At 55.5% G+C, this 69,347-nt stretch overlaps 2 protein-coding genes across 6 annotated transcripts; one reads left to right on the top strand and one right to left on the bottom strand.

Annotated features, from left to right (window-relative positions):
• The first annotated feature begins 14,555 nt into the window (after positions 1-14,555).
• ZBTB7A (zinc finger and BTB domain containing 7A) lies at positions 14,556-35,564 on the top strand. 3 transcript variants are annotated; one of them, XM_025293216.3, is made up of 3 exons: positions 14,556-15,362; positions 24,972-26,245; positions 30,482-35,564. In XM_025293216.3, exons 2-3 carry the CDS (start codon positions 24,987-24,989, stop codon positions 31,008-31,010), a joined length of 1,788 nt encoding a protein of 595 aa, XP_025149001.2. In that variant the 5' UTR covers positions 14,556-15,362; positions 24,972-24,986; the 3' UTR covers positions 31,011-35,564. The 3 variants fall into 3 exon arrangements, with proteins under 3 accessions (XP_025149001.2, XP_025148999.2, XP_025149002.2); XM_025293214.3 differs by lacking the exon at positions 14,556-15,362 and adding an exon at positions 16,323-16,611; XM_025293217.3 differs by lacking the exon at positions 14,556-15,362 and adding an exon at positions 16,662-16,929.
• Positions 35,565-37,645: 2,081 nt separating this feature from the next.
• Positions 37,646-62,670, bottom strand: PIAS4 (protein inhibitor of activated STAT 4). Of its 3 annotated transcripts, none has more exons than XM_025293218.3 (11): positions 62,371-62,670; positions 56,960-57,386; positions 46,287-46,371; positions 45,638-45,679; positions 45,142-45,232; positions 44,907-45,035; positions 44,700-44,805; positions 42,662-42,735; positions 42,413-42,573; positions 39,725-39,855; positions 37,646-39,423 (listed from the first exon to the last, which is right to left on the bottom strand). In XM_025293218.3, the coding sequence occupies exons 1-11, from the start codon at positions 62,653-62,655 to the stop codon at positions 39,155-39,157; spliced, it is 1,800 nt and encodes a 599-aa protein (XP_025149003.1). In that variant the 5' UTR covers positions 62,656-62,670; the 3' UTR covers positions 37,646-39,154. The 3 variants fall into 3 exon arrangements, with proteins under 3 accessions (XP_025149003.1, XP_025149006.1, XP_025149005.2); XM_025293221.3 differs by lacking the exon at positions 62,371-62,670 and adding an exon at positions 62,118-62,275; XM_025293220.3 differs by lacking the exon at positions 62,371-62,670 and adding an exon at positions 57,679-57,801.
• Between the last annotated feature and the right edge of the window lie 6,677 nt (positions 62,671-69,347).

Below are 69,347 nucleotides of genomic sequence, written 5' to 3'. Positions count from 1 at the left end.
TGGGGCTGTCCTGGCCACTGGGGGGCTGCTGAGTGGCACCCCTGGCCTCCACCAGCTCCATGCCAGAAGCTCCCCTAATATGACAAGCACAGTTGTCCCCAAGGGGTGGGGGAAATCACACACACCCTGTCCCCCACCAATGTGACCCTCTTGCCCTAAGCAGACACCCTCGTGGGAACCTGCTACAGAAAGAGGGACAGAGACAGGGCTCTGGGGTGGACCCCAGAGGCAGCCAGGCAGGTTAGCCCCCAGCTTTGGAGCACTCCTTTGAGGTCCTGAGAGGCCCTGGGGAGCTGTCACCCAGCCTGGAGTGAGGGGACGTCTGGGAGACCAGCACTATTATGCTGGGTGGAGACTGGGAGCTTCGGGCTGGAAGGACCCATTGCACAGACGGGAATCCTGAGGGGTGAGTGGATGGAGGGAGGGACGGAGGGACAGCAGTGCTAGATCAGACCACCACTTCCATCTCTTAAGTGAGGCTCCCTAGCCCCCCAGGAAAGCATGGACCACCGTCACCCCACCCTCTGCTTCTTAGAAACATTTCTCAGTGATGCTGGGGGCCATGCATGCAGCTGCTGAAGCATTTTGATACTTGCACACCTGGTTTGACCACCCCAGGGTGTGCTGGTTAAATGTTAGCTCATCTGGGAGGGGCCCTGGGGACCTGGGAGGAGCCTGGGTGGGAGGAGACAACCGTCCACCCACCAGGGAACCAGGGGCTTCCGGCTGCTCACCTGGCCTGCCCTGCAACTGGGGTACCAGTTCCGGGTCTATGGGGCACCGGGCACAGGCAAAGTCCCTGCCCACAAACCCAGCGATGTGCCTGTGAGTGGTCCTGGCAGGGCCGGAAGTCTCCAGAAGCCGAGCTGGGAGCCATTTGTCTCTGCACTTGCGGCTGGTGGCTCCTGGGTTCTTTTCTTTCCAGTGTCATCACTTGCCAAAATAAAACGGCTGGACTCTCTTTAGTTGGGCCCCAAAATAGTTTCTTTTGGTTTAATTTTTTTAGTCCTTTTTTTTTTCTAAACAGACCTGGATTTTTTCACTGTATTAAATTATACACAAAAGTTACTATCTTAACCATTTTTAAGTGCACAACTCAGTGGCATTCAGTATGTTCACATTGTTGGGCAAATATCTCCAGAACTTTCTCATCTTCCCAAACTGAATCTCAGTCCCGATTAAACACTGACTCTCCATCCCCCTCCCCCAGACCCTGTCTCCTCCCCATCTTACCTTCTGTCTCTAGGGATTTGATTTCTCTAGGGACCTTCTGTGAGTGGAATCAGATACTATTTACCCTTCTGTGTCTGGCTTCTCTCACTGAGCATCATGACCTTGGGGGTCCTTCCACATGGTAGCAGGTATCAGAACCTCATTCCTTTTTATGGCTGAGTAATAATCCACTGCATGGATGTACCACAATTTTTTTGTTCATCATATGTCTACTTGACTGCTCTGGACTGCTGTGATGAACACAGGGGTGCAAACACCTGCACAGTTTCAGAAATTGAACTTTGCTCTGGATTCTCTGATTTAGGCCTCGGCAGCTCTGTCAGCACTTTGACCCAATGAGTCTGGTGGAAAGACCCCCACAAGGCTCCCAGAAGATTCTCTTGATATTGTGCTGATCCAGCCCCCAGGAGTAAAGTGAGCCACCCATTGCCTGAGTCCAGTGCTGTATGCCAGGCAGTGAGATGAATTCAGATAGGACTGGGACCATGTCTGACATTCATCCTTCCATCCCTCCCTTGGGAAGACCCCAGAATCAACTTCACCTTCCACCCATAAGCCATACAGAGGACTTCTGTGAACCAGACCTGGTTGTTGTCTATCTGCCTTTTCCTTGTGGGACATGACTCTCTATCTCTTTTCAGCATCCCGGTCTCATCCCTGGAATGTTTTGGTAAGACCCATCATCTCCCTTGAACTGAATGCTAGACCTCTATTAATGTGGCCTGAAATCACATCAGCTTTTTCAGAATCTCAGCTGCATTTTTTTTTTTTTTTTTTACCCCATGCCATACAACATGTGGGATCTTAGTTCCCTGACCAGGGATCGAACCTGTGACCCTTGCATTGGAAGCTTGGCGTTTTAACTCCTGGACCACCAGGAAAGTCTCCCTAGCTGCACTATTTATTGCCTGGCTTGTCCCTACAAGCTGTGGAGGGCAAGATAATGGTCTCCCAGGAACGTCTGAATCCTAATGCCTGGAACTTATGAAGATGCTCCCTTACATACATGGTAAAGGAAATCCGCAGGTGGTATCAAGTTAAGGCTTCTAACAAGAGAGATGATCCTGGATTCCTCGGGGGCCCAGTGTCATCACAGGGTCCTTGTAAGAGGGAGGGGGAGGGTCAGAGGCAGAGAGATGGGAGATACTGCTCTGCTGGCTGTGAGAAGGGAGGGAGGGGCTGTGAGCCAGGGATGCGGCACCTCTAGAAGCTGGAAAAGGCAGGAGCCAGTGCTCCCCTGGAGCCTCTGGAGGGACCAGCCTAAGACACCCATTTTGGACTTCTGACCTCTGGAAATGGAAGAAGATTAATTTGCATTTTTTTCAGTCACTACATTTATGGTAATTTTTGCTATAGTCGCCCTGGGAAACCCATACAAAACCCTCATAGGATATTCTGTCTGGTGCAATTACCCACCCCCCCTTTTTTTTTAAAGAAAAGAAATATATACTAATTGAAAAAAAGTCAAATAATCACAGAAGCAAGAAAAAAAGAAATCACCCTTATCCCACCATGTAGAGAGAAGCACTGTTGATACCTCAGTGTGTATACAAAGATTATACATGTATATATATTTAAGAATAATGTGACCTTAAGTTTTGTGTGTTTTTTTGTTTTTTTTTTTGCCACACCATGCAGCACGTGAGCCCGGGCCGCTTGCATCCCTGCCTTGGAAGCACAGTCTCAACCCCTGGACCACCAGAGAAGTCCTAGGACCTTTTAAATGTACTAGTTTGTAACCCATTTTTCTAGTTACTATACCTTGACCATTTCAAAATATTTTCTTTGGATAAATCTCCAAATATGGAATCTCTGGGCCAAAGGGTATGCATGTTTTTAGGCACTTTTGGTCAAGCAACTTTTTTTTCAGGTGTTTTCATTTCTGTGTGTTTTTCTAAAATTAATATATAGGCTATAGACAATAAACCATAGAGATATTATGTATAGAGTTGGACGAATTTCACAAATGTACACACCCATACAAACTCAATTTTTGCTTTTTTTTGTGGTTAAATAAATGTTTTATTTTGGATATAGTTTAGATTTACAGAAAAATTAAAAAGATTCCAAAATTAGAAAGACTTCCTATCTACCCTTAACCCAGCTTCCCCTAATGCTATCATACATCACCATGGTGTATCTGTCACAAGGAACCAACACCTGTAAACCCTAAACTGTCTTCACATTTCTCCAGTTTTTTCCACAAATGCTCTTTTTCCATCCAAGACCACATCCTGCAGTGAATCAACTGACTTTCCCCCCTGAAAAAAAATTGTAGGGACTTTCCTGGCAGTCCAGTGGTTGGTTAAGACTCTGAGCTTCTGATGCAGGGTGCATGGGTTCGAACCTTGGTCAGGGAACTAAGTTCCTGTGGGGAACTAAGCCCCATGCTGTGGCCAAATAAATAAATAAAAATAATTATAATAAAATATACATACCAGGGCTTCCCTGGTGGCTAAGACAGTAAAGAACCTGCCTGCAATGCAGGAGATTCAGGTTCAATCCTGGGTCGAAAAAGCCCCTGCAGAAGGGAATGGCTACCCACTCTAGTATTCTTCCCTGGAGAATCCCATGGAGAGAGGAACCTGGGCAGCTACAGTCCACGGGGTCACAAAGAATTGGACACAACTGAATGACTAACACTTTCACTTTCATACATACCATAACATTTACCACTTTAACCCTTTCTAAGTGTGCAGTTCACTGGCACTAAGTACATTCACATTGTCGTGCAACCATACCCACCATCCATCTCCAGGTCTTTCTCATCTTCCCAAACTGCAACTCTGTCTGCGTTCATTCAGTTGGCTTTTGAGAGTGTGCACAGAACTTTACAGCCCTCCCAGGAAGGCAAGTGTGTATTTGTGTGTTTGTTGTGATACACTATGAATCCAAATTTATCTCCATTCTCTCAGAACTGATAAGTTAGCCTTCAGCATCTTGGCATCTTTATTCAAAGTCACTGGTGAAAAAGATTAGAATGATAAGGACTTCCCTGATGGTCCAATGGTTGGGATTTCCCCTTCCCGTGCAGGGGATGTGGGTTCAATCTCTGACTGCTAGGATCTCACATGCTTCCTTGCCAGGGGACCAAAACATGGAACAGAGGCAATATTGTAACAAATTCAATAAAGACTTTCTAAATGGCCCACATCAAAAAAAAAAAAAATCTTTAAAAGTTAGATAGATACTGCTTAGATAAGTGTAAAAACATAGACACACACACATATATATGACATATTGAAGTCCTAACTTCCAGTACCTTAGAGGGAGAGTTTATTTGCAGATAAGGTAGTTGAAGATGTAATTAGTTAACACAAGATCATGCTGGAGCAGAGTGGACCCCTAATCCAATGTGACCACTGACCTTACAAGAAGGGGACATTTGGACAGATACAGATGACCACAGAGGGGAGATGACCTTAAGGGACCTGGGGGAAGCCAGCAACTTGCAAGCCAGGGGAAGCCTGAGGCTACTGGAAGGAAACCAGGAGAAAGGTCTGCAACAGATCCTTCCCGCAGAGCCTTCAGAGGGAGAATGGCCCTGCCCACAACTCCCCTCTGGGCTCCTGGCCTCCAGAACAGAAAGGGAATATATTTCTGCTGTTCCCAGCCACCCAGTTTGTAGTCCTTTGTTACAGAAGGTCTGTTGTTGTTCAGTTGCCCAGTCGTGTCTGACTCTCTGAGACCCCATGGACTGCAGCACACCAGGCTTCCCGGTCCTTCACTATCTCCCGGAGTTTGCTAAAACTCATGTCCATTGAGTCAATGATGCCATCCAACCATCTCATTCTCTGTCATCCTGTTCTCCTCCTGCCTTCGATCTTTCCCAGCATCAGGGTCTTTTCCAATGAGTTGGTTGTTTGCATCAGGTGGCCAAAGTATTGGAGCTTTAGCTTCAGCATCAGTCCTTCCGGTGAATATTCAGGGTTGATTTCCTTTAGGATTGACTGGATTGATCAGCAAAAAGATGTAACACAGAAGCTGTAGAAAACGAATTTATATACATATTTCATAGGGTCCTTATAAGAGGGAGTTACAAAGGTCAGAGTCAGAGAGAAATGAGAGGATGTCAAGCTGCTGGTTTTGAAGATGAAAAAAGAGATCATGAGCCTTTAAAAAATAAACATAGGGGGACTTTCCTGGTGGTCCAGTGGCTAAGACTCCAAGCTCCCAATGCAGGGGGCCTGAGTTCAGTCCCTGGTCAGGGAACTAGGTCTCTCATGCTGCAACTAAGATCCGGCGCAGCCAAATGAGTAAATAAATAAATGTTGTAAAACATAAGTGTGGGGACTTCCCTGGTGGTCCAGTGGTTAGGACTCCAAGCTTCCACTGCAGGGGGCACGAGTTCCATCCCTAGTTGGGAAACTAAGACCCCACATACCTCATCACATGGTTGAGAAAAAAAAAAAAAAAAAAGACCTTGTCCACCTTCCCCTACTGTGGTCTCCATCTATATAGGCCGGGATGCCCATACGAGCATCTCAACTGGCCTAGCCCTGCCCAGGGCTCTTACACAGTCATCAGTGTGATTAACAAAACATAAAGCAGGGCACAGTTCTGCTCAAACCCAAGCTGATGTCTTTCCATAAATATTTTTGGGGTAGGAGGAACATTTTATTTTTTTATTTTTTGCTGTGCCATGAGGAATGTGGGATCTTAGTTCACTGACCTGGGATCAAAACCGTGCTCCTTGCATTGGGAAGGGAAGTCCCTCGACTTCTTTAATTTTAATTTTTTGAAAAGAAAAACATTTGGGAATTCCCTAGTGTCCAGTGGTTAGGACTCTTCATTGTCACTGCTGAGGGCCTGGGTTCAATCCCTGATTGGGGAACTAAGATCCCACAAGCCATGTGTCGTGGCTAAAACAAAGAGAAAGAAAGGAAAAACATTTAGTTTTACTCATAAATGATCACAGGTCATAAAAATGGGATGTGAGAAATCACTAGGGACCACAGGAGTATCCAGACTTCGGAATGAGATTGAGCCCAGCCACTCCCATCTCTTGTTCCAGGCCTACTTTTCTTTACAACCTAAAGAAAAAAACTTGGGGCAACATAAATTTTACCAATGTAACCATTTTTAAGTGTTTATTTAGTGACACTTAAGTATATTCACTGTTGTGCAACCATCCCCACCATCATCTCCAGAACTTTCTCATCTTTCCAAACTGAAACTCTGTCCCAGTGAAACACTGACTCCCTATCCCCTCCCCCATCCCCTGGCCCCACCATTTTCTTCCTGTCTCTGTGGATCTGACTCCTCTAGGGACCTCCAGTGAGCGGAATCAGACAGTGTGTGTCCTTCTGGTTTATTTCACTGAGCATCACGTCCTCAAGGTCCATCCAGGTTGTAGCAGGTGTCAGAATCTCCTTCCTTTTGAAGGCTGAGTAATATTCCACTGCGTGGATGGACCACATTTTGCTTATTCATTCATCCATCAATAGACATTTGGGTTGTTGACACATTTTAGCTATTGTGGATACAGCTGCTGTTAAACATGGGTGTTGCTTTGCTTTTTAAAACTGATATGTCATTCAAATACCAGAATATTCACTCTTTAATATGTACAATTCAGTGGTTTTCACAGAATCGTGCAATCATCACTGCTATATAATTTTCAAACACTTCTATCACCCCAAAGAACAACCCCATCCCCTTTAGCAGTCACTCCCCTCCACCAGGTCTTGGCACCCACAAATCCATGCCCTGTGTCTGTAAATCTGCCTGTTCTGGACGTTTCCCATCAGTGGAATCACAACTGTGTCCTCCTTCTGTGTCTGTTCCTCTCACTGAGCATCGTGTCTCCAGGGTCCATCCATGTAGTAGTCAGTGTCAGGGCTTCACTCCTTCTTATGCCTGAATCCATGACCTGCAGGTGCCCGGGTCACTGCCCTAGAATCTATTGCTCCAGCCTCACTGGTTTCCTGCCTGATCCTCCATCATGAATCCAAGCTCCACACTTTACCCTTTACCCTCACACCTGGGAACCTGCCCATCCTTATTCAGATCTTGGTTCTCTACCACCTCCTTGGAATAATTCTCCCTGATGATCATTTCAATAAAAGAACTGACCCCTTAGACAAACCTAGTCTTGGTCTGATTCTATGGGGTTTCTTGGGGTCTCATGCCTTTTGCCATTTAGGGGCTATTTTACAACTATGGAGAAGGCAATGGCACCCCACTCCAGTACTCTTGCTTGGAAAATCCCATGGACGGAGGAGCCTGGTAGGCTGCAGTCCATGGGGTCGCTAAAAGTCAGACATGACTGAGCGACTTCACTTTCGCCTTTCACTTTCATGCATTGGAGAAGGAAATGGCAACCCACTCCAGTGTTCTTGCCTGGAGAATCCCAGGGATGGCGGAGCCTGGCGGGCTGCCGTCTATGGAGTTGCACAGAGTCGGACACGACTGAAGCGACTTAGCAGCAGCAGCAGCATGTTGTAGAAAATGGATGCTTATGGCAATGATTCTTTTTGTTTTTGTTATTTGTTTATTAATACTTTTGGCCACATTACACAGCTTTTGGGATCTCAGTTCCCTGACCAGGGATTGAACCCGGGACCATGGCAGTGAAAGTGCAGAGTCCTAACCACTATACTACCAGGAAATTCCTTGGCAATCATTCATTTAAAAAAAAATTTGTTGTTATTCAGTCACTAAGTCATGTCCGACTCTTTGCAACCACATAGGCTACAGTACACCAGGCTTCCCTGTCCTTCACCATCTCCTGGAGTTTGCTCAAACTCATGTTCATTGAGCCAGTGATTCTATCCAATCATCTCATCCTCTGCTGCCCACTTCTCCTCCTGTCCTCAATGTTTCCCAGAATCAGGGTCTTTTCCAATGAGTTGGCTCTTTGTATCACGTGGCTAAAGTATTGGAACTTTAGCTTCAACATCAGTCCTTCCAATGAATATTCAGGGTTGATTTCCTTTAGGATTGACTGGTTTGATCTCCTTGCTGTCCAGGGGACTCTCAATAGTCTTCTCCAGCACCACAGTTCGAAAGTATAAATTCTTTGTCTCTCAGCCTTCTTTAAGGTCCAACTTTCACATCTATCCATGACTACTGGAAAAATCATAATTTGACTATATGGACCTTTGTCGGCATATTTTAAAATTTTTCTTCCCCAATTCATTTATTTTCTTATTTTCATTAATTTACTCTTTGGCCACACAGCATGTGGGATCTTAGTTCCCAGACCAGGGATCAAACCCGTACCCCTTACAGTGGAAGCACAGAGTCTTAATCACGGCACTGCCAGGGAAGTCCCTGGGAATGATTCTTGTTAAGAGAGATACAAATTAATTGTGCTCAATCATGTCTTGCTTCTGTCTGTAATTCATCCAAGCGTTGCTCACCTGTCTCTATGTGAGTGCTCTTTGGATTTTCCTTTGAACCCGTTGTAACACCTTGCTGGTTCCCTCATTAATGAATGAATGAAATAAAATCTTTTGACCTGTGTTCATTAAAAAAAAAAAAAAAGGCCCCAGGCCCCCATCACTGTCTATTCAGTTTCTCTGGTAACTGTCTTCAGTGAATCACTGATAATTTTCTGAAATTCTTTATGTATGTGTCTCTTTGCTTATTATCAGTATTCTCCACTTGAATGTGAGCTGGAGATTGGGAACTTGGCCCATGGGAGGCGCCAAGGGCTAGCTAAGTGGGTTTCCAGGCAGACCAACCACTGAGCAGAACATTCTAAAATTGTCAGGGTGTCCACATTAGGCTCAGTGACACCCCTGGGTTTTAGGACCTGCCTACAGCCCCGCCATTTTCAAAAGAGAAATGCTTACCCTAGCTTTCTTTCCCAGAACTTCTTCTAGAAATATCAGCTAGGATTCCCAAGGCTTGTGTGCAAACTTCTTCAACATCTCAATCTGTGAGCTTCCTGGGCCCAGTGACAGACCCCAGTGACATCCCCAACAGCCAGGGAATGCCCCCCATCCACTCCCTCTTGGATCTTGGTTGAGAGAACAGTCAATGCCTAAAAACATAATCTAACTGGGAAAAGAATTTGACAAAGAATATCTACATGTATATGTATGGGCTTCCCCAGTGGCTCAGTGGTAAAGAATCCACCTGCAATGAAGGAGACACAGGAGACGTAAGTTTGATCACTGGGTCAGGAAGATCCCCTGGAGGAGGGCATAACAACCCACTCCAATATTCTTGCCTGGAGAATCCCACAGACAGGGGAGCCTAGTGAACCAAATCCACAGGGTCACAAAGAATTGGACACAAGTGAAGCAACTGAGCATGCATACTTGTGTGTAACTGAGTTACTTTATTGTACACTTGAAACTAACACAATATTGTTAAGCAATTGTGCTCCAACATTAAAAAAAAAAACAAACAAAAAAACAACTAAAGACATTTGATCCAAGTTGCCAAGTGCCTTCCTTGTTTGCTGGCTGCTTTGTAAGCCTGTGAAAGAGATATGGTGCTTGCCACCATTGGTATATTGAGGCCCAGGGAATGGAAGAAGATATTCATGTAAATGGAAATTAAAAGAAAGCTAGAGCAGCAATACTCATATCAGACAAAAATAGACTTTAAAATAAGGACCATTGTAAAAGACAAAGAAGGATAGTATATAGTGATCAAGGAATCAATCAAGAAGAAAATATAACAATTGTAAATATATATGCATCCAACATAGGAGCACTTCGTATATATTGGCCATATATATGGCAAATATCAACAACCATAAAGGGAGAAATGACAGTAACATAATAGTAGTTAGTAGTGGGGGACTTTAACATCCCACTTTCATCAATGGACAGGTCATCCAGACAGAAAATCAATAAGGAAACACAGGCCTTAAACAACACACTAGACCAGATGGACTTAATTAATATTAATAGAGTGTTCCATCCAAAAGTAGCAGAAAACACATTCTTCTCAAGTGCACATGAAACATTCTCCAGGATTGACCACATGCTGGGTCACAAAGTAAGCCTTGGTAAATTTAAGAAAATCGATATATCAAGCATCTTTTCTGATCACAACACTATGAAATTAGAAATAAGTTACAAGGAAAAAAAATATCAAAAAAACACAAACATGTGGAGATTAACAATATGCTACTAAACTGAGGCCCAGAGTGGGAGGGTTCAACCTGGGCTGCAGAATCAGAACAAAAGGATTGGTCTTAAGAAATGCCAGCTTTGGGACTTCCCTGGTGGTCCAGTGGTTAAGAATCTGCCTTGTAATGCAGAGGACACTGGTTTGATCCTTGGTCTGGGAAGATCCCATATGCCTCAGGGTAACGAAACCCATGCACCACAGCTACTGAGCCAGCTCTCTAGAGCCCATGAACTGCAACTACTGAGCCCATGTGCTGCAACTACTGAAGCCTGAGCACCTAGAACCTATGCATCCCAACAAGTGGAGCCACTACAATGAGAAGCCCACACACTGCAATAAAGAGTAGCCCCTGCTTGCCACAACTAGAGGAAGCCCAGGTGCAGAAGTGCAAACCCACCATGCCCTCCCCCCAAATAAGAATGATAAATAAATAAATCTTTTTTTAAAAGAATTCTGTCAGCTGCAAAATACTCCTCTATCAAAAAATAAAGCCATTGTAAACCAACTCTACTTCCATAAAAAAGTAATTATATATACATATATATATAATATTTACTGAGATATAATTCACATGCTAAACAATTCACCCTTTTAAAGTACGTAATTCAGTGGTTTCCAGCATAGTCACAGAGTTGTAAAATCATGGCCACTCTCTACTTCCAGAACATTTTCATCACCCCCAAAAGAAACTTCATTTCTATTGGTATTCGTTCCCCACCCAATTCTCCCCAACACCTCCCAGCTCCAGGCATCCACTAACCCATATTCTGTCTCTGTATTTGCCTGTTCTGGACATTTTGTATAAATGGAATTATACACCGTGTGGCCTTTTGTGTCTGGTTTGTTTCACGGGGCGTTCTATTTTCAAGGTTCATTCACACTGTAGCCTATGTCAGTGCTTCACTCCTTTTTAAGGCTGAATAATATTCTATTGTATGGATGGACCACATTTGATTTATCCATTCATCAGTTGATGGACATCTGGACTGTTTCTACCTTTGGCTATGAGGAATAATGCTGTTATAGGTATTCGTGTTCTCATTTTTCTTGGGTAGAGACACCTAGGAGTGGAATTGTTGGATGGTATGGTGGCTGTCTCTTTCACCACTTGAGAAACTGCCAAACTCTTTTCCACAGCAGCTGTAATATTTTATGTCCCCACCAGCTACAAATGAGGGTTCCAGTTTCTCCCCCATCCTCATCAATGCTTGTTCTGGTCTGTCTTTTTGATTCAAGCCACCCTAGCAGGGGCGAAGTGGTGTCTCCCTGTGGTTTTGATTTGCATTTCCCTGATGACTAGTGATGTTGGGTAACTTTTCATGAGCTTGATTGGTTATTTATATATATATATATATATATTTTTTTTTTTTAGAAATGTCTATTTAAATCCTTTACCTATTAAAAAAATGGTAGTGTTTTTATTGTTGAGTTTAAGAGTTCTTTATATATCATATAAATAGTAGACCCTTATCAGATCTATGATTTGCAAATGTTTTCTCCCATTCTGTGGGTTTTTCTTTCACTTTCTCGATGGTGTTCTTTCAAACACATAGGTTCAAAATACTTTAGACATAATTTTTGTTTTATTATAAGTCATAAGTGCAGGATACAAAATTCAAAAGATCAAAGAGAGTAAACAGGAGCTGTCTCAGTCTGCTCCCCATCCCAAAGGCAAATGGTGTTGATGGTCAAAAGAATTATCTGTTCAAATATTATATAACTTTGCAGCCTAGCCATTGTAACTGTAATTCAAGCCCCTCTGCTCAAATGCTGTGTGTATTTGGTAAGTTTGCCAAGTTTACCCTCTCTGGGTCTTCAATGTCTTCATCGTGTACATCAGGGATGATAATTCCAGGTTCCACAGATGGACTAAAATTGCACACAAAAGTGGAATTCAGAAAAGGAGAGCTGGTATTACAACTCACCCTAGACCAAATCTATTTTGAGGCAAGTTTCAAGTATTTAACAATTTTTATATTGCTTTATTGATATGATGGAGTTGGTCCTGATACATTCCAAGAATCCTTTAGCCAAGCATCTTAAGTAGGGGTCTGCCAATGAGATTAAAAAAAAAAAAAATGCCTTGAGTGTGTGTGAAGTTTTCACCTTGGGAGATGTGGGTCTCACCTCTATCCTGGCCAGGAACAGGGCATGGGGGGTCAGGGTATGGCCCAAATAAAAGTAATAATGACAACAATAACAACATAACCCCATCTGTCCTGTGTTGAAGACCTCCCACCAGCAGGTACCATGCTGTTTAAGTATGTTACATGTACATCTTGATTCTCCTTTGTTACAACCCCAGGAAGTCTCGACCATTACTTTTTTAATTTTTAAAATAAAATTTCTTTTTAAGTTTTATTATTATTTTTGGCCATGTTGTGGCATTTGAGGGAATCTTAGTTCCCTGACCAGGAATCAAACTTGTGCCCCACTGTAGTGGAAGCTTGAAGTCTTAACTACTGGACCACCAGGGAAGTCTCTCTATGATTATTCTTTACAGATGACTCTGAGGATCAGAGAGGTTAAGTAGTCTGCCCAAGGTCACACAGCAACTCAATCTTTTATACTTTATTAGGTTTTTCAACTAGTATCTGCTTGGGTATCTTTTTGGTGGGCAGGGGAGGGGTGGGACTGAGGAGTGGGGGTTAGGACAAAGCTTTACCCACCTTCCTCTCTTTTCATTGCAGGGGTAGGAATGGGCACAGGGTACGCCATCCTGGCATCTCCTCAAGGACTTGCCTGCAGACCCTCTGGCAGGGTCCAGAGCCAGATGAAGCTGGATCCAACATCCTTGGGCTCTCTCCCTCTCTGGGTCTCAATTTCCTCAAATGTAAAATGGAAATCACATAATCCCTGCTCTTTCCCAGGGCCTGATAAGGATTAGACTCAATGCCAATCTTACATGTAAGTTCTCTTGCCCCTTCTGAGTCAGGTTATCAACTGCTGAGAAGAGTACCAGATATCTGAGGCTGGGTGGTACAGAAGGGACACTGAGTCACCCTTCTCTGGCTGAGTGGGTGGAGCTTGCGGGATGGCAAATAAGACCATTTAGGACGAAGGTCTGAGCTTCGAGTATCTACAGAGCCCAGGTACTACCCTGAGACCTGCAAATTGTGTTTCTGCTTGGCCCTTTCCCTCCCAGGGTGGATGAGAGGGTGGTTTAAAGAAGGAAGAGGGCTTATTTCCCAGGCAGGGTCGTTAGAGCAAAGTCCCTGGGTTCCGCCCTCACTCTGGATGGTTGTGGCCCCTCCCTCAGTCCCTTTCCACCTACCCAGGGGCTGGTTTCAGGCTGCAAGTCCTGGGACTGTCACTTCCCTTCTGGGGACCTCCAGGGTTTCCCCTTAAAGACAAAGTATTATTACAAAAGCCCATTCACCCCGTTTGGGAGTGGAGAAGCAGTGAGGTGCAGAAGGTTGGGGTGGAGAGGTGGAAAGCTTTGAAGTCAGAGGACAGATGTGCGTTTCACTAACGGCAGTGGAAGTTTCCTGCCTGTAAGGTAATGGTGGTAAAAAATGATAATAACAAGAATAATGACCATGGTCATGGCATTAGATGTTGGAATGGAAGTAAACAGGACCCCGGACAGAGCCAGCCACCTGAGAAGCGCTCAGTAAACGACCGCTGTGGAGCAGGTGCCAGCCCTCTCCGACCGAGGCAATGAGGAAGGGGGAAACTGAGGCGCAGAGCCCCCGCCAGGCGGCTGATCGCACCAGCCAGCCCTCCTCGGGTGCCTACTGTGTGCAGCGGGCAGCCGGCCTGGCCGGGTCAGTCTGTTCTCACCGCTCGTCCCCCTCCTCCCCCTCCCCCGTCCCCTCGCCGGACCTCTCCCACGACCGGGGAGGAAGTGGGAGAAATGGACAGGGGAAAAAAAAAAAGTTGGGCTGAGCCAATGCCTCCCCACTCTCCACCTCCGCCCCTCCGGAGCCACGCAGACCCTTGCGGGAGCGGACCGCAGAACCCAGGCGTCCGGGGCCGGGGCCGCGTCCCGCCCAGTGGCCCGCAGTTGGGTGGGGGAACTTGGAAAGCCGGGAAAACAACAGCCCAGCCCGCCCCTCGCCAACCCCTTCCCCCGCTACGCCCCTTGGCGCAGCGGGCGGAGGCGACTCCTTTATATAATCGCGGGCGAGCAGGTTGGCTGTTTCATTTAGGGACCCGGGAGCCCAGCGGACCCGAGCCATCAGCCGAAAACCCGCCCCCGGGTCCCCTTCCGCAGCTGGGCAAACTGAGGCCCCCGGAGAGAGCGGGCGCCAGGCCCGCCGTCCCCACCCCTTCGCCCCCTACCCACCCCCAGCAGCCAGGGCAGGCGCGACCCACGCCCGCGTCGGTCCTCGCAGTGCGCACAGCCCTCCCCGCCCCCGCTGCCATCCTGCCACGCCCCAGGCGTCGGGGGCAAAGCCCGCGCCCCCCCGCACCCGCCTCCGCGCAGAGGCTGGGGGCCTGTTTATCTGGAGGCCCCCACCCCCCCTCCACCCCGGGGGGCCCGCTCCCCCCGCGCCCCGGGGAGCTCTGGGGCCAGATAAGCTGGCAGGCTGGCACGGCGCCGCGCAGCGGGGCGGAGAGGTCAGAGGAGGGGGGGGCGCGCCGGGGGCGGGCTGGACCCCCCCCCAACTTGACAAAACCTAATAACAGCCCGGTCTCCCCGGCGCAGCAGGCGAAGCCCCACGGGAGGGCAGAGACGTGGCAAGAGGGGACCTGCCGAGCCTGTTCTGGCCTCTGAGGCCGGGGTGGGGGGGGCGGGCTGGGCGTGGGGGGGGCCGGCGGCTGCGGCACCTTTAAGACAAGGGAGGACCCCTCTTGCCCTCGGAGAAACCAGGAAGGGAGTCGCGAGCATCATACGGGGCTTTGGCTGTACTGTACAGTTACTGTAGGGGCAGTGACGCCGCCGCCGGAGCGAGGGAGCGACGAGGGGAGAGCCAGCGAGGGGAGAGCGAGACGCGGACCCCAGAGGCCAGCGGCCAAGGAACCTAGTCCCAACTCCGGGCCCCGGCCCCGCGCGCCCCGGCCCCGGCCCGGCCCCGGCCCGGCCCCGCGAGGTAAGTCAGCGCCCGACGCGGCCCCCAGCGCGGGGTGCAGGGCGGGGACGGGCCGGGGGCACTGCGCCCACCGCTGCCTTCTCGGGAAGGGGCGATCCCCGGAGCCGGGGACGTTCCGCAAGTTTCAGAGGAGGGGGTGGTTGGCAGCTGCCCGGAGGCGGGAGGCGCCCTGGATCCCGAGCTCGGGGAGGGGGCGCCGCCCGGGAGGGGGTTTTGGGGGCGAAGTGCACGGGTTTGTGCGGCAGCCCCCCCGCCTCTGTGCATGATTTTTGGGGGCTCCCAGGCGCGCGGGGAGAGGGGGAGGGGAAGCGGGGCTGCATTGAGGGTGGGGGGAGCCGGCGTGGGGAGATAGGGGGCGCGTCGCGTGCTAAGTTTGCAGCTGGGTACTGGGGGCGCTCTTGCCCCCCGGGGGCCTATTCGGTGTTGCGTGCATACGTTGGAGTTGGCCAGGATTGAGCTCCATGGGGGATGGGGGGGAGGGGGCTGAAAAAACAGGGAGGGGGGCTTTGCAAAGGGGGGGAAGGGGTGGGGTGTCCGGGTGGGCGGGCGCGGCCGCTGGGGCCTCTGGGCTTCGTAGTTCCCCCGCGCTTGTGGCTGGCAGGTGGCAGGCGGCTACGACTACTAGTTCCAGGGTGCCCTGCGCCGGCAGCCCGCCGCGGTCCGCGGGTAGGGGCGGTGCGGAGGAGGGGCGGTGAGCGGCGGGCTGGCGAGCCAATGATCGCGGGCCGATAGCGCGGCGCGGCTCGAGGGCGGGCCCTGTCGGTCCAGGGGCGGGGCCTGCAGCCGGGCTCCCCTTGCCTGGGGCCGGTGGCGGTCCCCGGCTTCCGGCTGCGCGGCCCGCGGGCCGGCCCCCTCCCCGCCCCGGGGCCCCTCCCCGCCTGGTTGTGTAACCGTCCCCAGCCCCCCTCCCCTCAGCCCCCCGCCCCCGGGGGGGAGGGGGTCACCCACCCGGCGCTCCCCGGGGAGGGCGGCGGCCCGGGCGGCCGCGAGGCGCAGGCGAGCCCGGGGATGCGCGGCCTAGTGCAGGCTGGGCCCGGGCGTGGGGGAGGCGGGCGGGCGGACCCAGATCCGGGGTAATTTGCATCGCCCTCCCCCCAGCCCGGGTGGGGATTGGCCGCCGGCGGCGGGGGGTGGCGCGGGGCCAGGCTCACTGCCGCCTCCCGGCCCCTCGGAGGGAGCCAGCCCAGCCGCAGCCGCCGCCACCGCCGCCGCCGGGGCCGGGCCCCCTCGCCGCTGCCCCGGGAAGGAGGTAGGAGCACCCCGCGCTGGCGGCGCGGTGGGGGCCCGCGAGCCGGGGCGGGGGCTGCGCGCTGCGGCCGGGGCGGGGGAGGGGGCCGCTTCCTGCCCCCGCCCGGGCCTGACTCAGCCTTGGGCGGGGGGACCGGCCTGGCCCCTTGCCCTGCCCGCGCGGCCGTCCGGCCCTGGCCCCGGGTGAGGGGACAGAGAGCACCCCTCTCCCCCGCCCGCGCCCCCAAAGCGCGTGACCCCGTCTCCTCTGGCCCGGACACCCCTCCTTCCCCTTGACGCCACCACCACGTGCGAACCCTGAGCTCGAGCAGAGGAGGGGGTAAGCTGGTGGGATCCGGCCCCCTTCCTCGCCCTCCCTACCTCCCTCCGTGGCCTAGGAATTGGCCCCCTCCCCCAGCCCCGTGCCTGGGAATCAGGCAGGGGCCAGAGCTGAGCGCTGGGGCTGGTGCACCCCCCTGGGCCCAGGCCTTTGCGGGTCCTGGGAGGCACTGTCCGCGCCGGCTGGCCGGTGGTGGGGGAGTCCAGTGGTCCGCAGCAAGATACTGCTGTCCAACCGGGCCTGGGCACCCAGTGGGCGCCTGCTGAATGTTTGGGGAAGGTAGCCAGCACTTGGCGGGGTGGCAAGGGGAGGCAGGCAACTCCTCTCTTCCCCTAGCCAGGCGGCGGAAGTGAGAGAGGTGTTGGTGCCCCTCCACCGGGTGTGCCCACCTGGCTCACCCATGGGTGGCGGGCTTGGTTTGCACCCCACCCCCCCACTGCCTCCCAGAGCAGGGCTGGAGCAGGCCCGGCCGGAGAGGGCGTCCAGGATTCCGTGTCAGCGCCCCCCCCCCCCACCTCCCAACAGGGCCAGGGCGTAACCCCGAGTGCGCCGCTCCCACACTGGGGGGGCCCTCCCCAGGGTCAGTGGATCATTTCCTACTGGGGAGTCCAGGCTGGGCTCTGCTGCTGCCCAGAACCCCAAGGCTCCAGGCTGGGGGCATTCTCCCCCGTGGGCCACCCGCAGTGGGGCCCTTAGATCACCCGGGCCTGGCACTTATCGGCTGGGCTCGGGGCTCTGTTTACCGCCAGCCATCGCTGTGGAGACGGGAGCCTGGGGGAGAAGGGGGGGGTGGGAGCTGGTGGCTGGGAGAGCGAAGCCCTGGGATCCGCATGCCTAATGAAGGAAAGAGGAGCCATCGGGGACACTGAAATTTTAATTCGTGGGTCACTTTGGGGGGGTATTTATTATTCAGTCCTGATTGGCTGCGTTGTGGCCAGTCAGCACCCTGGCCCCGGGCGGGGAGCCACACAACCCTTAGCACAGGCCCTCAGCAACGGGTGAGCAGCTGCAGGGAGCCCCTGCACCCTTTTCTTTGTGTGGCAGACTGAGGCCTCGCCGCGCTCAAGCCCCATCCACTGGGGAGAGTTCTCCAGGCAAGAGCTAGTCCTTCTGTGGGCTTTTTTCCTTCCTTCCTTTTCCCTGGACCCTTGTGATTGACCCAGAGTCGGTTGGTCTGGAGGTGGTCCCTGATGCCATGTGAGAGAAACTGAGGCCAGGAAGGAAGGCACAATACAAGTGTGGGGCCACAGGGGCTTAGACAAGCCTCAGAATGGTGCCGAATGGGGCAGGAGTGACTGAGGCCCGGGGGAAGCAGAGAGCAGGCCAAGGTCACCCAACCAGGGCTGGGTCTCACTCTTGTGGTCCTGCCTCCCAGCTCAGGTGGTGTCTAGAGTTTTTTGCATGTCACAGCCAAGGGGCACCTGCTCACCTGTTTTACAGAGGGCCTGGAGGTTGACTTTAGGCACCTGTCAGCCAAATGGAGCCTCTGCCCCAAGAGGACAGTGAGGCTCAGAGAGGGGAGGCAAGGTGTCCAAGGTCACACAGCAGTAGCCTCAGTGTCCCAGCGTCCCAGGACCTTCCCACCCTGTCTGAGCTGCAGCCCCACCCCTTGGCACCTTCGTCCCTGGAGACTGTGCGTGTTTTACAACCCATTATTCCTGAGGAGACCCAGGTTGCCTCACAGAGCCAAGACTTGGGGCCAGGCCCTCTGAAGCAGAGCTAGCCCGAGAAGGGGGTCCACTGGGGTTTCAGATTCCAGCCCACTTGCTTTGTGACCTTGGACAGGTCCCATGGTCTTTCGGAGCCTGAGCATCCTTCTCTGTGAAATGAGGTTACTGTGAATTCCCCCACTTACTGCCTGCAGGCCCACCTGTGTTCGCTTTCCTTCCCTCCCTCGTGGAGGATGCACCTGGGTCAGCTTGGGGTACAGCAGAGATCCTGTTGGGGGGTATGTGTGACTATGACACCCCCCCACCTGTCACCTTGTGCTCCAGGCACCTGATAGACCATAAACTGAGCTGCCCCAGCCCTGGGCAGTGGAGACCAGAGGAACAGCCTCAGGTGGGGGCCAGTGTGGTCCAGTCTCAGCCCGGCCCTCCCTTACCTCCATCTGAGGTCCACTTAGGAAGGTTGCCTCCCCTCTGCCAGCCTCAGTGTGGCCATCACTACAATGGGGAGATTACCTTTAGCCCCAAAGCATTGTCCTGAGGATGTACTCCGTGATTCTCCAGGGATGTTTGTCTAGTGACTGCTGGGTGGTGGCAGGGCCCAGGAGAGCCCCTCCTGCGTCTCTGTTCTGAAGCTCCCCCCCCCCCCCCCCCCCCACCCCCGATTTCACAGGTGTCAGCTGGACTCCAGCCCGGCCCCAGGCTCCCTGAGTGACCTTAGGCAGACCTCTCCTTTTTTTCCCTGGGCTGTCATAAGGCAATTCTGAGGGGGTGTGAGAATAAGCTATCCTCAGCCCCCAAGGCCCCCAGGGTGGGGGGATTTAGTCCCCTGCTGGCACCTGGGGCAGTGTGTGTGGGGGCAGGTGGGTGGAGCCCTGGAAGGACTAGTTCGGCGAGATGGAGCCAGACAGACGACCTGTGTTCGAATCCTGCTCTGCCGTGCGACCTGGGCAGGTTGCCTCAGTGACCTGGCCCATGAAGTGGGGTGGTGATCACAGGTGCCACTTCCCAGAGCTGTGAGGGTCGATGCTGAGGTGACTGAGACCTGTTGGGGGAACAGCCCCGGCCCTGGGGGGCCTGAGGCCCAAGTTTCTGAAGCAACAGAGTGCGGAAGGCGCCCTCTGGAGAATCTGGCCAGAGAAGCAGGCCCTCCATCTGTCCCCCAGCAGGCCGGGAACGGCCATGGGGTGGAAGCGTCCCCACCCACGCCTTTCTGGTTCAACTGGAAAACAGGGCCCTGTCCCTCCTCCTGTCAGGATGTGTTTGGTAGCCGGGAAGGGCTGGATCTGTAAGCACAGGAGCCTGGGGCCCGCATGGGCCATGTGCCCCTCTGTGCGTTTCCAGGCTGAGCCCTCCACCTGCTCAGGCTGCAGGTGGGGGCGGGGTGGTGCCTCCAGGTGACAAGTTGGCCTCTGGGGAGGGCATGAGGGAGCGATCTGGATGAAGAGAGGGGCAAGGCTCCTAGAAGTCACCCAGGCCTTTCCTGGGCATCTTGGATAAGCACGTGCAACCTGAGCTAAGGGCAGGGTAGACACTGGTGGGCTTCCATGAAGCCCAGCTTTGGTTACCCCCAGTGACAGGAAGCTTACTCCTTCCACCTCCACTGAGAACAGATCTGTCTTCTCAGGGCTTCCTCTTGAAACCTGGGCTTGGTGTCAGGGCTGCACTTCCTGGCCCACTACGGCGCTCAGAGCGTGGGAACAGGGTGGGCCTTGGCCCCACCCATGAGCTGGGGGTCAGATAGGAGCCCCATGACCTCCTAATCCCCACCCCCTCCGGTCTACACACACACACTTCCCAGTGGGCCCACAGCCTTCCTGCCTCTGGCCCTTTAAGGCCCGGGCAGGAAGCCCCTCCCCATTTAGGGCAATAAATGGACACATAAAATGGCCGAGGGCCTGTTTGCTGGTGTCTGGCCCAGAGGGAGGCCTGCGAGGACAGGCGGGCAGGGGGCCGGCCGACAGCTGGCAGCCACAGTCACCCTGAGCCGTTGGTGCCCCCCACCCCCAGACCAGGACGCTGCATTCCTGTCCCATTAAACCCCAGGCCGGGGACCGGGCCAGGCAGGGATTGGCACCAGGTCAGGGCGGGGTAACCCGTCAGGACCAACCTTGCAACACAGGCTGCCAGGCTGGGAGGGGGTGGGGGCGGCCAGGCGCTGGCCTGGCAGCCGCACCTGGGTGCCTGACTTGCTGTGTGACCTTGGGCCAGCTGCCTACCCTCTCTGGGCCCGTGTTTTTCCCTCTAGATGATGGCTCAGCTTCCTCCTGGGGCCTACCTGGCACTTCCTCGGCACATAGGAGATGGAGAGTGAGACGGATTCCCTCTGGTATAATGTTCAGGAGTGAAGTTGAAAGCCCCACCCCCATCCACAAGAGAGGGGGCAAACCACCTCATCAGGCCTTTGGGGACTGTCACTGGCACACAGTAGGTCCTAGGCCTAGGCTTGCTGAGTGGACTAGAGTGGAACCCTTTGCTACCGTCACAACTCCCAAGGAAACCGAGGTGCTTTTCTTGGTCCAAGGTCACCCAGCTTGGAGGTGGACAGACCAGGATGTGCTCCCGGGCTGCCGTGGCACATAGTAGGTGTCAGAGGTCCCTGAAGGAGTTTTCTTTTGTTCTCTCCCTGGGTGGGTGTGGGAGCCTGTAAACCCCATTAAGCTGCCCCCCTCCCTGACTCTCCTCCAGAAAGGCATCAGCTGACGGTTAACTACCTACCTGCTGCTGGCCACCCCCTTCCTGGGGGGTGTGGGTAGGAGGGGGAGGCCCGGCCCCAGTCCTCACCTTGCAACTGACCTTGGGGACTCCTCGGCCTCCTCCCCCTGACCCTGTCCTGGGGCGCTACCCTGGGCTTTGCCCCCTGCTGTTCTGGGGACCAGGTTTGGATGCTCCCAGCCTCACCGTGCATCCCCAGTGGATGAGTGCTGGCAGCTCAGGTCAGAGCATCTGAGTCCCAGCCTGGCCACTGCTCTTCTGTGTGACCTTGCCCTGGGTTTAGCACCTCTCTGAGCTCCTCATCTCTACAGCCTAGGCTCCAGTTAGGTCTTGAAAGTTAGGGCACCGAGGAGGGCCCAAAGCTGGCCCAGGTCCTAGCTTCCTGCTGCAGCAAGTGACCCTAGGTTGGATTGGAGGTGGGACTGGCACCGGCCCCTGGTACTGGGTGTGCCTGCCAGCCAGGTGGGCAGGGCTGGGCGTAGGCTCACTCCAGTGCATAGCTCTTTGGTCTTTGGTTCCTCCTGCTGTTTGCTGCACCCCTACTGTGTGCTGCCCAGGGGAGGGCTGGGTGTAGGGGCCTGGGAGCAGCCCAAGAGGGAGGAGGGCGCCCCACCTCCAGCCCAGGAGGAGCCTGCCGAGGCCTGCCCCTCGGCCGGCCGCCGAGTCAGCACCAAACGGCCCCGGAAATCCCATGGAGGCAAGTGTGGGGGTGGAGCTGTGATGAAAGACCGTGCCTTGGGTGGGTGTGGGCCTGAGCTCAGGGACCCTGGCCGTTGAGGGTGTGGACACGGCCAGCGTGGGGGGGTGGGGCTTCCTGGAGGAGAGCGGTTTCGTTGGCTCATCATTACCGAGGAAACTGCCAGTGCGGGAGCACCTACTAAGTGTCAGGTGCCGCCAGTAGGGCCTCTTAGAGCAAGGAAGGGCTCTCCCAGTGAGACCCTGCCATGGTGCACAGTGGGTGCTTAGTCATCAGTGCTTTCTGCCACCAGGACCCCACCTGACCTCCCTCTGCCATCTCACAGGGACTTCCTCCCCTTTCTTAGAGGGAGGGCCCCGAGAGGCCCCGTGGGGACAGTGGCCTGGGGCGTGGCAGGCAGGTGGCATGAGTTCTTGGAGAGAGGGTTAAGCCAGGTGGCCAGTTTAGTTTCCAGGCCGAGAAAAGAGGCTGCGGCTTGCTGGGAAGTGTGTAGGGGAGGGTTGGGGGACCACCAGCCTCTCGCCCCTGTGGGTTCCTGGGTCAGCCTCGCTGGGTGCTCTCGGCCTGGCTTCTTTCTAGCTGTCTCTGGGCCTCAGTGTTCTCATCTGTGAATAGGGCTCATGCTGCTTTCTTGGGGGCTTCCCTTGGCCTGCATCACCCCAGGCCTTGCCCTTGGGAGGAAAGTCTCACGTGATTTGTTGTTGTTCAGTTGCCAAGTTGTGTCTGACTCTTTGCGACCCCAGAGACTGCAGCACACCAGGCTCCTCTGTCCTCCACTATTTCCCAGAGTTTGCCCAAATTCATATCAGATGATTAGCTGGGGAAATAAGAGGCCCCAGCTGGGAAAGGGCAGGGACTCGGACCCCCAGACCCAACCCAGACCCAAGGACTGCCCCACACAGCAGGCTGTGTGCGTTTGGCCCGGGTCTTCCAGCTGGTGGAGACCCAGGCCCAGGGCTTGATCCATCGCCCGAGGATGGGTTCAAGGACGGAGCCTGCTCCTTTCCAACTGGGTGACTTTGCACTTGAAGTAGGTCTGCACCAGCGCCTGGCCTGGTGGGGAGGTGGGGGTGGAGTGGCCATGGCAGGGGTGAGTCACTTGGACCAATTCAGGTCCCGACCTAGAGGCCCCAGGAGGCACCTGAAGGGACACTGGCAGGCAGGGCAAGGGTGGCCATCTTGGCGTGTTGGTGGCCTGAATCAGAGGAGGGGCTGAGGCTGGTCTGATCCGGAGGCCCATCTGCCCACTTGCTCCCAGGGGCCCGGGGCCAGACGGCAGATGGTGGCAGGGGGTGGGAGCCGCCACAGGGGGCTCTGCTGAGGCCTCCTGTGGCCGAGCCTTGGATGGGGTCGCGCCCCCCCACCCCCCATCCTCCTGCTCCCAACAGCCACATCTGAGCCTCCCCCCGCACCCACCGCGGACTGGCGGAACAGAGGGGGGAGCTGAGCAGCTGGTGCGGTCGGCAGGAAAGAGGGCGGGCCGTGGAGAGAGGCGTCCCGGGAAGTGTACTGGCTGCCTGCGCGCCACACAAAGGCCTCTGTGTCGGCCTCAAGGCCCGGACCCTGCTCCCAGGCCGGCCCTGGGTCCTTGGGACTGGCTGGGCCAGCCGCCTGCATCCCGCAAGAGGCCTACCTAGCAGGAGGGATCGGGTTAGACCTGAGCTGGGTCACTCAGCTGGGGGTCCCGGGGAGGCTGAGGACGGCTGGATTCAGGCTCTCTCCTCAGGGACAAGCGGGGGCTCAGTCCTGAAAGCAGGCCAGCTGGGCCCAAGGAATGTGGGTTTTGTTGGGTGGCTCTGGGCAGCCAGGGGTTCCCCGGAGAGGGTGGAGGATGGGGACAGGAGCCAGGGGGTTGCACAAGCGCCCGAGTGGGTGGATGAGTCACAGCCCAGGGGAAGGCGGAAAAAAGGAGGGGGGGAGAGGGGCGAGACTGAGTCCCCCTCTGGCCGTGCTCTGCCAAAGGCTTCTGCCCATTTGACAGATGGGGAGACTGAGGCCTTAGAAGCGGCAGAGTCTTGTCCTAGGCTAACAGTACAGACAGGGTGGCCAAAAGGAGAGGAACTGGCTGGGCAGGAGGTGGGCAGGAGGCCCCTGGCCCCCCATTACTCCTTGACAGGGTCAGCTCAAAGTAGGCAGGGAGGAGCATCTGACAGTGGCCTCGTTCCCCCCAGTTATTCACTGCAAGGGCTGAGCCATGTCCTGGGGGTCCACATGGCAGGAAGGGGTTCCTCCTGCAGAGTCGTGGCCCTACCCCACCAGGGCACACCCATGGCCCCCATGGTTCTGGCCAGGTCCCCAGGTCTTGGCCTCACCCCTTCCTGCTGACTCAGAGCCCCCCAAGAGAACTGGGCCTGACCAAGCAGCAGGAGGGAAGGTTAGGGATGCCAAGGGGTCGGGCAGGGTTGGACAGCCACACCGTTTGGGTAATGGCTCTTGGGTCAGGCACCCTGGGTTTGAATTGAGGATCAGCCACGGGGCCCTGGGACTCCCTGAGCCTCACTTTCTCACCTCTGCAGTAGAGACCACGCTGCCTATGGGACTGCTGGGTGCTCAGCCAGGACAGCACACAGTGGGTGCCTTATGTCACCACCCCCGCCTCCTAGAGAGCGGGTGGGCAGAAGCCTGTGCTCAGATTCACTAGGATGCAACTCATGCTGGGCATTTATTGAGCACCTTCTGTGTGCTCCCACACCACTTCAAACTGCCCCTCAGCTGGGCTCTCCCATCCATTAAAGAGGGGAGGGGCCTTGTGTTCATCTCTGAAGCACCCGGCTGGGTTTCGCCAGTGTCATCTCATAGTGATGACCACGGACCACAGACCATCCTAATGCAGAGCCAGGGAAACTGAGGCTGGGGTGGGGGGACTACTCTCCGAGGGTCCTGCTGCCTGGCCAGTTGGCCCCATCCGTACCTCCCCACTCTCCACCCCCGACCCTCATGACCGCTCCTTCCTGGTGCTGCAGGTCTCGGCGCGGAAGATGGCCGGCGGCGTGGACGGCCCCATTGGGATCCCGTTCCCCGACCACAGCAGTGAAATCCTGAGTGGACTCAACGAGCAGCGGACACAGGGCCTGCTGTGTGACGTGGTGATCCTGGTAGAGGGCCGCGAGTTCCCCACGCACCGCTCGGTGCTAGCCGCCTGCAGCCAGTACTTCAAGAAGTTGTTCACATCAGGCGCCGTGGTGGACCAGCAGAACGTGTACGAGATCGACTTCGTCAGCGCTGAGGCGCTCACGGCCCTCATGGACTTCGCCTACACGGCCACGCTCACTGTCAGCACGGCCAACGTGGGCGACATCCTCAGCGCTGCCCGCCTGCTTGAGATCCCCGCTGTGAGCCACGTGTGCGCTGACCTCCTCGACCGGCAGATCCTGGCAGCCGACGCAGGCGCCGATGCCGGGCAGCTGGACCTCGTAGATCAAATTGATCAGCGAAACCTCCTTCGCGCCAAGGAGTACCTTGAGTTCTTCCAGACCAATCCCATGAACAGCCTGCCCACCACCGCGGCCGCCTCCTTCCCATGGTCTACCTTTGGCGCATCCGACGATGACCTGGATGCCACCAAGGAGGCCGTGGCTGCCGCCGTGGCCGCCGTGGCTGCTGGCGACTGCAATGGCTTGGATTTCTACGGGCCTGGCCCCCCGGCTGAGCGGCCCCCGGCCGGGGATGGGGATGAGGGCGACAGCAACCCAGGTCTGTGGCCAGAGCGGGATGAGGATGCCCCGGCAGGGGGCCTCTTCCCAACCCCCGTGGTCCCGCCATCCACCGCCACACAGAACGGCCACTACGGCCGGGGCGGGGAGGAGGAGGCGGCTTCACTGTCGGAGGCAGCCCCGGAGCCAGGCGACTCTCCAGGTTTCCTGTCAGGCGCAGCTGAGGGCGAGGACGCAGACGGGACTGATGCGGACGGGCTGGCGGCCAGCACACTGCTGCAGCAGATGATGTCGTCGGTGGGCCGGGCGGGGGCGACCACAGCGGGGGACAGCGATGAGGAGTCACGGGCGGACGACAAGGGCGTTGTGGACTACTATCTGAAGTACTTCAGCGGCGCCCACGACGGGGACGTCTACCCGGCCTGGTCACAGAAGGTGGAGAAGAAGATCCGGGCCAAGGCCTTCCAGAAGTGCCCCATCTGCGAGAAGGTCATCCAGGGTGCCGGCAAGCTGCCGCGCCACATCCGGACCCACACGGGCGAGAAGCCCTACGAGTGTAACATCTGCAAAGTCCGATTCACCAGGTGAGTTGGCGCCTCCGTGGTGGGGAGTTGGGGTGCTTCCCGGGGGCCCCTGGTCCAGTGGCCGCACACGGCCCCCACGCCATCATGTGTGCACACACACGTTCACATCCTGCCTCCATGTGCAAAAACACCCTACAAGGGTGCCTACTCCATTGGTGCACCCTCCACCCCCGTGTGCCTGTCAAAAGAGCCTATGACGGGAGTGGGCACACAGCGCCTAAACAGGCTGACCACTTAAACCTGAAGTGTGCCAGGTGGTGCCGAAATGTGTGAGGCTGGAAGGAAGAGCCCAAGCAGCAGCTCTTTTTCTTTTCTAAAATATTTTTATTTATTGCATCGGGTATTAATTGCATCGTTCAAATCTTTCTTTTTGGCGCACGGATTCTCTAGCTGTGGTGCTCATGGCCTCAGGAGCTCCGAGGCACGTGGGATCCTAGATCCCCAACCAGGGACCAAACCCACGTCCCAGGCATTGCAAGGCAGATTCTCAACCACTGGAACACCAAGGACATCCCTGGCATAGCTCTTCTTCTTTTTCCCTGTGGTGGTTCTTCTCCAGACTGGAGAATCTGGGCCTTGGGAGAACACCACAGCCCCACTGGGAGCAGGGCACTCTGGTTGTTGTGTTTAACTTACAAGCCTTCCATGAGCCCAGGGAACCTGCTTCATTCAGCCAACATGTATGAGTGCCTGCTGGGTGCCAGGTCCTGTTCTCAAAGTAGAGACATACCAAAATCCCCATGGGGGCGATGGGCATATGCAAGATATGACCACAGAATTGATAACATGAGTTGGTGGAAAATGCTAGGGAGGAAAAGAGCAGAGAACCGGGCAAGAGGGCAGCTGTGGGTGCTGCCTACCACAGGGAGGCTTCCCCGAGGACTGAGACCTAAAGGAGGAAAGGGCAGGAGCCACAGGGAGAGGGGAAGGGAAAGGCAGAGAGGGAAGCGCCAGTGCAAAGGCCCTGAGGCTGGTTCAGCTTACAAAATGGGCTACAGCCAGTGGAGGAAGAAGGGCACAGGGGTCACTGGGCTTGGTCCCTGGAGAGGAGGTGTCTGAGGCCAGGTTTTAGGAGTCCAGAGGTGACAGGCTGGGCTTTGTGGGTCAGCCCAGTGGGGGCGGGGGGCTGGCTGGTGTGCAGGGGCCTTGCCAGGCTGGGTGACTCAGCATCACCCCCTACCCTCATCCACCCTGGGGTTCCCCCAGCCACGCCCACCCAGGCTGAAGAAAGAGGCTATTGTCCCAGCTTCCCAGCCCCACCCCATGGGGGTAGAATCTGGGGGCTGACCCCTGGCCCAGTACCCGGGCCCCCTCCCCAGCAGGCCAGGAGAGGAGGGTGTGGCTGGGACTCCAGGACCCAGGAGTGCCAGGCAGGGGCAAAGGGCACTGGCTGGGAGGCAAGCCACCTGGATGGTGGCTTGGCTTCCCCTTTTGGTGAGATTGGGGTGCTGGTGGTCTTGGGGTCCTTCCTCTCCCTCCAGACATGGGGAGGGTGGACTGGGATAGCTGGGGTCCTGCCCTCAGGATCTCTGAGCCTGGGAGGAACAGCTTGGAGGAGACCTAGCAAGCCTGAGTCTGGAGAGGCAATACCCCCACCCCACCACCCATCCCGCCAAGGCTCAGTTTCATCTAATCTGGAGTTCTCCGGGCCGCCCCACATTCAGCTTGGGGCTGATTCTGTTTACTGATTCCCTCAGTCAGGGAAACTGAGGCATGGAGCATCTTCCTCCCGTATGCCCACCTGGCTCCTCTCTGCCCACCCCCAGGGCCTCAGCTCCCACCCCTCCCTCCAGGCTGGGGAGCCTAGGGGCCCCTCTGAGTCACACTAGAGAGTTGAGTAAGCGGGGCCTGTGGCGGCCGGGGCTATAATTACCCGGGCCGGGGCTTGAAGTGATGAAACCCAGGCTGCCTCCACCGCCCACTGCACCTTGGCGCAGCCCCCAACCCTCTGTGCAACTCAGGGCAATTCACTTCCCCTCTCTGAGCTTCTAAGCCTCAGTTGGAGAAATCTCTGTGTGGTGCTAGAATAGTCTGAGTCCCTCCTGTTCCCTCCATGACGTGGCCCCAGGATGTGAGCAGGGCACCTGGGAGGCCATGTTAGTGGGCTCTGAGCAGGCAGAATGGGGAGCGCCTGGCAATTGCCATCGTCTTCCTGGTGACAGCCTCAGTTAATCTAGGGAGCACTGAGTTCATTATGGCCCAAATTCTGTTGGCTCATGTGAGGGTAACAGGCCAGAGAGTAGTCAAGTGTCTGGTTGCATAGGGCCAGGATTTGATCCTCAGGACAGCAAGGAGCCTAGAAGAGTTAGAACAAGCAGGGACATCAGCTCTCTGAGTGATGCCAGAGGAAGAGACTTGGGACTGAAAGAGGCCAGGTGGCAGCAGGGGATGGGTGCAGGCCTTTGTCTTGGTGTTGGGAAAGACTTCCTGGAGGCAAAGGAGCATTTCATGTGGGGTTTTGAAGGATGAGTAGGAGTCTCTTAGTCCTGGCACTAAAGAAGTTCTCAGTCTGGTAGACATCAGAAGGGAGAGACCCAGAGGGACTCCATAGAGTGCAAGAGTCTGCAGCAAGGAGCAGGTCAGATGCTTGCCGGAGCTCTGGAGATCCAGGTCCCTGCCCCTGCCTTGTGGATTCCTGCCTGGAATCCACCCCCATCAGTATGAACCAGCATAGTGCAATAGAAATACCATGTGAGCCACCTCTGTGACTTTGCATTCTCTGGCAGCCACATTTTCAAAGAGTAAAAGGAATAGGTGAAAGTAATCTTAATCATATTTTGCATAGTCTGTTAGTTCCATTTCAACATATGATTAATAAGCAAAATTGTAAATGAGATATTTCACATCACTTTGAGTAAAGGAAGTCTTCAGAATCTGGGGTGCCTTTTGCACTTCTTGCACACCTTACTTTGGACCAGTCACATTTCAAGAGCTCAGCAGGACAGAGCAACACTTGCACCATGGTAACCCCAGAACTGATGAGATGATCAGTTTTGTAGGCCAGAGGTCCCAGGCTGAGCCTGGTCCACACTGCTGTTTGTGGGGTGAGAGGGGCAGGGAGGGACCCTGGAATCATACCCTGCTCTCATGGCTCACAGTTCAGACAGGGAGACAGACGAGAAATAAGATGGTAGCGCGAGAGAGCAAGAGTGAAGGAGTCTGGTTGGGCCTCTCTGAGAAGGTCACATTTGGCCAAAATTCAGTTGTGAAGATCTGAGAGGAAAAACAGTGCTCTGGTCGTGAGAGCAGCATGTGTGAGGGCCCTGATGTAGGCTCGTGGTTCTTGGTGTGCTGGAGTCATAGCCAGGAAGCCAGCATGGCCAGAGTGGAATGAGGCAGGGGACGGGGGACTTGGTTACTGCTATGACCAACTGCCCTGGATTTCCAGTGACCCAGGGGTTTCCCAGGACAGAGATCTTTCAGAGCTAAAACCAGGACTATTTAGCCCTCTCAATCACCAATCCCTCCAGCACCCACGGCATTCTGTCTTGTTCTCTGGAGCATTTTCAGCACCTGGAACAGGGCTTCCCTGGTGGCTCAGATGGTAAAGAATCCACCTGCAATGCAGGAGACTCTGGTTTAATCCCTGGGTGGGGAAGATCCCCTGGAGGAGGGCATGGCAACCCACCCCAGTATTCATGCCTGGAGAGTCCCATGGACACAGGAGCCTGGCGGGCTACAGTCTATAGGATCACAAAGAGTCAGACACGACTGAGCGATTAAGCATGCACACACTCAGCAGGCTTAAATACCTGTAGTGTGAAGCTATGCGTCTGCCACTGGGCAGAACCCTAGGCAGGAGAGAGGCGTCTTCCCTTCCTTCTTCTATGGATAAGAAAGGGGTTTCAGTGGGACTTTCCTGATGGTCCAGTGGTTAAGAATGCGCTTGCCATCTTGCCATCTCTGGTGAGTGAGCTGATCCAGCAGTGTTGACAAAAAAAGAAAAAGGGTTTTAGAGGTTCGGCTGTTGTCCCGAGGCCACACAGCCAGCAGGGTCTGAGGCCCTTTTTACACCTTCGTGGGTTCCTCAGTGCTGTTCTCAGAATGAGGACCTAAACCTGCTCACCGTGTTCTGCTGGGGTGCCCTCCCCGCCCCCCCAACCCAGGGTGCAGCCCCTCTTTTCATGAAGGTCCCAGTTTCCCGCTCCAAGGCCAGAGGGGCGGGCTGGGCAGGGCTGCCATCCCGGGAGGGGGGCTGCCCTCCGGCGCCTCCGCTGACCCTCGGCCCGTCCACAGGCAGGACAAGCTCAAGGTGCACATGAGGAAGCACACGGGCGAGAAGCCGTACCTGTGCCAGCAGTGCGGGGCGGCCTTCGCGCACAACTACGACCTGAAGAACCACATGCGTGTGCACACCGGCCTGCGGCCTTACCAGTGCGACAGCTGCTGCAAGACGTTCGTGCGCTCCGACCACCTGCACAGACACCTCAAGAAGGACGGCTGCAACGGCGTGCCCTCGCGCCGCGGCCGCAAGCCCCGCGTGCGGGGCGGGGCGCTCGGGGGGCCCGACCCCGCTCCAGCCGCGGGGGCCCCCGCGCCCCCACCACCTGGCGCCCCCGCCCCGCCTGGCTCGCCCGAAGATGACACCGCCACCGCCGCGCGGCGCAATGGCCAGGAGAAGCACTTTAAGGACGAGGACGAGGAGGAGGATGAGGCCAGCCCCGATGGCCTGGGCAGGTTGAATGTAGCGAGCGCCGCAGGGGGAGGCGACGGGGGCTCCAGGGCCACCACCGCCGACGGCAGCTTCGCGGCTGGACTCGCTTGAAAAACCAAAAAAAAAAGCAAAACAGAAACCCGAGAAAGAGAGAGAGAGCAAATCACCCACCACCCCCCAAAAACACAAAAAAAGAAAATCTATCTATATACAGATATCTATATCTATATATATATATATATATATACAGATATATATATATGAAGCGTCACAGAATCTAGGGTAGTGCTTTTCTCCGATTTTCTTCTTCATGACCGTTCTCCCCCTCCATGGGGACCCTTGCCCCACCCGCACCCCACCCCCAGCCCCCAGCCCCGCTTCTCCCCCACCCCATCGATGGCTTTTGGGGCTTGGTTTGGGGTTTTTGTGGGACACAAGGATTCTGAACTCCCTGGGTGACCCCCCCACCACCACCACTGCCACCGGGTTTGGGGTCTGGGGTCCCATCTGAGGCCTGATCAGGATCCCAGGTCCCGGCAGGGGTGAGGGTGGTCTCGGGGGAAGCCGGGGACCCAGGTGGTCTTTTCTTTTCCTTCCCTCACTGGTTTCTAGAGTCTTTGAGACAAGACCTTAAAAAATGATTTCTGTCCGCTGTGAGCGGACGTTAAAATGGCCCCATCCCCACCCCCACCCTCCTTCCTCAGGGCACTTCCTAAGTGGGGGTCTCCCCCTCCATCTCTCCGACTGCCTCCTTGCCTCCCATTCCTGCCTGTGGGCCCCCATTATGTCCTGGCCACTGCAACACAAATCTATTTCCAGGCGTGGAGAAAGGGAAGAAGATGGGGAATGGGGGGATGCCAGGGTGACTCCCCAAGGGCCCCCGCCGCCTTCCTTCACGGCACTTACAACCTGGCGGGACCCAATGGGCCACCACTCAGGGCGTCCCTGCCACCCCCTGTCTTCATCCCCCTGACCCCATGAGATGCTTGGAGATTGGAAACTATTTGTCTTCACCCACTCCCCTCCCTAGCCCTCTCCCAGTTTTTAAAAGCACTTTTTATTAGATTTTTTTTCCCTCTTTTCCTCCTTAAAGACAAAATTTATATATAGATATATATATATATAAAAAATATACTTTTCCTCAGAGGAGTGGACGATAGCAAGGGGGTGAAGGAGCCAAGAGCAGGAACCCAGGGTCTCACAGTGTCAGGGATGGGGGAGCTAGAGTGTCCAGAAGTTCCAGTGTCACAAAAAGCAATAAAAACAAGATTTTACAAAAACGAAAGAAAAAAAAAAACAACAAGACAACCAACCACAAATAGGAGTCTTGGCACTTTGTAACAGAACGGGTACTACACTTTATCTTAATTTAAAAAAAAATGTTTACAAGTTGCAACCAACTTCTATGAAAAGTCAAAAAGACAAAAAAAAAAAAAAAAAAAACCGAGCGAGAGAGAGAGAGAGAGCGAGCGAGCGAGAGAGAGAGCAAACAAATTCCTAAAAGTCGATTTATTTTTGTACAAAATAATAAAAAGACAAACCCACCACAGACGTAGAATCCACTTCTGTTCCCCGAGTTGAGCAAAGGGGGTCAGGAAGTCACGGGCGAGCGAGGGCAAAGCCTTCTAAGGCATTTGTGCTTTACCACAGGGGCTTGCCTTCAGGCAGGACTGTGGGGTTTTTGTGTTTCTGCCGTGTCCCCCCCACCCCCACCCCACCAAACCCGCCCCCTCCCCCTTCTGTCCCTTTTTTGGGTTCTGATTTTGAGATGTCTCATCAACTGCTAGCCATACAGTGGCCACCATTGTCCGCGGGGACCCTCCTTACCGACTCCCCAGCTCAGGGATGGGCCCGAGAGAGGGCTGGCCTTCCAACCAGCCAGAGCATTCCTGTCTCCCTGCCCTTGTCCCCCACGCACATACACACCCCCGCCCTTGCTGTCCCCCAACCTCCAACATGGCCGCCCTTCCTGTGGCCACCGGGGAGCTGCCATCTTGGATCCACAATCCCCGTCGAGGTGGGCAGCAGGGGGCCCCACCTCCAGGGCCTTAGATTCCCCCTGCACCCCTCTTTTTACTCAAAGGCACTGACTGTAATTGGGGGCTGGCACCTGCCTCCCCCCAGCCTCTGGCCCCCACCCTCCCAAAGGCCCGGTGTTGACCGAGCCACAGGCCACGGACTGGGGCCAGGGCTGGGGAGACCATGTTGCCAGAGGCCAGGGCACCCTTCCCCCAAACCCCTAACCCCCTGTCGCATATGCAACCCTAGCGTGGGACCCTGTAAATAGACACTGCTGAGCTGAGACCCTTCCTAGTCAAAGCCCGAGGTGCAGGGGCATCCCTGCCCCCCCACCACTTCCAGCCACTGGCCCGTCACCCCTCACCCCTCTGTTCTGTGACAAACCCCATCTTGTTCTTATTTTTAAAGGGAAGCTTTTAAAGAAGGCAACTTTCATCATTGTTTCTACAGGATAGTTTTTGTTTCCTCCTGCTCCCCCTAACCCCCGAGCCCATCAGCCCCCCAAATGTCTCAGGACACCCCCTCCTGAGGGGGGTGGCAGGGGAGCCCAGGGCCGGGTGGCCCCGTCCACACCCCAGTGTCCTGAGGCGAGCTCGACTGCCCAGGCCAGGGACCCCCACCCCACCCCACCCCAGCTCCCAGAGAGGTTCCCTGAGGGGCTCAGCCCTCTCCACACCCCCTCGCAATAGAACCAACTGAAACATCATAGCTGTCATCCTGGCCAGGGGTGACCTGACTTAGGGGAATCCAGGCCTCCAGGACTACGGGGTGGGGAGGGGGGCCAAGGGCTGAACCCCCTGCCGAGCACACTTTAACACAAACCTCCTTGGGAATTGCACTAAATCCTTGCCCCTAGCTCTGCGCTCAGCTTCCGCCAGCCCTGCCCACCCACTCCGCCTTAACCCCCCCTCTTGCCGCCCGCCCGCTAGCCTGTCTCGGGGGGCCACAGCATCTGCATGGGCCCAAAGCCGGGACCCCACCCCCACCCCCCCAGCTCAGCCCCCCACCCCCAACTCCGCGCAATCACATACTGTATATAGACGTGGATCAATTTTATTTTTATTCTTTAAATTAAGGTCGTGATAAAGTGTTGCCAAAGATAACTGCTGAATTCTCGCGTTTCAGGAAACAAACAAACAAAAAACTATTTGAGGGGGAACGTGCTGACTGTTCAGAAAGGACACAGCAAAAAGTTTTTTTGTTTGGTTGTTTTTTTTTTTTTTTGTGGTTTCTTTTTTTGGGGTGTTTTTTTTTTTTTAAACTGCCTGGTACAAAAAAAAAAAAAAGAAAAAAAGAAAAACAGCGAAATTGTTATTTCCATCATCTTGGTGAAGCTGAGTGGATGTGTGTGTGTGCGTGTGTGTGTGAGAGTGAGGTCCGGGCACAGGGGGAGCTCCAGGCGGGGGCTCTGGGGGCACCCCAGGGTTGGGGGCAGCGGTGGGCCTGGCAGGATGGTGGGGGCCAGAACCCTCACCTGGAGCGGTCTCGAGCCTGCAGGACCAGAGAGAAAGAGAGAGAATTAGCATAATTGCTGCTGCTCCCTGGCTAGCCCCTCACCTTGATCCCCACCCCGCCTTTTGAGATTAAGAGAAAAAAATAAAAAAGAAAAAAAAAACTTAAAAACCAGTGAATGTAAAGTGCCGGACCAGGCCCAGCCTGGCAAGGGTGTGGGTCTGGGCCTGTACCCAGGCAGGCTCCCCTGGGGCCATACCAAAGTCTGCCCCCCCACCATGACCGGCTCGCCCAGGAGACCCCTCATGGCCCTCCTGTCTTGTCACCCTGTTTGTACCTGGCTGTCCCTTTCCTTTCTTCTAAGGGAGTGGGGTCTTGGGTGGGGGGAGGAGCCCCCAGCCCCTTAGAGGGTCTTCTGGGGGAGTCTTTGCACTACTGAGATCCATCTCATCTCATGTGGTGGGACAGAGGCAGGGGCCCCTCCAGGACCAAGGCAGTTCAGGAAGCCAGGATTGTAGGAGGTGAGAAACGGAGAGACTGAAAGGAAGAGCAGGAGAAAAAAATAAAAATCCACACAAAAAAAGCAAAAATCCTATTTTTTGAGAAAGAAAGATATTTATATTTGCAGTTTTATTTTAAAAAGTTATTTAAGCTGAGGAAGCAGCCTTCCTGGAGCGGGAGTAGGGGGATGTTGGCTGGTGCAGGACGGGTCAGGGCCTGGGGCACCCCAGGAGTGATAACCTCAGAGTAAGACTAGCTCGCACTAAATATATAGATTTACAGGGGGATGGGGGCAGGGCTGGGGAGGGAGGGGCCTGGGGAGACCCCCATCCCGCAGCTGGAGCTGCCTGAAGGCTGTGGCCACGGGTCCCCCCTGCCCCACCCAGGCCCACTTACATGAGGTGCCTTGGACTTTGGGGGGCCAGGCCTGGTGGAGCAGGGCGGGGTGGCGCCCTCGGGGGGCACAGAGCACAGAGCAGACATTCCAGAGACTGTATTTGAGAGTCTTTATAAAGTGTGGGAGATTAAAAAAAAAAAATCAATTGATAAAAATGCACTTTTTGGGGGTGGGGAGGGAGAAGCTTTAAAAGTAATAATAATAAAAAAACAAAAAGACAAAAGATGATGAAAAACTAGACAAAAAAATCATTTTTCTTGTACATAAAAAAAACCACTAAACGCAGCCTGTTATGACCGCTGCTGTCTCAGTTGCCTGATTTTGATGTTCTTTGTGTTTTGTTGCGGGCCGGGGAGCGGGGAGGGAGACAGGGGAGTGGGGATGGGGGGCTGGGGGGCCCCTTCCCTAGGGGCTGGGCCCCTGTCCACACTCCTTGGGGGCTCCGCCTATTCAAGTTCCTTAAGCTCAACCTGACCCTTCCTGCCAGGCCTGGATGCAGTGACCTGGATGCAGTGACCCCATCTCTGGGCTCCTAGGGAGGGGTAGGTGTCGCCCGCAGTGCCAGACCCGGGAACCCCTACAGAGGAGGTGACCTGTACCCCCCAGGCACGGGTGGGTGGCACCAGGAAGGGACCTGAGGGATGGTGAGGGCAGGGGTGTACAGGGAGGACTGGCCAGGCAGGCTCCTTGGTCACCTGCAGGGTTTCTGGAGGCCCTGGGTGGGGTGGCCTTGGCCAGGGAATCCCGTCTTCCAGAGGGCCCTGCTGACATGCTCCAAGATCTGAGCTGACCGCGCCCCCTACAATTCATGGTGGGGGAGTCAGGCCAGGGCCCACTCACTGGGGAGGGGGCCGTCAAAAGGCTTCAGCCCCCACCTCTGGTTCAGGGCCCTGGGAGGGTCCTTCCCACTTCTGTCTCCTAGACTCACTGGAGCCAGCAGGGCTGGGGTGGGGGCAGGGTGATAGAGGGGCCACCATGACCTGGGAGGCCCTGGCTGGGAGGTTGCAGAGTGATGATTCCAGGGGTCTTCCACCAGTGGTGAGGTCACTTACCTATCTGTGCTCACGTGGACCCAGGCCTCCAACTTGGGCTGGGTGGGGTTGGGGGTTAGGGGTTCCATGGCCAGATCCCACGGGGACCTGAGCCAGCCATGAAAGAGACCGGAGGCCTCTGATGAGGATGGTGAAGGACGATGGCTCTGCAGCTCCTCGGCCCAGGAGGGCATCTTCACTTAGGCTCCCCTGCCTCCCATGCTGCGAGAAGTCTTGCCGTGTTCAGAGAACTGTGCAACCATCCCCTCCATCTAGTTCCAGAACATTCTCACCACCCCATCAAGACACCCCTCCCCACTTGAGCACTCACTACATATGCCCCTCTCCCACCCCGGGTACCCACCCTGTCTTTGTGGATCTGCCTGTTCTGGATGTTTTATGTAAATGGAATCACACACTACGTGGTCTTGTGTGTCTGGCTTCTCTCACTGACCATCCTGTCCTCAAGGTTCATCCACATTGTGGCGAGTGTCAGTGCTTCGCTCCTTTTTAAGGTCGGATCATTTTCCACTGGGCTTCCCTGCTGTCTCAGTGGTAAAAAATCTGCCTGTAGCATAGGAGACTCAGATGTGGGTTTTGGTCCCTGGGTCTGGAGGATTCCCTGGAGACTGTGGCAACCCACTCCAGTATTCTTGCCTGGAGAATCCCTTGACAGAGGAGCCTGGCGGGCTACCATCCATGGGGTTGCAAAGAGTCGTACACGACTGAAGTGACTTAGCACCCACATAATCCACTGTGGATGGAGTGCATGGTGTGTGTCTGTCCATCTGTTGACAGACATCTGGGTTGTTTCCCAACCACCTTTTGGCTGTTGTGAATCATGCTGCTATGACCACACAAACACTTATGTACCAGTGTTTATGTGAACCTGTTTGCATTTATCTTGCGGAAGACACCTGAGCAGAGCCATTGGGCCAGATGGCAACCCTGGCCGGGACTCTCCCACTGCGGCTGCTCCAGGGCCTCACTTCTCCCCGATCCTTGCTGACTAGCCATCCTAGTGGGGATGAGGGGCACATATTCCCGTTGACTGGTGATGATATCTTCCTATGAGCTTATTAGCCATGTGTGTATCTTCTTGGCCCCTCAGAGTGAGCAGGGACCCTCCTTGTATTTTGGTGGCTCTTCTGAACTGGCCCGGCCCAGCAGACACACACTGAACCTCAAAGTTCAAGGTAGAACCTTTCCGACTGGACTGGATGCTGTGCCTCCTGAAGCCAGAAGATCCCGTGGCACAGCCAGGAGCGTGGAGCGTGGATGGGCTTCTGGCTTTGTCCTCTGCTCCCGGACATGGCCCCTGACCCACAGAGAGGCGGACACTATGGTAGCTTCACCTTGACTTTTTTATTTGCGTTTTTAAAAAACAATTAAATTAGAATACAAATATTAGAAAACAGCGGCCCTCAGCTGCCGGTGCAGACAGAGGGGGGGCCGAACTGCGCAACCGAGTTTATACAGCAAAACTGAATTTGCCCTTGACCAGATTTACGTCCCTTTCTTCTCTAGACCTGAAATGATATTGCTTCCTGACTAGGAGAGTTCTGTTCATACAAAGAAAAATTATTCTGGGGTCTGAGGGTGAGGGGTGCAGGGAAGAATAAAAGCAAAAAAAGAACGGCGGGCACAGGCGGTCTTGGAGAACCAGGTGCGGCCTCCAGGGGACAAGGGTGTTGGGCGGGGGGCTGGGCACCCAGTGGAGGCGTCTGGGGCCGCTGCGGGAACCCCCATGGTCGTTGAACCACCCCCCAAGGCTGGGAGCCACTGGGGGGCGGGTGGGGCCGGGCGGGGAGCTGACGCCCAGTCCTGTTGGAAGACCAGAGTGAGGCTCCCGGGGGAGGGGGGAGCCGGGCAGGCCTTGTACCCGTCGGAAAACCCAAGAGCAAGAAGATGGGGGAGGAACCACCCCAAATGGAGAGGCCAGGCAGGTCCGTGCCACCCCTCCGAAGTGGCAGCCCCCACCCCACCGAGGAGGCGGTGTCCGTGGACACCTGCGCTGTTCCCTAGGGAAGTTAACCTGAATTGGAGTTACCGAGGTAGCTGGCTAGAAAACTGAGACCCACCCCCCAACCACGCCACACGGTGCCGCGCCCTGGGGCCCCCGCCTGCTGCCAGGGGGGTGGGGGTGGGGGGGGCCCTGGCCACATGCCGAGTCTTCAAAATACCAAGTTATTGCACTTTCAAAAAATACAACACATCTGTGGCTAAACCCTCCCTGGCCCCCCACATCCCCCCATTGCCCACCCCTGCCCCCCCAAGGCCCCATCCCAACCCCCACCCACTCCATGGCTTCTTGGCTAAGAGGCTCCCTGCTCTGGGCTCTCATGAGAGCATGTTAGCAGGGAGAGAGAAAGCAAAAGAACAGATGAATGTCAAGACTTGTGGCCACTGCTGCCACCGCTGCCAGGGAGAGGGCCACTTGGCTGCCGGTCCTCCCTGAACTCCCACCACCCGGTCCCTTGCACCAGCTGGAATGGTCGTCGGGGGTCAAGGCGTCCCGGGCCTCCCCCCAGGGTCGGCTCCGACTCTGGGCTCCGACACCGGCCGGGGAAGCGGCTGTGTGGGTGGCTTGCCTTGTTTTTCAGTTTGCTTTTTGTTTTCTTTTTCTTTTTTTATACTTTTTTTTTTGTCATTTTCCTTTTTTTTAATCCTCCGATGGGAGAGTCCAGAGGTACAGGTGCCAGGAGCCAGGGAAAGGGGTGGAAAAAACAAAATGAACAACAATGAAAAGAAAAAAAAAATCACTCCTCCCTCTGTGCCCAAGGCCTGCCTGTGCCCCTCCAAGTGGTGAGCACCAGGAAAGTCGAGTGTCCGGCTGGCGCAGTGGCAGCCAGCAGTCAGCAGGCCGACACCAGACCCTTTTGGAAGGGGCAGCGGCGCTTTGGCCGGGGGCCCTCCTCGTCCTCGTCCTCCTCATCCTCCTCTTCTTCCTCTTCCTCCTCTGAGGACGACGAGCTGTCCAGCGTTAGGTCCACCACATCAGCTCCTGGCTTCCCATTCTCCACGCTGCCCACTGGGCCGCCTCCACTGCCCGCACCCCCAAGCACGCTGCCGCCCCCGCCGTTGACGCTGGGGGTAGAGAGGAGCCCATTGGCGTCCGAGGTGCCTGCAGGGGAGAGGGGACAGATGCTCGGGGGTGCTGCCAACCTGCAGGGCAGGGGAATCAAGGCCAGAGAGGGGAAGGGGCAGCCTGGCCGTGCGGCCCACTTTGGAGGACAGGGCGAGGGGCCTGATGCCCCCAGGCCCCTTGCACTCTGGATGGGGCTGCACTTGGACCGCCTCTGACTGCTCACTGACCACCTTGGATGCCCCTCTCTAGAGGGACTGACTCCACCGGGACAGTCGTGTTTCAGATAAACAGGCGGTGGGGCGGGAGACAAGCCCCAGGAACAGGTGGGTGGCCTCACCGAGCACAAGAATAGGGCACTGGGGACTGCAGCTGCGCTCCTTCTCGGCGCGAATTGGGCACCACGAGCCGTCCACCAGGTACTCAATCTCGTCCGCGTCCTCGCACTCGCTCAGGATCTTGGAGAGGAGCCTAGGGGTAGGAAGAGGGGTGCTGACTCCAGGGTTGCACTGTGCTCCCCAGGAGCCATCTCCTCCTCCAGAACAGTGCTTCAGGGCATGATGCTGAAGAGAAGCTAGAGGCTCTAGTGTGTGCCTTGCTCCTGGCCTGGGCACTTGGCCCCTCCCCAGACCCTTGTAGCTGCTGCGGAGGGTGGGCCCTGGGTCCGCCTCACCCTGCAGGCAGGGAGATCCAGGCTAGGAAGCAGCAGGGGTGAGCACACAGCACTGGCCACACCTGGTGGCCTGAGGTTCTGCAAGGGCCACACACAGTGAGCCCTCCAGTCACCACCCCCACCCCCATGGCAAGATGACGGCGGAGCTGCTCTGGAGCATGAGGCCTGGGGAAGCCACAGGAGGGCCCCCTACCTGGCCCCCACCCTCCCATCCTGACACTGTGCTGCCCGCGTTTACAGATGAGGAACCTGGGGCTCAGAAAGGAGACACACGGGGCTCAAAGGCCCTGAGAGGCTCTGGGCTCACCGGAGAGGAGGAGGGGCCCAGGCCACTTGCAGCCAGCAGCACCCCCCAAGGGCGGCTGCGGGAAGCACCCCCAGGTGCTGCTCCTAATGGATGGACCGCCAGCAAGTCTTACTTTATAGCTGGAGACGCAGAGGCTGGGGGGTAGGGTGGGGGATTGAGTCCCCCTAGGCATGAGGCCATGTGACAGCAGGCCTGAATTCTGGTCCTGCCACAGCTGCTCCTGGGCCTCAGTCTCCCCACCTGCACGGTGAGGCGGGCCCAGCACCCACACTTTATAGCAGCTGCAAGGGTCTGGGAAGCGGCCGAGAGCAGGGCACACCCACCAGAGCCCTCAGCGTTTGTTCAACATCCACACTGCACCTGCCTAGAGGTGGCTTTGACCCCCTCCGTCACGATCACACAGGAGGGAGGCCTTGTCCAGGACACCCTCTGTGGCTGAAGGGGCCCCTCCAAACCCCATCACCCCCTGGTCACCACAGTATGAGCACAGCTCTGGCTGCCATATGTCACACCTGGAAAACTCCTACTCACCCTCCAAAGCCCTACTCTATGCTCCTCTTCTCCTCTAAGCAGAGCATAAGTAACAGTGTCTGTGTCTGGCTCAGTCCTCCCATCTCACATGCCCACAGGGGAGTTCCTTGAAGGATGGAGTTCTTTGGGGGCCCCCTAAATCACCCAGCTAAGGGCCAGAAACAAAACAGCAAAGCCTTGAGGAAGAACTGTATGACTCAAGGGTCCTTCCTCCAAGAGGCCTCCCTGGCTACACTCAGGCCCCGCAGGCTGATGGAATCACAGTCTGTGTGGGACATCATCACACTACTCAGCCCTAGGCCTGTGTGTCCCTAGAACTGTCAGAGTTACCAGCACTTGGGCCCAAGTGACCTGCTCCAGGCCTGTGGGGGGAGGCGGGCCCAGGCTGCACAGCTGCCAGGCCGGGAACAGAGCTGCCATTCAGGCCCAGCCTGGTGCCCGGCCCCAGGGGCCTCCTCACCCCACCCCAGGCTGGACACTGGGAGTGGCGGCTTGGTCCCTGCTGGGAGGGGACCCAGGCTCACAGTTGGCCTGACTGGACTTGCTTCTTCAAGTCCTTGCCTGGCCCCCTGGGAGCTGGGGCCTGGGCTGTGGGACGCCCCTCCTGAGACTCAGTCTCCTCATCTGTAACGTGGGGATGATCAAAGCCCACCTCCCTGAGCAGATGAGAGGGAGGGCTCGCAAGACATCTAACGCAGTGAGTGGACTGAGACAAGTGTCTGATGGTGAGGACCAGCAACGTGCGGCCACTGCGGGTCAGGGCTACCCCATTCCTCACAGCATTGGCCCCAGCTGCACCTCGACCATCGGATGTGGGTGGGGCCGTCATGCAGTCAGCTGTCCAGAGCTTCCCCATGGCCCCTCCTGCTTGGGCCACCCGGCCCCCACCCCCACCAGCCCCAGCTCTGGGGTCAGAAGTGGGTGTGGCCAGCGCCTGGCAGGAGCCTGGCAGTCAGGTGCTGGGCTTCTGGAAACTTAAGCCCAGAGTGAAGTTTCCCTTTGGGGAGAATGGCCTCGTTCCCCATGTTCCCCTCAGTGTGGGGAGGGCCTGCTGGCTAGGCTCAGGGGACAGTCTGACCGCACACTGCTGCCCCCTAGGAAAGGGACAACAGAACTGGGCAGAGTGCTGGGGAGATGCGTGTCCGCCTCATTCTTCCACATGAAAGATGCGACTAAGCCTCTGTTGAGCACTGCTGGAGAAGCCGCTCCCCAAGCTGTGCAGGTTCCCGGGGGAAGAAACAGGCTCAGAAAATGCAAGGTCACAGGGGGCAACAGCAGACCTGCGGGTCTGGAGCCCCTCTTCTGAACCCGAAGCTACACTATCGCCAAGCAGACAGCAAAGACCCTGACAGATCCTCCAGGGCTGACATTGGCCTCTCTTTCTAGCCCGGGGCCATCGGAGCTGCCACGGGATGAGAGGCACCGGGAGGGACCATGAAGGCCACGGGGTCACAGGGCCCCGCTCCTCTTTCCAAAGGCCCAGGGAGGCAAGGGGTCCCCACGCCCCTGGGACTCACCCGTCAATGATGAGCTGGTCATAAGGGGCAGGCTTGTCACACACCGGGCACATCCAGGTGGGCTTCTTCTCGTTCATCTGGAGGTAGAAGACTGCGTCGAAGCACTGCAAGTGTGCGCAGGTCTCCGCGCGGCAGGGCACCGACAGCCGCATCTTCACCAGCTGCGGGGGCAGAGGGATGGGTGTGAACAGCTGCCCAGCCAGTGCCACCCACCACTGGCTGCCCCTATGACCTCATGCGCTGACTCACCGGGCAGATGAGGGAGACCCGCACGCCCGTGGTGGCGATCTCACTGTCAGGGTCCAGGCGCAGCTTCTCTTTGACTGTGGGAAGGGGTGACCGATGTCAGCGGGGAGGAACAGGGGTGCCTGCAGGCCCAGGGCTGAGCAGCGGGTTCCCTCAGCGCACAGAGATGCTCGGGAGGGCAGCAGCTAACAGCTCAGTGCCCCCACTTCAGAGGGTCCACATGGCAAGTCCATCACACCCACCTCCCCCAGTGATGGGACACATGTCTGAGCTCCAGGGCCCAGGACTATGAGGAGCAGCTAATGTTAAAGAGCCCTGGGCAGTGCCGCTCAATTCTGACAACAATCTGAGTGCACACAAGGGGGCCCCCGACAAGCCTACCCTTTCTGGAAAGACCCAGATGAGCTGACAAAGGTCACCTGCCGTGACTGTTCTTTCTGATAAAAATTAAGGCCTCCAAGAGCTGGGAAGCCCCAAGGCCGGAAGCACCTTCTGGGGGCCCTCTGGGGGCTCACAGGAGCAAGCCCATGAGATAGCTCCCTTGTACCGCTCAAGCCTGCTTCTCTCACAAATCAGAAGACAGTGGGCGCCAACCACAAAGCTACCTGACTATGAGTACACGAGGTGTAGAGGGAAAAAAGCCTGGAAGGAAATGGCGCACTGCAGCCCTGGGGGTGGGCCTGCAGGGGGCGCAGGGAGCTGGAGGACACTGGAGGGCACTCTGCTGTTCCCTCCTCCTCCTCCCACATCGGGCTGAGGGTGACCAGCCAGTTTGTCCCCACCCTGGAGTGCCCTGCTGTTCTCAGCCACCCTGTGGCCCCTCTCTCTGGCTGAGAAGTACTAATGAAGGATAGACCCCGAGGCCCTGGCCCCCTCAAAAAGACCCAGAGCAGCTGAGAATGGATCCAGCGCACACCACGCTTCACAGCGAGCCCCTGGTCCCCCTCCACATGACAGAGGGAGGGCGTGTGCAGTGGAGAGGTTCCGGTGAGATGCACAATAGACTTCCGTGCTGCGAGCAGAGAGCAAGCCCGGCTGCCCGAGCAGGCGGTCAGCTGGCCCACACACTGTGCTGCCACACTGCTGCTCCTGGCCGTTCAGTGAGGAGTCAACCCTGGGCCCACAGTGCCTGGATGACCCTGCCCAGCCCCATGCCAAGCCCAATGTGGGGAGCCCACCTCCTCTGGTCACGTTGGCCATTGCCCCCACAGGCAAACAGGCAGGTGGGGGTAGGGTTGAAGAAAGGGCCCTTTGAAGAAAATGAGGGGAGGCAGAGGGGTTGCTTAGGCTGAGGCCCTGGGGTCACAGAGCCCTAACTCTGCCACGCTGGCCTCAGTGTCTCCACTGGTCAGACGGACCTGGCCAGGCCCTGCTGCCCAGAACTGCATGAGGATGGAGTTGGAAGCCAGCCCACCAGGGCCTCCAGGTGACCAGAGAGGGAATTCCCAAGCCACTGCCATACAGGGCAGCCCCAGGGTAGGATGCAGGAAGGTTCTATCTGCCTATCTAAGCTATCACTTTGGGCTTCTAATGCTCTATGTATCCCCACTCCCTTTAATTGGTTTAGAAAAAAGAAAAAAATACAACCCAAACTGAATGGTCTCAGCATCCCTGGTCAGACCCTCATCCTCAGCCTCTGAGCGCTGACCCCATGCACCCTTGTCTCTGCACATCAGCCCAGAAGCACGTGCCTGGACCACTGATCACAGGGGTCCTCCCCTCCCCCACAAGCCCTCCAAGGCCCCTTGCCCCATGGACCTCGGTGGCCCTCACCCTGCCTCTCTGTGCCCACTCACTGAGCTCTGGCTCGTCGCTCCTCAGGGCCTCTGCACTGATGGTTCCCGGTCTGGCTCCCCACTTCCTTCTGCACTCTCTAGAGATCTCCCAGAGCGCCCCAACCCCAGGGTGACAGCTGGACCCTGGAAGTCCAGGTTCCTCCATGGAGGGCCCGCCCACAGCAACAAGCCCCAGCAAATTTGGAGGTCAGCACCAGGGACCGAGGGGAGCCCCACCCAGCAGTGCCAAAAGCCCCGGGGCTCACCCAGTGCCTTGCACAGCTCCGGGTGCTTGACCCCGCTGGTCTTCAACCTCTGCAGCAGCTCCGAGGAGGTCAGCTGCCGCACCAGGTACAAGGCCACGGAATAACTCTGGGGGTGGCGGGGCGGGAAGGGGCGGTTTAGTCAGGGCCAGGCTGCAGGGGCAGGCTGGGCAGAGGCGCTCGGGCAGGCAGGCAGGTCCGGCCGCTCACCTTGCCGTAGTTGCCCCAGGTGACAGTGATGCGGTTGGTGGCCGAGGACAGGTACATGAGGTGGGTGAGGTTGATGGGGCGGCACGGCCTCTTGGGCTCCACTCCAGGCTTGTTTGAGGGGTAGTAGCCCTGGGGGCAGATGTGCCGGCTGCGACCACCTCTAGGTGCTGTGCCCCCCGCCCCCCAGCACTCGGCCCCACCCCGCAGCAGACCCGGCTGCTGGGCATCCACTCACCGGCACCGAGCAGTAGCTGTGGTTGACCTTCACGGCGATGTTGGGTGGGTATTGGTCTTCCTGAGGGCTGCTGGTGTCTGAATAGCAGATTCTGCAAGGACAATGGGGACCGTGGGGTCACGAGCACCGTGGACAGGAGTGGGCCCACTGGGAGAGGTGGGGAGGACAGATGTGGGCCTAGGGGGAGACGACATGACCTGTGTCTGGTCTGGCCTGACAGGGGGATCTCAATGCTAGACTGTACGGGTGTGGTGAGGTCCTCAGGGACCCAGTGTCTGGCCTGAGGCAGGGGGGCGGGGGGCGGGGCGGCAGCATGCTGGTACATCCAGGGACAAGGCCAGAGAGCAGAAAGGGAGGATCAGGTGGGGGCAGAGACAGTCTGAAAGGGTCCTGGGGTGGGGCGAGGCAGGACTTCAGCCATCCAGGATGGTGGAGGGGAAGGTGGGCAAGGGTCATGTCCCCACCCGCCCCTGTGACCAGGCACACCTGGGCTTACCTTAGGACAACCTGCACGGCCTTGACCCCAGGCTGCAGTTCTCTGTGTGGGGAGCAGAGGAGGGTCAGTGAGAGGGCCTGTGCCCAGCAGCCAGTTTGAGCCTTCGCCAGGGACCAGCCAGGTGGACTAACCCACGACCTCCCTAGGCAACCAAAGGCCTCAGGGCGCTGCCTAGAACATTCTGCCCCACTGTCTACTTGCTGGTGACTTGGGCAAATGATCTCTCTCTGGAGAATGGGGGCCGGTATGGATGCTAAGAGGGGTAGTGGGTGTGGGCCCTGTGCCCACCGGGCGGCCGCCGTGGTGGTGACTTGTCCCAGCTGGAAACCGAAGGCCTCGAGGGGCAGAGTCAGAGCCTGGGACCAGCCTGCCTCCCTTGTCTGCTCACCCAGGGTGGTCCTGCCCCCAAGGGACACAGGTGGTCACCACTGGGGGGCTCCTGGCCTTAAGGGGGTGGGGGCAGGATGTTGCCCCACACCCCACAGAGAACGCCCCCATCCTGGATGTTGGGAGCAGTGAGGGGGACCCTGTGAAAGGGGGACGACTGGCCCACCTGGGGCCTGTGGGTCAAAGGTGCTGAGAGCGTGTGGTGGGGGTCACCCTTCCTGGTGATGGCTCCCCGGGCTGCCTGGTGGCAGGCACAGCGCACCTGGAGTTCCGAATCAGCTCCACCTGTCTGGGGGTCAAGGCGAAGATGCAGGGGCTCTCCTGAAGCTTCTCGTTATTCTGTGGAACTGACAACAAACGTGGGGTCAGGGTCAGGCCTGGGCCCTGGCAAGGGTGCCAACCACCATCATCCCTCCAGGCCTGACTCTCTTCAGACTGGGCCCACCCAGGTGGGATGGATGCAGGGCCCACCGGGGATGGTGGGAGGTTGGATCCTGCCCCTTCCTGGGGCCACTCATCACAGCCTATGGTCCAGGGAACACTCACATCCCCCATGTCCCCCACTGAGGGCCTCTCGGGGAGTAGCAGCCTCTACAGCCCCTCTGTTCAAGAGGGCTGAGAACTGGACTTCCCTGGTGGTCCAGTGGTTAAGAATCCACCTGCCAATGCAGAGGGCCCAGGTTCCATCCCTAGTTAGGGAACTGGATCCCACAGGCTGCAACTTATGAGTTCACACACTACAACTAAAGATCCCACTTCACAACTAAGGCCTGGCATAGCCCAATAAATAAATAAATAAATGTGTGTGTGTTTTAAATGAAATGGGTTTAAGACACAAAAGAAAGAAAAGGATTTAAAAATGAAAGCTCTATGCTTCCTCCACAAGAGGCTAGAAAAAAAAAAAGCACAAACTAAAAGCCAAAGCCATTAGAAGGAAGGAAACTAAAGATAAAGATGAAAGTCGATGAACTAGAAAGCCAACAACAGAGAAAACCAACAAAGCCAAAGTTCTTTGATAAACACTGAGCTAGACTGAACAGTTAAGACTGTGAGAATACAAACTGTCAGGAACGAGAGGTGGACAACAGTACAGACCCTCAGGCCTTTGACCAGGGTGGGGGAGCGGGGGAAGCAGGAGAGGGGGCTGTAGCTTCACACCAATAAATCCAACAATGTAGAGGGTATGAACAAACTCTTCCAAACACACAGATTATCAAGACTAGCATCCAAACATACAGAAGTTTGAAAAGCTTTTTATCAGTTAAAAAAAAAAAAAATGAACTCATGATTCCATCAGATGTTTAAGGAAGAAATCATATGAACTACATATAAACTATTCCAGGGAATTCCCTGGTGGCCTAGAGGTTATGATTCCAGGCTTTCATTACCGGGGCCGGGGTTCAATCCCTGGTTGGGGAACTGAGATTCCACAAGCCTCTCAGCAAGGACATAAATAAAACAGACAAACTCTTTCAGAAAGTAAAGGAGGAAGGACACTTCTTGACTCATTTTAATGAGGCCAACATAACCCTGCTTCCAAAACCTGACAGAAGTGCATGAAGAAGGGGAAAACACAATTGACCATTTCTCATGAATGTAAAATATCTTTGACAAAACATGAGCAAACAGTCTGGCCCCCTGGGATCTGGCCCAGGAATGCAAGGTTGGTTTAAAAACCTCTACACAGGGACTTTCCCGGTGGTCCACTGGTTGAGGCTCTGCACTTCCACTGCGGGGGTGCTCAGGTCTGGTCCCTGGTCAGGGCACTAAGATCTGGCATGCCACTCAAGGCATGGCCAATAAATACACAAACCCTAACCCTATGAAACTTCTACTTACAATGGCTAAAATGACAAGGCCAGCCATTCCAAGTGCTGCCAAGGATGTGGAGCAACCAGAACTCTCTGCTGAGGTAACAGGGAACATAGTTGTAACATGGAACAACCACCCTGGAAAAAACTGTTAGCCAATGGCTAATAAATACACCTGGCCCTGTAACCAGCAACCCACTGTTAAAGGTATTTCCCAAATAAGCAGAAGTAAGTCTACAAAAAGACTTGTGCAAGAATGCCTGGCTAATCTATTCCGAGTGGCTCTGAACTGGAAGCAACCCGAGTGACCAGCAATAGAAGAACACGTGGACAAGCTGTGGTCCCTCATACGATAAAACCTGTAATCCATTCATCGACATGAACAGACGTGAAGCCGTACAGCTGAAACAAAGAAGGCAGATGCGGAGATGGCCATGCTGTGTGTGTTACGTCACCTTCCTGAAGAGGCAAAACTAATCCACGGTGACAGAACTCAGAATGGATGCGGCCTCTGGGGGCTGTGGGGCGGTGGGGCGACTCAGCAGTGAGGGAAATGTTCTGTATTTGGTGGCACTGGGGTTACTCAGCACGTGCCTCTGCTACAACTCAAATGACAAGCTAAGTATCTGTGGATTTCACTGTATGGGAACTGGATTTTAAAGTTTAAAAATTTAAAACTACCCTGAGGAGTGGTGATCATTCTGTGATGAATCAAAACATGAAGTCACTTTATACCAGAAGCTCGTATCAGGTTATTGCATGTCAATCATATCTCAATTTAAACATAAATTTGAAGAAGCAAGAAAAAAAAAACCACCCCTCAAAACCAAAAACAAACCAAAAAATCCTCTACACTGAGAAGTCATGACTGCAGACTGGAAGGGATTGAAAAGTTTGATTAAAAACTGATGAGGCTGGGACGTCCCTAGCAGTCCAGTGGTTAGGGCTCTGCACTTCCACTGCAGGGGGGCCTGGGTTCAATTCCCGATCCAGGAGCTGGGATCCCACAAGTTGTGTGGCAAGGCCAAAAAACACCAACAAGACGGACAAGCTGAGGAGGCTATGGCTGGTAGGAGTGACAACCTCTAGGGAGGGCAAGCTAGCCCTGTCTACCAAAATGACTAACACCTCAGAAGCAGCCACCGCAGGTGGCGCATACACAGGGGGACCAAGGACCGCTGTCAGACGGGATGCGGAACGGTTTTTAGCAGCAACAGACGGTAAGGACCTAAACGCCCGCCTGTGTGCTGTGGCCCCACGTGGAGGAACACTAAGCCCCGTGAACACGGTAGGTCCCATCAGGTGGCTCTCTGTGCTCCGACAAGAGGCCAACCCCCAGGACAGCTTAAGTAGGAAGAGCAGGTGCAGAGCAGCGTGCAGCTCAGGCTGCCAGGTGCAGAACCAAACTCGAGGAGGGCGTCTGCGCTACAGCTGCCCCTGGGGAGGGGGCGCCAGAACTGGCTTTGACCACAGCCTTGGCAACAAGCCTTGGGGAGGCAAGGTGTCGGCTCTCTTCCCACGGCAAACCCTTTAGGACACTGGTGGGCAGACTGTCTCTAGAAGGAGCTGGAGTATAAATATTATCGGCTTCACGAGCCACACAGTTTCTGCCTCCACATCCCCACTCTGCCCCGTAATGCAAAAGCCTCAGCACACGCCCGGAACAGGAGCCCACCCCTGCTTCAGAACCTTCTGAATTCCAAAATTTAAAAAGCAAACAGAATGTGAATGTTAAAGCTGCTGGGGCCCAGAAGCCAGACCTTGTGGGGCCAAGGGATCCCACCCCAGCTTCACTGAGCCCAAGACCCGTTCCCACTCAAGCTTGGGCACCCCTCATGCCTGAGACCACCAGGAATGGACCATTACTGGGGGTGTTCAGTGAGCAGTAAGCTGCCAGCTCCTGTCTGCATGGAGGACTGATCCCTCCAGAGTCTCTGCTGGGCACCTGAGAAGGCTGCCTAATTGGAGGGCTGGGCTGAGCAGGCTACCTGCAGATGCGCCCAGACCTGCCTGAAGAGCCTGGGGCAATTATTTGTGGGGTTGGGGGAGGAGCCTCAAAGCACCTGAGTTGGGCTGCGAGGCAGAGCTGGGGGTCAAACACACTCCCCCAACCCCACAGAATCTCCTGGAAGGCAAGGGAAGGGCCCACCCACCGGCCAGCCACAGAGCAGAAATGGAGAGAAAGGTCACTGGCGGCTGGGTCCTGAGTCCATGCAGCAGCGGCAGGTGGCGCTTTCCAGAGCCGTCAGCCCAGACTGGCTGACTCTTACTCCAGGAAGCCAAGTGGCCAGGGGAGGCCAGTTGCCACCTAGGCTGGGATACAGCACACGCTGCACCGCTGGGAGAGGGCGGGCGTCCCCCAAACCCAAGCCTCTGCCGTCCACCTCCAGGGGTGGCCCCACCCTCCCAGTTGTTCAAGGCCAAGATTCCACGACTCTCACCCCCACCTCCGATCTTGGCTCCTCTTGACCAATTCTGTTGGCACAGGCTTCCAAAGGCGCCCCTTCCCTACTGGGGCTCATCTGATCAACGTGCAGACCCCTCCTGGCTCCCCTCAGCTCAGGGGTCAGGGGCAGTGATGGGGGCAGGGCTCTGTCCCCAGCCCTGGTGGCCCTGATTCCACCGCAGCCACCCTGGTTTCCTCCTCCTGCTCGCCACCTGCCAAGAACATCCCGCCTTGGGGCCTCTGCACGCGGGCCATCCCCTCTTCCAGAACACTCCTCCCCCGACTATCTACACAGCTCTGATGTCTTTTAAGTCTGTGCAAATGCCACTGGGACGAAAGCCTTCCCGAGTGGCTTTATTTAAAATCTGCAACCCCCACCCCACCCCAGCCCACCAGCAACTCCGGCAACCCCTACTTCCCTCCCAGCTTCCTTTTTCTCCAAAACCTCTGTCCTGAAAATTAGCACTATTTCCCCATGTCTTTGGTTCACTGTGGACACTGAACCAAAGTACCTCTGCTGTCACCCATGCCGCACAGCCGGGGGTGGGGGAGGCCCTGCCAGGTGGTGTGGGGGCTGGGAGGAGGTACACGCCCTCCCAGCCCCAAGCACACCCACAGGCCTCAGAGCCTTTCCCGGACTAAAGGGAGAACCCTGCCCCAGGGTCCACGGCAGGCGGAGCAAGTGAACCAGGGAAACCTCCCCTGGGACCCTGACAGAGAGCCAGGCAGCCCTGCAAAGCACCGCCAGCAAAGCATACGTAATGGTCTCAGCAGGTACTCGACTGTACTGGGAGGGTGGAGGTGGTGGCTACGGGTAGACCAGCAGCAGGGGCACACTGCACAGAGAGAAGACAGCAGCAGCAGGAGCAAGCACCTGGCCGCTTTGCTGTTAACCTGCCTTTTCTCAGATAAATATATATTTTTACAAAAGTTTAAACAGAAAGAGACTTCAAGAAGTCAATCGGCTGGGACTTCCCTGGTGGTTCAGTGGCTAAGCTCCCAATGCAGGGAGCCAGAGTTTGATCCCCAGTTGGAGCACTAGATCCCACATGCTGGAACTAAAGATCCATTGTGCTGTATCCCTGGGATTTCCCAGGCCAGAATACTGGAGTGGGCTGCCATTCCCTTCTCCAGGAGATCTTCCCAACCCAGGGTTCAAATCCCGGTCTCCTGCATTACGAGCAGATTCTTTACCGTCTGACCCACCAGAGAAGTCCCAAGACTCGGCAGAACCAGATAAATAAATAAATAAATATTTATATATATATTTATTATATATATGAAATATATATATTTCATATATATATAAAAGAATTCGATTGGCTATGACTGGTCATCCTCCTACTTCCATCTTCGGCTGGTAGGCCCCTGCCCCTGGGCTCCCAAGGACGCTCCTCCCAGACAAGGCCTGGCCCCAGTGGTAACAGGATGGCGGGTGCAGTCCCAGAGGAGGTAAAAGAGGTGCCCAGGACTGGGAGCAGAGCAGGGGGTTCACAATGGAGGGGGGCGGGTGGGTACAACAAGCCCCAGTTAGGGGCTCTGGATTCAAACCCCAGCTCCTCCACCTGGGGTGAGCACCCCTGACTTCCTGCTGGCGGGATTAGCGGAGGAATGAATGCAGAAGCAGGGGCTCACCATTCTCCCTGCAGCCTGCGGTTGCTTCTCAGCTCCAAGCCTTTGCTCACACTGCTTGCACCCACTCTGACCCGTGGATGTGGTGGGGACAAGCCAGCCCCAGGCCTCGGAGGATGAGAGAGTGATGAGGAAGAGAGGGAGGTGAGCTTTAGATCAGGCTGTGCAGCAGGGAGGACCATGTTGGGAACAGCATGCACAAAGGCCCCGGAGCAGGACCTGCTGGAGATGGGGAGCAAGTGAGGACAAGGAGGGGATCTGCAGACAAGCCAGCAGATCAGGAGAGTGCTTGGAGTAGAGGAGGAATGGGATCAGCCTGCTGTCTAAAAGCTTCCTCTGGTTGTAGCGGCAGGGCGGCGGAGGTGGGGGGGGGGCATTAGTAAGTGGAGAAAACAGGAGGGAGGAGGGATGTTGGGCAGGTAGAAACCAGGGCTGTGCAGAAAGTTGGGAGGTGAGGGGATCATGGGCAATGGAGGTGAGCCTCCTCCGGCAGGACTGATGCCTGTGGGCAGGAGGCCTTGTGAGGAAAACCACCTCCACCCAAGGAGCCCTTCACAGGCCGTGTTGGGCGCTCCCCAGGGCAACCACGTGCTGCAGAGCTGGCGGAGACCCTCCCACCACCACAGAGAGGGAAGGCCAAGGCAGCCCAGGGGCTCAGGCCACCTGCCCCTGGAGCTGGGACACAGGACACAGGACGCCTTCTGACCATCCAGGGTCCCATGGCATGGGGTGGCCAAGAAGGCCACGGAGGGCCTGTGGGCGGGGTGGGTCCCACACCAGGCTGTGGGGCAGCAGGCAGGTGACTCTGTCTCTCTGCACCTTAGGGGTATTTTCTGCCTCAGAACAGAGGTAAAATACAGCCCAGAAAAGCTGGGAAGCCCTCAGGACACGCCAGCCAGTCCCCCTCACCCTACAAGGCACCCACGTCCAAGCCGCTCTCCTGCCCCTGGCCTGCGCCACACCGTGCTCCAGTCACAACGGCCTCCATTCACGAGCTCTCTCACCACTGGGCCTCCACCTGGATCACACCCACCAACCCGTTTATGTCCAGCTTAACTACTACTTATCTCTCAGGTCTGAGTGGGATTGTGACCTCCTCCAGGAAGCCTTCCTGACTGCTGCTGCTGCTGCTGCTGCTGCTAAGTCGCTTCAGTCGTGTCCAACTCTGTGCAACCCCAGAGATGGCAGCCCACCAGGCTCTGCCGTCCCTGGGATTCTCCAGGAAAGAACACTGGAGTGGGTTACCATTGCCTTCTCCATTGTGTGAAAGTGAAAAGTGAAAGTGAAGTCGCTCAGTCGCGTCCGACTCATAGCGACCCCATGGACTGCAGCCTACCAGGCTCCTCCATCCATGGGATTTTCCAGGCCAAGAGTACTGGAGTGGGGTGCCATTGCCTTCTCCTGACAGCTACCTCCCAACAAATGCACAGTACAGGGCTCCTGGTACTGACAACCCCCACTGCTGCTCAAAGTGTTCCTTGCCAGTCAGGGACCCCACTGCCTTGCTTATCAGTTGGGCAATACCAGCCAAAGGGCTTAGACCTTGAATGAGGTACCTACGCAGGCTCTGCCCAATGGGGCGGGCGCTAGACTGGTGGCTCTCCACCAGAGTCAGCCAACCACCTCCTGGGGCACAAGGCGACCTGGGCAGGGCAGCTCGATCACCCGGCCAGGCCGCCTGAGTGGTCCCACCCCACAAGGCACTGCCCACAGGATGCTGGGAGCCCCGAGGGGCAGTGCAGGGCCAGGTCGTGCCTCCTTCCTTCTGCCAGCGCATCTCATGACAGCACCTCCTCTCACCCACACACCGTGGCCCTGAGGTCTGGCCCTCCCCAGTCAGCCTCTGCTCACTGACAGCCCAAGTGGCCAGGCCTGGGGGACCCTCAGGCCATCAGGGGGTTAAGACCCAAGCAGCAGCACTGGAAGTAAGACTGCATTCCCGGCCCCCTGTAAGCGCCTCTGACTTGGATGCTTGGCCCTGACGGCTGGGCTCCCAGTCCTGAAATGAGGCCCGGAGTCCAGAGTGGCTCAGAGACGGTGCTTCCCCACAGGAGAGCAAGGCAGCCATGGCGCAGGGAGGGCCCAGAGCGGGGAAGCTGGCCGAGCACAGGGCTCCAGGGGCCCCTCCTCAGGATGCTGTGTGACCTTGGGCTAGTCTCCTGACCTTTCTGGAAGCCATCCCCACCCCTGTGGAGTGGATCATCTGCCTCCTAAGGTCCTTCCAGCTCCGGGTCTGTGGCTCCATTATTCCCCTCCCCTCCCCCAACCCGAACATTCCTCTATGCGTGATTTATGTCTCCTGTCGGCCAGGCGCGGGCTCCATCCCGGAGCCGGCCGGTGGCTGCTCTGGGAAACACAACCAGGCTGTTTGGGCCTCCTTTCAGGTGGCAGGTCAGGACCTGGGGTGCGGGAGAAGGGGAAGCTGGCTTGAGCCTCCTGAGGGGGCTCCTGGACTGTGCCAGACACAGAAGGCACTGTGGGGAGGTGCCCAGAATGGCTGGTCCCAGGGCAGAGGGGGACAGCTGGCTCAGGGCCGGTGTATGTGCTCACTCAATCACGCCTTCCCGTAGGACCGTGGGCAGCCCCTGGGGGTCCTGGAGACTCGGGAGAAGGGTGCATCCTGGGGGAGGGGCAGGGGAATGGGTGGGAGCACAGGCAGGGTGGGGTTGGCCTCTTTGTTCTGAGCCGAGCCGAGTGATTCCTGGTGCAGACAGGGGAGCAGACTCTCCCGGAGATCAGGTGACCGGGGTCCCCGGGGGCTCAGGGCAAAGAGATGCATTGTGGGCCGGGAGTGACTGCACATTTGTGTGCAGGAAGGAAGCCCATGGTCCAGGCCAGGGAAGGAGGCTGCCGCCCCGAGTTCAAAGTCACCTCCAGTCCTGGCCCTGGCCCCTGCCAAGTGCCGAGCCTGCTGCACAGCCTCCGGGTAAAAACCCAGCCTCCCTGTTGCAAAGATGGTGATTGAGTCCTTAGGAAAGAGTCTGAATTGTCAGCTCAGTCTTCAGAACAGCCAGCCAGCCAGGGCTGAGGCCCCACAGTCTACAGGGATCGTGCTGGGGGTTGTTGGGGAATGAGTCCTGACATCAAGAGAGGCCAGGGTGGGGGGAGCAGAGACAGAGAAACTCAGGGAAGGGCCTTGGGTCCCCAGTGCTGTCACGTCACCCCCATGACAGGTGTGGCTGGGCCAACCTGCCCCCACCTGGAGGCTGGTGAGAAACACCTCCTGATGCCAGACAGAAGGCAGTGGAGGGCACAGCCCTGGGCTGCAGTGCGGGCCTCAGACCCCAAGACCACCCATCAGTGGCACCTTTCTTTACCTCTGATCTGACTCCACCCTCCCCAAGTCCAAGGGTGGCCGGGAGAAGGAGAGAGGTAGCCGCCAGTCCTCCCTCCCCTACCACTCTCAACTAGGGCAGGACAGAGGGGCCAGCAGGTGGGGGCTGGAATTAAAGCCTGTGGGCAGAGAGGGGGGCCCCCGCCGAACAAGGCAGGGTGCTGGGTCAGCAGGGTTGGGAGGGACTGAGCCACGAGGCCAGGGGCATGGTGGGTGGGGGCGTGGAGCGGCCATGACCTCTGGCACAGCATGCTGGGACTGACTCGTGACCAGGGCCCACCATGTTGGGCTTCAGGACACACAGCACCAGGTTAGGCTGGGGTACCTGGAGGCCCCAAGCAAAGGGTGCTAGCAGGGAGCCTCTACAAGCATGGCAGGCTCTGTCTGCATCCCCCACCCTGCAGGTCCTCAGAGATACGCTGTGATTGAGTGTGTGGGTGAGGGGGAAGAGGAGTGTGTGGGTGAATAGGAACACTCAGGGACCTGGGAAAACTGGAGGGACCACAAGCACCCCATTGCATTCTACTCGCTCTCTGGAGCCTTGGAGGCCCAGGAAGCTGTGGCGCAGGGGTGGGGGGCTCAGGGCAGCTTCTGAGGCTGAGTCCAGGCTGACACCCACTCCCAGCCCAGTCATCCGGCTGCATGGAAGTGGTGGGGGCCTATTCACGTGCCACCCTATAGGCCTGACACACAGCAGGTCCTCAGTCAACAGAAGGGATAAAGAAAGGAGAACAAGGTTCTGCGACATCATCTCCACCACCTGTGGCTGCGCCTGCCTCTTGTAGACACACCTACCCACACCCTGATGGCCTGCCTGTGTGGACAGGTCTGATCCTGCTGACCAGGGTCACTCCTACAGGCTGCCTACTAGGAAACAGCCTTCTGCTAGGGGGGAAGAGATGGTGGGGCAATCAGGTTGAACCTCAGATCAAACCTCCAGCTCCTTTGCCACCAGGACTAAGAGCAGAGCGGCCACCCCTCCAGGTGGCCCCCAGTGATCCCTGCCTCCCAGTGGTCCAGCCTGGCAAAGGCCCTGCCCACAGTGCAGCAGAATTGGTCCCTGTGACCAGTGGGATACGGCAGAAGCAAAAACATGCTACTTCCAAGCTGAGGTTGCAGGGGAGCCCTTGGCTTCCAGTGGGGTCACATGCTCACACGTGTGACCATGTTCACTTTCTCTCTCCCTTTCTGCAGCCCCCTCCCCCTGCCCCATCACAGTCAGGGGGAAAACAAGCCACCACTCCACACCACGCTGGGAGAACACTCAATCAGCCCACAGAGGCCCATGTGGCAAGAGCTGGTGTCTCTAGCCAACACCTGGTGTTTCGGTCCCATGAATAAGCATGCCACCCATGCCCCAGTCGAGCCTTCAGATTAGGCAGCCCCTGGCAACAGCTGGACCATGACCCCCTGAGCGACCCCAAGTGAAAACAACCCAGCTAGGCCACTCCCAAGTTGTGACCTTCAGAAACTGAAGTGTTGGCTACTCCAAGCTGTTGGGATCTAAGGTAACTTGTTACACAGCTATAGCTCACTAATTCAAGGACCCAAGAGTGGGTCCCTGTGTCTTCTGGGAGGGGCAAGCCCCCCGCATGCAGCCCCTTAGCTCTTGATGCGCCCCCAGAAAATGCTCCTGATTGGCCACTTGGTGGGCCTTGGATGCCGGGAGAACCTGGGAGGCGGGGCCACCCTGGGGTGGGGCAGGGACTCACCCAGCTCGGTGGGCTTCAGCAACTCATCCAACATGTTGAAGAAGGGCAGCTTCACCAGGCGCACTTCTGGCTTGAGGGTCTTGGCAGGCAACCGTCCGAGTCCGTTTAAGTACTTCCCATAGAGCACGGGATAGTCAATGTTGGGGCCTGTGAGGGGAGTCCTGGGTACCGAGCTGGCCCGCTCATAGGTGGAGTGCATGGTCAGGGGGTCCAGGGGCCGGTGGGGTTGGGGTACAGGCTCTGAGCTCTTCTTGGCGTAGCGTGTCTCATAGAGCTCCTTGATTTTCTTGAACAGCTCGGGGCTACAGTCAAACTGGACCAGCTGGAGGGCCCGCGTGACAAGTTCATGTTTAAGTCCACTCTTACTCCGGCCGACAAAACCCAGGAGCATCTGAAGGTCGGAGACTCGGAAACTCATCACCATGTTCTGGGGAAGAGCAACCACAGACACACACACTCAGACAGAGATGCTGCCAGGGTGACGGGCCACCCGGGCCAACTGGGAGGGTGGCAGGGAAGACCGAGCCCCCCCAGCCTGGGCTCGGTCCCACCTCCATGCCTGCGCTCACCCTTCCCTGTGAGGCCCCATCCCAGCTCAGCCCTGCTCCCCTCCTCCAGCCTTTCTCAGCATCACCAACGCAGCAAAATCTTCTCTGACTGCCCCCCACCCCCACCCCACCCCCACACCACGAATGCTTCTGTTTTAGGTCCTCTTTTACCATCTTCAAGCCTGAAAGCAGTCCCAGGGCAGAAGCTGGGAATCTTGCTTCCTGGTCAACAGTCTGAGCCATTCCTTAGCTGGGAATACCGATGGCCTCTCTTCGTCAGGGAGGATGGCAGGTCTACCCCATTAGCATGCGGAAAGGGCCAGAGAAGATGACGCACAGAAGCAGAATGAGTACTCAACCAACGTCGGCAACATCGGCCACAAACACATCTTCCCTTCAATCCAGAGGACAGTAGCCACCACTTGCTCAGTACAACTCATTTGCCGGGGACTGAGCTGGGTAAGTGATTACATACTTAATTCTGGTCCTTCAAATACCCGTGCCAGGCTGGGTTGAGCTCCAGTTACAGACAAGATCCAAACCTGACTCTGAACCGGGGTGATTCCTCCCTACCAGGCTGCCCCTGCACCGGCTTATTTCAGCTGAGCGCTGCTAAGGCCATCAAAGAATCTACAGGTCACCCCGGCAGATGTCCTCCCCTCGGCACCACGGACCTCGGGACTGGATCGTTCTCTGGGGTGTGGCTGTCCTAGGCATGGTGGAGTATGGAGCAGCATTCCTGGTCCCACCCACTTGATGCCAGAAGCCCCCCCAAATCCCAGTCATGACCACCACAAACGTCCCACAGACATCAGCAAGTGACCCCTAGGGGCAAAATCCCCCCCAAAAGAGAAGCACAGGGACCCAACAGTCAGAGGTTGTAACTGAGCTGTGGCAAAGCGATGACTGAGGTCTGGTGAGTATCACCTGGTGGTGTCCCTCCAACGAAATCTGATCAAACACAAGAGCACAGTGGACCCTGATGCTTTCTGTGGGACTGATCAGCAGTGGCCTGCCCTCCATGATACTGTGGACTCCCTAATATGCTCCATAAGCAAAGTATCCCAGAAGGATGGGTCAGCCAGGTTTGGGGGCCACCTGTGCAAAGCCCTGAAGCTGGTCTGTGCTAAATGAAATGTGGTGGGAAAGAGAAACTTCCAGGGAAAATGGAAAAAAGAAAAAGTACAGGCGACAAGTGTGGACGTGGAAAGCTGGCGAACCCAGGGCAGGACAGCAGCCAGAGAAATCAAGAAATCACTTAAAAGCAACTAGAAAAAGTCCGGCGGTCTGAGGTGGGCAGGACCCCTGCCAGGCTGTTTACAGCAGTGGCCTCAAAGCCAGAAGGCACTGGTGCTTCCTGGCTATCAAAGAGTGAGTGAGAAGTGCCATGTGACGGTGGCCCCAGGACTCAGGAGCCTGAGGCTCAAGTGTAAGCTCTGTCCCAGGTTCCCAGAGGAGCCTGGGTCCCTGTCAGCCTCACAATCGTGAGGGGGGCCCAGTCCTGCCTGCAAAGCCTTGAAGGGGGAGCCTTTTGCTGCTGCAGGATCTTCCTCTTCCCATGCTGCAGATGGGGCACGCCCACCATGCCAAGCTCTCCAGCCTTTACACTCATTAATCTCACTGGGACTGGCGCCCACTATACAGGTGAGAAAACTGAGGCTCCAAGAGGGAAGCAGCTGGTGCCAGGCCTCCCCATGTGTCCACAGCAGCGTTGGCGGTATCTGGACTCCTGAGGCTCTCCCCCCCCTGGGTGGGGGACCCAGCGGTCTGCAGGCCCCCACAGAATCCGAAAACTCTGCAAACAAAGAGGCTTTGCCTCCCTCAGCCTGACTTTCTACCTTGAACAGAGGAGAAAGGCTTGCAGACAAGATGTTTCTTCTGGAAGAGGCCCAAGGCACTCAAGGGGAGAGGCGAAGTCATGTGGAAGAGCTGACCGCCAGCCACTGAGCCTGAAGCAGGTGGGCCTGGCCTTTAAGAGTCTGACCACGACAGGGCACCCTGCCCTGGGGAGCCCCTGCCCCCACCTGCCCCTTCCACCAGGTTGGGGACATCCGCAAGCCGCCTGTGCACGCGCAGCCTGGGGCACACCTCTTGAGCTGCCATATGTTCAGGACTCGGATTTCTCAGCAGCTGCCACTACCCAGGAGCCTGCCCTTGACACTGGGCGGAGGTGGGAGGGGGGGAATGAGCAGGGCGCAAACATTCAGGAAGAAGCCCCAAGCACTACACAGATCACTTCCTGCCTGGCTTTATCCTGACCCGCCTGCCCCTCAGATCTGTGTTTATAAACAGCGCCAGGCCCGCAACAGCTTCCAGAGCCTCAACTCTGGGCCCCTCAGGAGCCGCATAGAGAAACAGCGGCCTGGATACAACAGCCACACTCAACTGAACACGGGCTCCTCACTGCAGGAACTCAGAACTCAGAGCATATGGCTGCACACCCTCTAGGGGAGTGCCCAGCCCAACCCTTCCCCCCAACCCCTCTCAGGGGCCTCAGGTGAAGAGTCTCAGATTTCCAAGTATATGAATAAGTCCCCCTTGCTCACCTCTCAGATCAGCCCATTTTGCATCCCAAAAGATAAGTCTCTGGTTATCACTATGAAAGGTTTAAGAAAGTGCCTCAAAGAGCGGGTCATTTCAATGACATGTAAAGCACTCCATGGGACAGCAAGGCGCTGAAGAAGTAGGAAGATTCCAGAGGATCAGAGAAGGCTGGGTGGCAGTCCTGAGACCCCCCTAGGACAGAGGCTCATGGTTTAGAGAACTTGAAAAAGGATCAACCTGATCTAATTGGGGAGGGGGCCGCAGTCATGGAAGGGTCAAGTAGAGTTCATCAGATCATATTTCAAGGCCCTAGATGGTATAATAGTTCAGACCCTACTCTCTGGCTGGAGTGGCAGGCCTGCATCTAGAGCCACAGGCCCACAGTGCCCTGAGGAGGTTAAATTTCAGGGCTCCAGGGGACTTCAGGCCACAGGCTGCCACCTTGGGCTGGCAGGGTTTGGACCCCTGCGTCTCTAGGGCAAGTCTCAATTTCTCAAAACAGAGCGGTGGCCGCGTGTGTGATGCAGGTATAGGCGGAGGGCACTCAGGGGTGGAGGGAGAGTAATACCCGATAATCACAGAACCGTGAGGGCTGTATTTCAGATCCCCGTGGGAAGCGAAGGGAGACGGAGGGAGAGGGAGGAGCGAGAGAAAAAACATTTACAGGTCAGGACCCCTGGGAGGGGAGATCAGTCGGGGAGGGGGCGGGGCCTCAGTCTTGCTAGGTCCCGTCCCCCACCTCCTAAAGATGAGCGGCCTTGAGTAAACTTCTCAGGCAAGAACCTAGCCTAGTCAGGGGCAAGGGTTCTGGAGCCTCACCTCGCAGGGGCATCTGACAGTAAATACTTCCTAGGAGAGGGATGCTCCCAACTTAGTCCCAAGACGGTTAAAAGGGTCTCAAGCTAGAAGGAGTAACATCCGTGGGATGTAGAATGTGGACCCCAGACAGCAATACAGAGGAGACAGACTAGGACCCATTTTAAAGAAGCCTACCTTGCAACCAACTGGGGACACTTCAAGGATCAACGTAAGAGACCCGCAGAAAGAGCGGGGCTTCAGACGCCAGAGCTGGGGTGTCGAAACAGATCTAAAGAGGGGCTGTGTGAGGAGTATGGTCTGAGCAGTAGACTCGTGATGGCGTGAGTATAAGGGAAGCAGCTGGGGTTGGAAATGGGGTCTGATCCTGCGAGTGTGGAGTCTAGGGCTCCCAGGAGCAGAGTTCAAAGCCGCACAAATGCTGTCGGGAGGGGAAAGAGTGAGAAAGAACGCAAAACCCAGGACCTATGACTGAGAGAAAAGAGTTAGGAAGGAGTCGACACTAGGACCAAGGCTCCATCACACCGGGAAGGCAAGCTCAGTTAACACCGCGCCCACTCCGGGGTGAGAAGGGTGTCAGGAGGGGGCGGGGCTCTGGGACCAGAGCGGGCGCTGAATAAGGGCTCTAAACCCCAGCCTGGGGTACAGACCCCCAAGAGACACCCTGTGTTTGGGGGCGGTTCAGGATCCTCAGCTCATCACCCAGGATGGTGGAAGTGGTGGCAGAAAAGTCAGAGGACCCTTCCGAGCAGAGAGCCGCCAAGCGCAGCCTTATCAGCTGGTTGAGGAGACTTGAGACCCAGATGCCAGCCCACTATACCATGGGAAGCGGTGAGAGGCAGACACTCCCCCAAGCCAAAAAGCGCCGACCTCGAGGAAGGGACGAGCAGCCCAACCCGTCATGCTGTCCGGGGGGAATGTGCCTCAAGCTGGAGGCGCGGCCCTGTGCCTGTGTTCAGCGCGATCTGGACCCTAGTCGCTCGGGTTGGAGAGGGGAGGACCCAACCTCACGCCTGGGGGGGCTGAACCCCCTGCTCGGAGACTGGGGTGAGGTTTTGGGGGCCCCGCCCCCGGCCTCCCCGCGCCCCGCCCGCAACCGGAGCCCCCAGGCCAGGGGCGGGCGAGGGGGCAGGACGCCGAGCCGCAGGCGGGCCGCGCCGTGGGGCCCCGAGCGGAAGGCACAGACCTCGGCCTGCCGCCCGGCCCCCGACCCCCGCCCGCTCTGGCCGGCGCCGCCGCCGCTCACTCACTTTGGCCTCCACCAGTTCCGCCGCCATCTTGGCCACCAGCGTCCCCCGCGCCGGGAGCCCCCAGCCGTCGCGTCACGTGATCGCCCTCCATTCGCGGGCGGGGCCCGCGCCGCGGCCAATTATCACTCTCGCGCTCTCCTCCCCTCTGGCGCGCGCGACCGCGCACTGCGCAAGCGCGCGTGGCCACCGCCCGGGCCTCGGGCCAATCAGGGCTGCCCGACTACGCACCCCCCCGCCTCCCCGTTTCACTCACGGTGACTACGCCCACCCCTGGCCGTGTCTGGTTTCTTAAAGGGGTATAAGGCCGGCACAGGTTGGGGCGGGTGCTGGGTCCTGTCTGAGGAGAGAGTAGACAGTTGAGGCGACAACAATGCAGCCAGGTGTCGCGAGGCAGCCTCCAGGTGCGTGACCGGACGCCTAGCTGCCTGGGAGGAGGAAATGGTTGGCCCGCGCAGCGGCCGCCAGTGCGTGCAGTGAGGCGCCTTCGAGCGCAGCGCGGTTCATTCTCAGCGGGCCGGGAGCCCCGCGCGCTGTACATCCGGGTCCTGGGGTGGCTGAGAGGGCGCGGGCGCCACACCCCCTTGGTGCGCCGCCGGCGGAGAATTGCTGTACCCCTTACCCAATTCCCGCGGTGCAGGTGACCACCCTCCCGCCCACTCCCGCCCCGCGAGTTCCGCCTCTCCACCCACGGTAAACCTTTGGAATCTGCGCTAATCGGAAATTTACCAGCTTTAGCTTTGGCTCCCCATTGCCGGTGAGCTGCTAAGCCCAAACTTTCTTGTGTCAAAGAAAGCAAGAGGATAAAAACGTATTTCGGGGCCCATCCCTTGAGAAAATGAAGCGCCCCAAATGACTCAGTTATCAAGTTACTAATTTTTATATATAAATGCAAAAATATCCATAATGAAGAAAATACTAAAATTTAAGAGGGTATCAGTTCAGTCGCTCAGTCGTGTCCAACTCTTTGCCACCCCATGAATCGCAGCACGCCAGGCCTCCCTGTCCATCACCAACTCCCGGGGTCCACCCAAACTCATGTCCATCGAGTCATTGATGCCATCCAGCTATCTCATCCTCTGTCGTCCCCTTTTCCTCCTGCCCCCAATCCTTCTCGGCATCAGGGTCTTTTCCAATGAGTCAACTCTTCGCATGAGGTGGCCAAAATATTGGAGTTTCAGCTTCAGCATCAGTCCTTCCAGTGAACATCCAGGACTCATCTCCTTTAGGATGGACTGGTTGGATCTCCTTGCAGTCCAAGGGACTCTCAAGAGTCTTCTCCAACACCACAGTTCAAAAGCATCAGTTCTGCGGCGCTCAGCTTTCTTCACAGTCCAACTTTCACAACCATATATGACCACTGGAAAAACCATAGCCTTGACTAGATGGACCTTTGTTGGCAAAGTAATGGCTCTGCTTTTTAATATGCTATAAGAGTGTTCTTAGGAGAAGGCAATGGCACCCCACTCCAGTACTCTTGCCTGGAAAATCCCATGGACGGAGGAGCCTGGAAGGCTGCAGTCCATGAGGTCGCTGAGGGTCGGACAGGACTGAGCGACTTCACTTTCACTTTTCACTTTCATGTACTGGAGAAGGAAATGGCAACTCACTCCAGTGTTCTTGCCTGGAGAATCCCAGGGACGGGGGATCCTGGTGGGCTGCCGTCTATGGGGTCGCACAGAGTCGGACACGACTGAAGTGACTTAGCAGCAGCAAGAGGATATACAACTTTGTAACTGTATAAGTGACTTCCCTCACCTCACCAGAACTCTGACTCAACAGGGTTTTGTTTTACTTTTCTTACAGTTATTATTTTTTTAAGGGTGTGAGAACTTCCCTAGGGGTCCAGTTGATAAGATTTTGCCTTCCAATGCAGGGGGATGAGTTTGATCCTTGGTAGGGGCGGGGAGGAAACAAAACATAGAAAGAATGTTATAACAAATTGAGTAAAAACTTCAAAAATGATCCATATCAAATAAATTTTAAATAAACTAAAGCCATTAAAAAAAGAAGAAAAGGTGCAAAACTGGCACCCTTGACCCTTAGGTACCCTTCATCTAGCTTCTCCCAATGATAATATCTTACATAACCAACCACAGTGTGTTGTCAAAACCAGGAAATTGATGTTGATACCACACAGTCAATTCAGGTACAAATACTTGGATTTCACTGGGTTTTTTATGCACTTTTCCTTTGATGGTAAATTTCCTGATAGCTCAGTCAGTAAAGAATCTGCCTGCAATGCAGGAGACTTGGGTTCAGTCCCTGGGTCGGGAAGATTCCCTGGAGAAGGAAATGGCAACCCACTCCGGTATTCTTGCCTGGAGAATCCCATGGACAGAGTAGCCTGGCAGGCTACAGTCCATGGGGTCGAAAGAGTTGGACACAATTTAGCAACTAAACCACCACCACCTTTTGTGGTGGTAATGTATAGTTTTAGGAACTTTGATCACATAATAAGATTCTTGCAGCCATCAAGAACAGTTGAAGATCTGATAATGGTATTATGGCTATGTTTTGAAAAGAGTATTATTTAGTCAGATGAATGGCTAGAGAAGATTTGGTTTATATATACAATGGAATACTACTCAGCCATAACAAAGAATTAAATAATGCAATAACATGGATGTACCTAGAGAGTATCATACTAAATGAAATCAGAAAGAGAAAGGCAAATATTGTATGGTATCATTTATATGTGGAATCTAAAATATGATACAAATAAACTTATTTATAAAACAGAAAAAGACTCATAGACATAGAAAGGAAACATGATTACCAAAGGGGTAAGGTGGGGGCAAGGGGTGATAAATTAGGAGTTTGAGATTAACAGATACACACCATTATATACAAAATAGATAAGCAACAAAGTTTTATTGTATCTTGCAGGGAACAATACTCAATATCCTCTAACAAACCATAACGGAAAAGAATCTGAAAGAGAATATACATATGTATATATATGTAACTGAATCACTTTGCTGCACACCAGAAATTAACACATTGTAAATCAACTATGCTGCTGCTGCTAAGTCGCTTCAGTCCTGTCCGACTCTGTGCGACCCCATAGACAGCAGCCCACCAGGCTCCCCCGTCCCTGGGATTCTCCAGGCAAGAACACTGGAGTGGGTTGCCATTTCCTTCTCCAATGCAGGAAAGTGAAAAGGGAAAGTGAAGTCGCTCAGTCGTGTCCGACTCTTCACGACCCCATGGACTGCAGCCTACCAGGCTCCTCCATCCATGGGGTTTTCCAGGCAAGAGTACTGGAGTGGGGTGCCATCGCCTTCTCTGAAATCAACTATACCTAAATACAAAATAATAAAATACAAGAGGAGAAAGAATACATGAGGGCATATATACAGGAGAAATGCTACAGGATTTGCCTTGGACTAAGGAGGAGGGAATTGCCTGACAGTCCAATGGTTAGGACATCTATTTCTGCTTTATTGACTATGCCAGAGCCTTTGTGTGGATCACAATAAACTGTGGAAAATTCTGAAAGAGATGGGAATACCAGACCACCTGATCTGCCTCTTGGGAAATTTGTATGCAGGTCAGGAAGCAACAGTTAGAACTGGACATGGAACAACAGACTGGTTCCAAATAGGAAAAGTAGTTCGTCAAGGCTGTGTATATTGTCACCCTGTTTATTTAACTTATATGCAGAGTACATCATGAGAAATGCTGGACTGGAAGAAACACAAGCTGGAATCAAGATTGCTGGAAGAAACACAAGCTGGAATCAAGATTGCCGGGAGAAATATCAATAACCTCAGATATGCAGATGACACCACCCTTATGGCAGAAAGTGAAGAGGAACTCAAAAGCCTCTTGATGAAAGTGAAAGTGGAGAGTGAAAAAGTTGGCTTAAAGCTCAACATTCAGAAAACGAAGATCATGGCATCCGGTCCCATCATTTCATGGGAAATAGATGGGGAAACAGTGGAAACAGTGTCAGACTTTATTTTTCTGGGCTCCAAAATCACTGCAGACAGTGACTGCAGCCATGAAATTAAAAGATGCTTACTCCTTGGAAGGAAAGTTATGACCAACCTAGATAGCATATTGAAAAGCAGAGACATTACTTTGCCAACAAAGGTTCGTCTAGTCAAGGCTATGGTTTTTCCTGTGGTCATGTATGGATATGAGAGTTGGACTGTGAAGAAGGCTGAGTGCTGAAGAATTGATGCTTTTGAACTGTGGTGTTGGAGAAGACGCTTGAGAGTCCCTTGGACTGCAAGGAGATCCAACCAGTCCATTTTGAAGGAGATCAGCCTGGGATTTCTTTGGAAGGACTGATGCTGAAGCTGAAACTCCAATACTTTGGCCACCTCATGCGAGTTGACTCATTGGAAAAGACTCTGATGCTGGGAGGGATTGGGGGCAAGAGGAGAAGGGGACGACAGAGGATGAGATGGCTGGATGGCATCACTGACTCGATGGATGTGAGTCTCAGTGAACTCTGGGAGTTGGTCATGGACAGGGAGGCCTGGCGTGCTGCGATTCATGGGGTCGCAAAGAGTCGGACACGACTGAGTGACTGATCTGATCTGATCTGATCTGAAGGAGGAGGGAATTGCCTGACAGTCCAATGGTTAGGACTCCAGGCTTTCACTGCCAAGGGCCTGGGTTCAGTCCCTCTTTAGGGAACTTAGATTGCCAAAAGAAAACTAGTGAGAAGGGCCGGAGAAGGCAATGGCACCCCACTCCAGTACTCTTGCCTGGAAAATCCCATGGATGGAGGGGCCTGGTAGGCTGCAGTCCATGGGATCGCTAAGAGTCGGACGCGACTGATCGACTGCACTTTGACTTTTCACTTCCATACATTGGAGAAGGCAATGGCAACCCACTCCAGTGTTCTTGCCTGGAGAATCCCAGGGACGGGGGAGCCTGGTGGGCTGCCCTCTATGGGGTTGCACAGAGTCGGACACAACTGAAGTGACTTAGCAGCAGCAGCAGCAGTGAGAAGGGCATGGGGCTCGATCAGTGAAACTAAGTGGACTGTGAGCTGCTGATTGTTAACACCAGGGGTTTGGACTCATGAGGCAGTCATGATATTCAGTAACTAAGGCTGCTGATTCTCCCAGGACTGCTACATCAAGCTCTCTGTGTGTGATCAACATTCTGGTTGATCCCTGTTTTTGATAATGAAACCCAGGCTCAGACATGGGAAGCAACCCGCCCAGACGTTGCCAGAGCCAAAGTCTTAATCCAGGCCTGACCCTCTCCAAAGACCAGAGTGCAGTTGTAAACTGCATCAGACTCTTCCATTTGATATTCAGTAATAATTTCTCCAAGTATCAAATACCTACTATATGCCAGACACTGTTTTTTCTTTCTTTCTTTATTTGGCTGCGCTGGGTCTTAGTTGCAGCATGTGGGACCAGGGATCGAACCTGGGCTCTCTGCACTGGGAGCACATAGTCTTAGCCACTGGACCACCAGGGAAGTCCCTGCAAGACCTATTTTGAAGAAGAGGCGGGCAGACATTTTCTGCAAAGGTCAAGATAATAAATATTTTCAAATTTGCAGGCTGTACACGGCCTCTGTAGCATGACTCTACCCAATGGACATGGCTGTGTGCCAGTAAAATTTTATTTCTTAACATTGAATTTGAGTTATATATAATTTTTACATATTATGAAATAGTATTCTTTGCCTCAAACATTGAGAAGAGAAAAACATTTTTAGCTCAAGGGCTGTACAGAGGAAGTTGTCAGGCTAAATTTGGCCCTTGCTTCCTTCCTCCTTCCCTTTCCTTTTTCCTTCCATCCTGCTTTAAAAAAAATTAAAATTAATTCTGATAAAATACACATAACATAAAACTTATCATTTTAACCATTTCTAAGTGCACAGCTCAGTGGCATTAAGCACATTATATTGTTAAGCAACCATCCCCATGGTCATCTCCAGAACTTTCTCAACTCCCCAAACTGAAACTCTGTCCCCATGAAACACTGACTCCCCATCTGGTCCCCCAATTCCTGGCCCCACCATCTACTTCCTGTCTCTGTGAATCTGACTCCTCTAGGAATCTTATCAGAGAAGGCAATGGCACCCTACTCCAGTACTCTTGCCTGGAAAATCCCATGGACGGAGGAGCCTGGTAGGCAGCAGTCCATGGGGTCGTGAAGAGTCGGACACGACTGAGCGACTTCACTTTCACTTTTCACTTTCATGCATTGGAGAAGGAAATGGCAACCCACTCCAGTGTTCTTGCCTGGAGAATCCCAGGGACGGGGGAGCCTGGTGGGCTGCCGTCTATGGGGTCGCACAGAGTCGGACAGGACTGAAGCGACTTAGCAGCAACTGCAGGAATCTTATGTGAGTGGAATCACATAGTATGTCTTTTTGTGTCTGGCTTATATCACTGAGCATCACATTCTCAGGTTCATCCACGTTGTAGCAGGTATCAGAGTCTCCTTCCTAGTTAAGGCTCAGTGATAATCCATTGTGTGGATGGGCAATTTGTTTATCCATTCATCTGTTGACGGACACCTGGGTTGTTTCCATCTTTTGGCTATTGTGAACTGTGCTGCTCTGAACATGGGGGTACAAATAGCTCTTTGAAACCGTTTTCAAATCTTTGGGGTAAACACCCAGAAGTAGAATTGCTGGATCATATGGAAGTTCCTTTCTGCCTTTTTATGCAGTTCATGGGTTTCTCACAGCGAATATACTGGGGTGGTTTGCAATTACCTCCTCCAGTGGATCACGTTTTGTCAGGAACCCTCACTGTGGCCTGTCTGTCTTGGGTTGCTAAGTCCCTTCAGTCGTGTCCAACGCTGTGCGACCCCATAGACGGCAGCCCACCAGGCTCCCCCGTCCCTGGGATTCTCCAGTCAAGAACACTGGAGTGGGTTGCCATTTCCTTCTCCAATGCGTGAAAGTGAAAAGTGAAAGTGAAGTCGCTCAGTCGTGTCCGACTCTTCACGACCCCATGGACTGCAGCCTACCAGGCCCCTCCGTCCATGGGATTTTCTAGGCAAGAGTGCTGCAGTGGAGTGGCACAACATGGCACATAGCCTCATTGAGTTACCCAAGCTCCTTCACCACAACAAGGCAGTGGTCTGTGAAGGGGACAAGGCATCACCAAGTCAGTAGACACGAACTCAGGCAAACTCCGGGAGATGGTGAGTGACAGGCATGCTACAGTCTATGGGGTTGCAAAGAGTCGGACACGACTTGGCAATTGAACAACAACAGCAGCAACAAATGGTAGTTCTATTTTTA

The sequence above is a fragment of the Bubalus bubalis genome, chromosome 9, assembly GCF_019923935.1.
Source record: "Bubalus bubalis isolate 160015118507 breed Murrah chromosome 9, NDDB_SH_1, whole genome shotgun sequence".
NCBI lineage: Eukaryota > Metazoa > Chordata > Mammalia > Artiodactyla > Bovidae > Bubalus > Bubalus bubalis.
The sequence above is the reverse complement of the archived record's forward strand: the minus strand, read 5'-3'. Positions and strand labels throughout refer to the sequence as shown.

Bases quoted from the DNA above. Each gene is read 5' to 3' on its own strand.
- PIAS4 (XM_025293218.3), bottom strand. From the start codon at position 62,655: ATGTACAGCGCGCGGGGCTCCCGGCCCGCTGAGAATGAACCGCGCTGC. The intron at 42,736-44,699 runs GTGAGCCCCGGG...CCCTTCCCACAG, and splicing joins GGAGCTGTGCAAGGCACTGG to TCAAAGAGAAGCTGCGCCTG. The intron at 39,856-42,412 runs GTGAGTCCCAGG...TCCTACCCCTAG, and splicing joins GACCAGCTCATCATTGACGG to GCTCCTCTCCAAGATCCTGA.
- ZBTB7A (XM_025293216.3), top strand. From the start codon at position 24,987: ATGGCCGGCGGCGTGGACGGCCCCATTGGGATCCCGTTCCCCGACCAC. The intron at 26,246-30,481 runs GTGAGTTGGCGC...GCCCGTCCACAG, and splicing joins TGCAAAGTCCGATTCACCAG to GCAGGACAAGCTCAAGGTGC.